Raw genomic sequence first — 72089 nt, 5'->3', positions numbered from 1 at the left:
CTGTTTGCTAGTATGTTGTCGCAGATTTTTGCATCTATATTCATCAGTGATATTGGTCTGCAATTTTCTTTTTTTTGTTTTTTGCGGTATGGGGGCCTCTCACTGTTGTGTCCTCTCCCGTTGCGGAGCACAGGCTCTGGAAGCACAGGCTCAGCGTCCATGGCTCATGGGCCCAGCTGCTCCACAGCATGTGGGATCTTCCCAGACTGGGGCATGAACCCGTGTCCCCTGTATCGGCAGGCGGACTCTCAACCACTGCACCACCAGGGAAGTCCCCCCTGTAATTTTCTTTTTTTGTAGTATCTTTGTCTGGTTTGGGTATCAGAGTGATGGTGTCCTCATAGAATGAGTTTGGGAATGTTCCTTCCTCTGCAATATTTTGGAAGAGCTTGAGAAAGATGAGTGTTAGATCATCTCTAAATGTTTGATAGAATTCACCTGTGAAGCCATCTTGTTCTGGACTTTTGCTTGTTGGAAGATTTTTAATCACAGTTTCAATTTCATCATTTGTGATTTGCACATTCATATTTTCTATTTGTTCCTGATTCAGTCCTGGACGGTTATACCTTTCTAAGAATTTGTCCATTTCTTCCAGGTTGTCCATTTTATTGGCATAGAGTTGCTTGTAGTAGTCTCTTAGGATGCTTTTTATTTCTGCAGTGTCTGTTGTAACTTCTCCTTTTCATTTCTAATTTTATTGATTTCAGTCCTCTGCCTCTTTTTCTTGATGAGTCTGGCTAATGGTTTATCAATTTTTTTTTATCTTCGGAAAGAACCAGCTTTTAGTTTTATTGATCTTTGTTATTGTTTTCTATGTTTCTATGTCATTTATTTCTGCTCTGATCTTTATGATTTCTATCCTTCTACTAACTTTGGGTTTTGTTTGTTCTTCTTTCTCTAGTTCCTTTAGCCGTAAGGTTAGATTGATATTTGAGATTTTTCTTGTTTCTTGAGGTAGGCTTGTATTCCTATAAACTTCCCTCTTAGAACTGCTTTTGCTGAATCCCATAGGTTTTCGATCATCGTGTTTTCATTGTCATTTGTCTCTAAGTATTTTTTGATTTCCTCTTTCATTTCTTCAGTGATCTCTTTGCTATTTAGTAACATATTGTTTAGCTTCCATGTGTTTGTGTTTTTTACGGCTTTTTTTCCCGTAATTGATTTTTAATCTCATAGCGTTGTGGTCAGAAAAGATGCTTGATATGATTTCAATTTTCTTAAATTTACTGAGGCTTGATTTGTGACCAAAAATGTGATCTATCCTGGAGAATTTTCCATGTGCACTTGAGAAGAAAGTGTAATCTGCTGTTTTTGGATGGAATGTCCTATGAATATCAATTAAATCTATCTGGTCTATTGTGTCATTTAAAGCTTCTGTCTCCTTATTTATTTTCATTTTGGATGATCTGTCCATTGGTGTAAGTGAGGTGTTAAAGTTCCCCACTATTATTGTGTTACTGTCGGTTTCCCCTTTTATAGCTGTTAGCAGTTGCCTTATGTACTGAGGTGCTCCTATGTTGGGTGCATATATATTTATAATTGTTTTAACTTCTTCCTGGGTTGATCCCTTGATCATTAAATGGTGTCCTTCCTTTTGTCTTGTGTCATTTTTTATTTTAAACTCTATTTTATCTGATATGTGTATAGGTACTTCAGCTTTCTTTTGAGTTTCATTTGCGTGGAATATCTTTTTCTATCCCCTCATTTTCAGTCTATATGTGTCCGTAAATCTGAAGTGGGTCTCTTGTAGACAGCATATATATAGGTCTTGTTTTTGTATCCATTCAGCGAGCCTGTGTCTTTTGGTTGGACATTTAATCTATTCACATTTATGGTAATTATCGATATGTATGTTCCTATGACCATTTTCTTAATTGTTTTGTGTTTGTTTTTGTAGGTCCTTTTCTTCTCTTGTGTTTCCCACTTAGAGAAGTTCCTTTAGCATTTGTTGTAGAGCTGGTTTGGTGGTGCTGACTTCTCTTAGCTTTTGCATGTCTGTAAAGCTTTTGATTTCTCTGTCGAATCTGAATGAGATCCTTGTTGGGTAGAGTAATCTTGGTTGTGGGTTCTTCAGTTTCATCACTTTAAGTATATCGTGCCACTCCCTTCTGGTTTGTAGAGTTTCTGCTGAGAAATCAGCTGTTAACCTTATGGGAGTTCCCTTGTATGTTATTTGTCGTTTTTCCCTTGCTGCTTTCATTAAGTTTTCTTTGTCTTTAATTTTTGTCAATTTGATTACTATGTGTCTCGGCGTGTTTCTCTTTTCGTTTATCCTGCCTGGGTCTCTCTGTGATTCCTGGTCTTGGGTGACTATTTCTTTTCCCATGTTAGGGACATTTTCGACTATAATCTCTTCAAATATTTTCTCAGGTCATTTCTCTTTCTCTTCTCCTTCTGGGACCTCTATAATGGGAATGTTGTTGTGTTTAATGTTGTCCCAGAGTTCTCTTAGGCTGTCTTCATTTCTTTTCATTCTTTTTTCTTTATTCTTTTCCCCGGCAGTGTACTCCACCATTCTGTCTTCCAGGTCACTTATCCGTTCTTCTGTCTCAGTTATTCTGCTATTGATTCCTTCTAGTGTATTTTTTATTTCAGGTATTGTATTGTTCCTCTCTGTCTGTTTGTTATTTAATTCTTCTAGGACTTTTTTTTTTGTGGTATGCAGGTCTCTCAGTATTGTGGCCTCTCCCGTCTGGGCGCGCAGGCTCAGCGGCCATGGCTCATGGGCCTAGCCACTCTGCGGCATGTGGGATCTTCCTGGACTGGGGCATGAACCCGTGTCCCCTGCATCGGTAGGCGGACTCCCAACCACTGCCCCACCAGGGAGGCCCCTTCTAGGACTTTTTAAAGCACGTCTTGCATCTTCTCGATCTTTGCCTTCATTCTTTTTCTGAGGTCCTGATTCATCTTCACTATCATTATTCTGAATTCTTTTTCTGGAATGTTGGCCATCTCCGTTTCATTTAGTTGTTTTTCTGGGGTTTTATCTTGTTCCATCATCTGATATATAGCCCTCTGCCTTTTCATCTTGTTTATCTTTCTGTGAATGTGGTTTTTGTTTCACAGGCTGCAGAATTGTAGTTCTTCTTGCTTCTGCTGTCTGCCCCCTGGTGGATGAAGCTATGTAAGAGGTTTCTGGAAGTTTCCTGATGGGCGGGCCTGGTGGTGGTAGAGCTGGGTGTTGTTCTGGTGGGCAGAGCTCAGTAAAACTTTAATCCGCTTGTCTGCTGATGGGTGGAGCTGGGTTCCCTCCCTATTGGTTATTTGGCCTGAGGCGACCCAATACTGGTGCCTACTTGGCTCTTTGGTGGGGCTAATGGCAGACTCTGGGTGGGCTCATGCCAAGGAGTACTTCCCAGAACTTCTGCTGCCAGTGTCCTTGTCCCCGCGGTGAGCCATAGCCACCCCCCGCCTCTGTAGGAGACCCTCCAACACTAGCAGGTAGGCCTGGTTCAGTCTCCTACGGGGTCACTGCTTCTTCCCCCTGGGTCCTGATGCACACTCTACTTTGTGTGTGCCCTCCAAGAGTGGAGTCTCTGTCTCGTCCAGTCCTGTCAAAGTCCTACAATCAAATCCCACTAACCTTCAAAGTCTGATTCTCTAGGAATTCCTCCCCCTGTTGCTGGACCCCTAGGTTGAAAAGCCTGATGTGAGGCTCAGAACATTCACTCCAGTGGGTGGACTTCTGTGGTACAAGTGTTCTGCAGTTTGTGAGTCACCCACCCAGCAGTTATGGGATTTGATTTTATTGTGATTGCACCCCTCCTACCAACTCATTGTGGTTTCTCCTTTGTCTTTAGGTCTGGGGTATCTGTTTTGGTGAGTTCCAGTGTCTTCCTGTCGATGACTGTCCAGCAGTTAGTTGTGATTCTGGTGTTCTTGCAAGAGGGAGTGAGCACACGTTCTTCTACTCTGTCATCTTGAACCAATCTCTGTGTTTCCTTATTTATTTTCTGCCTGATCAACCTGTTGTTGTAAGTGAAGTGTTAAAGTCTCTTACTATTATTTTATTGCTGTCAATTTCTCCCTTTAGGTCTGGTAATATTTGCTTTATGTTGGGTGCATGTATATTTATAAACATTATATCTTCTTGCTGGATTGATCCTTTATCATTATGTGATGCCCATTTTGTATTTTATTACAGTCTTTGTTTTAAAGTCTATTTTGTCTGATATGAGTATAGCTACACCAGTTTTCCTTTCATTTCTGTTTGCATGTAATTTCTTTCTCCATACCTTCACTTATAGTCTGTGTGTGTCCTTACTTCTGAAGTTAGTCTCTTGTGGGAAACATATAATTGTGTCTTGTTTCTTAATCCACTCACCCATTCTATGTCTTTTGATTGAAGAGTTTAGTCCATTTACATTTGAAATAATTATTGATAGGTATGCACTTATTGCCATTTTGTTAATTGTTTTCTGTGTCCTTTTCATAGTTCCTCTCTGTTCCTTTCTTGTTCTTGTTCTCTTCCTTTGTGGTTTGATGACTTTCTTTAGTGTTAAGTTTGGATTCTTTTCTCTATTTCTTTTGTGTATTTACTATGAGTTTTCACTTTGTAGTTGTTGTGAGATTCATATATAAAACTCCTATATGTATATAATAGTTTGTTCTAAGTTGATAGCAACTTCAATTTGAACACATTCCAAAACACATTTTTACTCCCTCTCCTATTTTTTGTATCTTTGATGTCTCATTTTACATCTTTTTGTTTTGTGCGTCCCTGAACTAATTATTGTAATTTTAGTTAATTTTTACTATTTTCATCTTTCAACCTTCACACTTGCTTTATAACTAATTGATTCACTACCTTTACTATATACTTACCTTTTCCGGTGAAATTTTTACTTTCATATGTTTTCTTGTTATTAATGAGTGCCATTGCCTTTAAGCTCAGAGAAGTCCTTTAACATTTCTTGTAAGGTTGATTTACTGGTGATGAACTTCAACTTTTCTTACCTGGAAAGCTCTTGATCTCTCCTTTAATTCTGAATGATAAACTTGTGGGTACAGAATTCTTGGTTGAAAGTTTTTTCTTTTCAGCACTTTGAATGTGTTTTGCCACCCTCTTCTGGCTTGCAAATTTTCTGTTGAAAAACCTGCTGCTAGCCTTATGGGGTTTCTCTTATATGTAAGAAGTTGTTTTTCTCTTGCTGCTTTTAAAATCCTCTCTTTAACTTTTACCACTTTACTATAACATGTATTGGTGTGGATCTCTTTGGGTTCATTTTATTTGGAACTCTCTTTCCTTCCCCAGATTAGGTAAGTTTTCAGCCATTATTTCTTCAAATACATTTTCTAGTCCCTTCTCTTTCTCTTCTTTTTCTGGGACCCTTTAATGTAAATGTTATTCTGCTTGGTGTTGTCCCAGAGGTCCCTTAAGAAATCTTCATTTTTTTTAATTCTTTTTTTTTTTTTTTTTTGCTGCTCTATCTGGGTGATTTCCATTGTTTTTCAGCTCACTGATTCATTCTTCTGCTTCATCTAGTCTGCTGTTGTATTTTTTAGTTCATTTATCTAGTGTATTTTTCAGTTTGGTTATTGAATTCTTCAGCTCTGTAGCTTGTTTGGAACTTTCTTATATTTTCTAACTCTTTGTTGAAGATCCCACTGTGTTCAACTATTCTTCTCCTGAGTCTGGTGAGCATCTTTATTACCATTACTTTGAACTCTGTATCAGGTAGGTTGCTTATCTCTGTTTCATTACTGTCTTTTTTTCTGAGGTTTTGTCTTGCTCTTTTCTTTGGAATATATTCCTCTGTCTCCTCATTTTGCCTGACTCTTTGTGTTTATTTCTGTGTATTAGGCAAATCAGCTCTCTCTCCCGGTTCTTGAAGGAGTGGTCACTGGAAGACTGGGGGTGTGCTTTGTTCTGTTGTCTGTGCAGTACTCTGGAGGTGCTAGCCTGCCAAGATCTGTCTCTCTGCTTGTTTCAGTCCCATGGGGCCCAGAAACACAAGCCCTCCTGGCCACCAGCACCAGGTGTTCAAGTGTCATCCCTGTGTGGGGTGCATGCACCTTCTATATCTAGTGGGGCGGGACAGCTGTGGATGAGAGCTAGGATGGGGCAAGCCCATCTGCTGGATCTGGCAGTGCAGGGACTGTGTTGGATGAGTGCTGGACTGGGGTGAGGTCTCACTCTGGGTCTGGTGAGGTGAGGGCTGTTGTGGGTGATCAGCAGGCTGTGTGAGCTGTGCTAGTGAGTGAGATTGAGAGTGCCAAAAATGATGCCTGCTAGCTCCAGGCTAATGAGGCAGAAGGAGAGTAAGAAAAATGGCACCTGCCAGCATCTCTGTCCCTGGAGAGGTCTCCAAAAGACCCTTACTCTCCGTATACATCCTAAGACTAATCAGCAAATCTCCCTCCTCAAGTGCTTCTCAAGCTATGGCTTCTGCGTTGGAACTTGGAGCCAGTGTGTAGGCCCTGCAAGAGTGGAGTTTCTGTTTTATACAGCCCTTCAGCTCTCTCAGAATAAGCCCTGCTGGATTTCAAAGCCAGTCATTCCAGGGGTTCACCTTTCTGGTTCAGGTTTCACCGGCTGAAGTGTCAAATGTGGGGCTGAACCCCTTGCTCCTGAGGGAGGAGCTCCCTCCTGCTTGTTGGTCACCTCTCTTACCCATCTTGATGTGCCTTCCTCCCCTCCTTTGTCTTTTGCTGTGGAAGAGCTGTTCTGCCAGTCTTCTGGTCTTTTTTGAGAGAACTGTCCTATATGTAGTTGTAAATTTGGTGTGTCCATGGGAGGAGGTGACCACAGGATCTTCTTATGTCACCATCTTGAACCCTTTTCCTGTGGTTCAGTTTTGACTGTGATGCCAATCGTGTGGCCATCCTTTGCTCCTGCTCATTTTCTAAACCTGGTTCTCCATCTTCTCTCCTTAGAGTGAGTACCTTGTGTCCTTTCAATATTTTCTCCTCTCCTTGATCCGGCCAGAGTCAGTTTCCTTTGCTTGCAGACAGGTCTATCATGCTTGGTTTTTTCAGGTCTCAGCCAAAACAACTCCTCAGAGAGACCTCCTCCAGCCACAGGGGAGGTAGCCTGTTATTCCCCAGGACAACACCTGTGTTTTTCCTTCATTACACTTATAACAAACTGTCAGTATTTTATTTGCTGGTTTACCTGCTTCTGTCTGATTCTCCATTAGGATGTAAACTTCATGAGTTGGGGCCTTCCCTGGTGGCACAGTGGTTAAGAATCCACCTGCCAATGCAGGGGACACGGGTTCGAGCCCTGGTCCAGGAGGATCCCACATGCCACGGAGCAACTAATCCCATGTGCCACAACTACTGAGCCTGCACTCTAGAGCCTGTGAGCCACAACTATTGAGCCCGTGTGCCACAAGTACTGAAGCCCGTGCCTAGAGTCCGTGCTCTGTAGCAAGTGAAGCCACCACGATGAGAAGCCTGTACACCGTAATGAAGAGTAGCCCCCGTTCACCGCAACTAGAGAAAGCCCGTGCACAGCAACAAAGACCAACACAGCCTAAAATAAATAAATAATAAAATAAATTAAAAAAATAAACTTCATGAGTTCATAGACCACTGTATTCTCATGTGTGCAGTGCCTGACACAGAGTAAGTATTTAAGATGGTTGTGATTGAGTAGATGCATAGATGACTGATGGATGCACGGATGGTTAAAGAGGCTTGTTTTGGGACAGGGCTGACCTGGGAGGCATCAGATGAGCAGATAAGCCCTTTACCTTAGGTCACATTCCTTACTCCAGAGTCACTTTGAGTCTCCCGGTTCTCTTCATCCATGATGAGCAGGCACATCATTTTTACACGACAGCATCATGAAGAGAGAACCCTATTCTTAAACAGAACCACAAGGGTTGCTCCTGTCCTGGGTGGGGAGTGTTCCTGCCTCCTCAACAAACAGGCACCAGCCAAGCACAAAGGGGAACAATAATAAGATAATATTTAGATAAAATACTTTAAGGTCTGTGCATAATGCCTACTTAGACACTGATAACCCTGGAAATAATAGGGACACATTAATGACACTGGGAAATTATTCAAGAGGCTGACATGCACTGAAGCTTGTGTCAATTAACTGATGCGTAACAAACTACCCCCAAACTTCGTGGTGTAAAACATTTATTTATTGTTCTCATGAGTGAGGATTTCAGACATGGCATGGTGGGGATGGCTTGCCTGTGTTCCATGAAGTTCAGAGCCTTGGCTTGAAGACTTGAGGGCTGAGTGTAACTCAATGTCTGGGGCTGAAGCTACTGAAGTTTCGTTTACTCACATGGTTGGCAGTTGATTCTGGCTGGTGGTGGGAACCTTAGCTGGATTTTCAGCTGGCATATCTACATGAAGTCTCTCCATGTACTGTGGGCTTCCTCACAACATAGAGGCTGGGTTCCAAATGTGAGTGCTGAGAGAGAGAGAGAGAGCAAGAACGAGAGCAAGCCAGGAAGAATCCATGTTGTCTTTTATGATTTATCACAAGTCCCATAGCATCACTTCGGCTGCATTGTTCATCAAGGCAGTTTCAAAGGACAACCTTTGAGAAGGGGGGAGATTAGACTTTACCTTTTGATTGAGTCTGGAAGAGCATATGGAACTAGGATTGTGTCCATGTTTGGAAAATATAATCTGCCGTACAGCCCCTCCCCCACTCTGCCCCACCAAATTGAAATGAACTCTGGCCAGTCAGGGTCAGGCTTTTCCCAGTCCTCATCCACTTGCCTCTCCAGCCTCACATTCCTCATGTTTAGCAACAGATCTTCCCTTCTCATGCACCCCCCTCACCCGGATCCAATGTCTCCTGCCTGAATATGAGAATGTCTTAACATCTTTCAAGGTCAACTCATCTGAGACGTTCTCCTTGATTGCCCCAGCCTCCCAGCTGGACCTGAAGTCTTCTTTTCCCTCTGAAACCTGCTCCTCCTTCCAAGACTGGTGTGGAGTTCTGAACACCTGGGACATTGACCAAAGAAGATGTTTCCTGGGCCTAGGCCAGGGTCCCAGCACAGGGGTTAGAGGGTTAGACACAGAGAGGTGGCCAATGGGGGGCCAGAGTGAGTCTGGAGGGAGAGGTAAAGAGCTTCCATTTTGCAGTCCCCCAGGGCTTACCTAGTGGAGGAAGAGCAAAAGAGCAGTGCTCCGTGAGCCCTGGAATCACTGTATTGCTCACGCTAGTAGATGTTGGTGTCAGTTATAAGCCTCCTTTCTTCACATTCCACGTCTAATCCCTTGGGATGTCTAGTGGGTTCTGCCTTCTCCACCACTTCTTCGTCGAGCCTTTGCTACCCACACTGGTCTGAGCTACCATCACCTCTTACCTGGATGGTTACAGTAGCCTCCTCACTGGACTCCCTGCATCGGCCAGAGGGTTTCTTTTAAAACATAAGTGAGATCCTGTCACTTCTCTGCTCAAAACCCTCCTGGATGCCCCATCTCATCCAGGATAGAAGCCAAAGTCCTTACAGTGGTCTCCAAGGCCCGATGGAATCTGTGCCCCCCACCCCACCACTCTGCTTTCATTCCGATTACTCTCACCCTCACTTCTCCTCTACAAGAGCATTGCTTCCTTATGTTCTGATTACACACCAGGGATACTCCCACCTCAGGGCTTTGCTCTGTTGTTCCTGGAACTCACTCCTTTAGATCTTCACATGGCTTTCCTTCATAGTTCATTTTCTGTTTCTAGTAAATATGACCTGTCAGAGGGCTGCCCTGCCCAGTCCCTCCTCAACACATATCCCCATCCTGACTTTTATTCATCAGTGTACAATAATTATTTGAAGATGTATTTTGTATTTATTTGATTACTCATTTTATTATCTATCTTCCCACATCCACTTCTATACCTCTGTTTCCCCATGCCAGAAAACTTCTAGAAAACAAAGATCATCTGTGCTGAATCCCTAGAACCTGGTCACAGTAGGGGTTCATGAATCATCTGTGATTCAAGAAATCTTGGAATTTAATGGCTTGGTGACCCTAGGAGGTCGCTCACATCAGGTGAGTTGGATTGTCAATGTCATATACAAAAACACCAAAATCTTCCTGTAGAGTTATGCCTCCAGTCTCCACAGGGATATCAAGTTTAAACAGAAGGCTGGACCTTCAGTCTGAAGCACTGACCATCAGATGATTTTACAAAAGCCTGTAATTCTCACCATGGAAGAGTAGGAGACACCCCTCTCTCCTCTCTCAAGGGCCCAGAAGTTGGAAAGGGCACACTCCAAATTGACAACTTGTGTGTTCTCTAGAAAAAAGAGTAGAAGAGGGGTGGGAAAGAGAACTGTCTGTTTTTCAGTCTCTGTTTTGCTCATGTATTTAAGGGATTTTTATACTGTAACTATATTTGTATAAAATATTTTAATAAATGTATCTGTATATGTTAAACATTTTTATTTTACAAAAGAGAAAGCTAATTTACTATGGGTTGGCCATTAATAAGGTGATATCAATAACTCATTTTATGCACATTTGCCTATGTTTCTACCTTGTTTATTGGCAACTATTGACAGATAAACAAATGATTGCAATAAAGATGATCATAAAGGTATGTGAAGGTTAGTATGAGAGCAAAGAATGGAGAGAACTTGCTCTAAACCTCTGCTTCCCCATTGGTACAAGGGAAGTAAATAATGTCTGCCTTTCAAGGTTGCAGGGAGGGGAAATGACACATGGCAGGAAGACCCCCTACTATGCGGCAGGCTCCAGGAGATGCTGGTTGAATTCAGCTGTTTGAGGCTGGCTTCTAAGGCAGGTGTGATCAAGGTTGGGAGGAGGAGTGGTCTAGAGCCAAAGGTAGGACGGGTAAGGAGGCTGTTTCTGGGAAGAGGGACTCATAGCTCCCCTATTGATGGCACTTAGTGTGGGAAGGAGAGAGCCAATAACCAAGTAGTTGCAGGAAAGTAGTCTGGGAGGAGGCATCCAAGAATGCCTCTCCAGGGCTGGGTGCCATGGCAGAGACACACTTCCTTGACTTTCTGCATCATTTACCCCCTTGTTTCTTTGTAAACCTGTGATGGCATTTATCACTGGATACCTTTTCAGAATTTGTGTAGGTAGTACAACATAACATAGAGGTTAGGCACTATAGCCAGTCTGCCCAGGTACCACCACTGCCACTTACTAACTCTCCTGTGACCCAATTAAGTCTTGAAGTCTCAGTTCCCTTATCTGTAAGGTGAAGATAATGTTAGTCCTTTCCTCAAAGGTTTGTTGGAAAGCTTAAATAAACAAGTACCTATAAAATGCTTAGAACAGACTTCTGGCTTCCCAGTCTGACATGTAAGAAGCTTGGAAGTCGCCACTCTGTACTAACAACAAGTAAAAATCTAAACAAACTGAAAAATCAACAACTCTTCTTAGATCCATAAGAGAAGTGAGGTCCCAAGGCAAACTGCTGTCCCCCAAACTGGAGAGATTTGTGAATACAGAGAAACACTTGAGCAGCAACCTCTGTGGGAACCAGTGTTGGGGTAGGAAAACCTGAACTGAAGTGACTTTTTTGTTCTGTTTTATACTTTATTAAGATTTTTAAAATAACTCATCTTAAACAAGGTCAGTTTTTACAGGATTACTCTAAAGAAAGTGGTGATTGATGGAGGCTCATTGTGGACAAGTCTGAGAGTTAAAAACTCCAGGGGGACCCAGTCATAGAGGGTCCCCAACATCTCTGTGGGTTTTCCCTCCAGAAACCTTACCAGGTTTTCTTGGTGAAGATCGGAGAAAATTCCCCTCATGTTTTCTTTGTTTTTCTTATTGTTAATTGATCTAAAAGATAATAGTTTGTTCAAAATAATAATTGATCTAAAAGATATTATTTTGTTCAAATAATAATAGTTTGTTCAAATAGTAATATATTTGATTGTGTATTTATATATTTCATATATATGGTGTATATAGGTATGCTTACATAATAAGAAGTGAAATGAAGGAAAGCAGTGATATAAGGGACAGGAGAAAAGAATTTGGATTATTATTATAAGGTACTTGCACTAAAAAAAAGAACAAAAGATATGCTAAGCAAGGAGAAAAAATGGAATAATATAAAATGATCAATTAAAAGCACAAAGGCAGAAAAATAGTGAGAGACAAAACTAGAAACAAAGTAACAAATAGAAAACAGTAATAAATGTAGATATTAACCCAACTATATCCAGTTACTTTGAATGTCAATGATCTAAATACACCAATTAAAAGACAGAGATTGAAAGAGTGGATCAAAAAACAAGACCTAACTATATTTTGTCTAGAAGAAATCCACTTTAAATATAAAGACATATATAGATTAAAAGTAAATGAATGGAGAGAGTTGCACCATGTTAACACTAATCAAAAAAATGTGGGAGTAGCTATATTATTTTCTGACAACAGATTTCAGAACAAGGAAAGTTATTGGAGATAAGGAGGGTGTTACATAATGATAAAGGGGTCAGTTCTCCAAGGAAACATAACAATCCTTAACGTGTATGTGCCTGATAACAAAGCATCAAAATATGTAGGATAAAAATTGATAGAACTGTAAGGAGAAATAGATAAATCCACTATTACAGTTGGAGATTTCAACATATCATTATCACAAATGTGTAGATCCAGCAAGCAGAAAATCAGTAAGGACATAGTTGAATTCAACAATGCCATCAGTCAACTGGATATAATAGACATCTATAAACTAATACACCCCAAAACAGAATACACATTTTTCTCCAGCTCACATGGAATATTCACCAAGATTGACCACATTCTAGGCCACAAAACACACCCTAACAAATTAAAGGAATAGAAATTGTGCAATGTGTGCGCTTAGACCACACTAGAATTAAACTAGAAATTAACAGCAAAAGGATAGCTGGAAAATCCCAAGATAAATGGAGATTAAACAACACAATTCTAAATAACACAGGGGTCAAAGAAGAAATTTCAAGGGAAATTTTAAAATATTTTGAACTAAATGAAAATATAACTTAAAATGTTTAGGATGCACCAAACCAGTGCTTAGGTGGAAGTTTATAGCACTGAATGCATATATTAGAAAAGAAGATCTAAAATCAATAATCAGTTTCCACTTTAGTAAACTAGCAAAAGAAAAGCAAATTAAATCCAAAGTAAGCAAAATAAGGAAAATAAAACTTAAAAATAAAGCAGAATCAATGAAAAACAAGAAATCAAAAGAGAAAATCAACAAAACCAAAAACTAATTCTTTGAAAAGATCAATAAAATCAATAAGCCTCTAGGCAAGCTAAATAAGAAAATATAGAGAAGACACAAATTATTAATATCAAAAATGAAAGAGGGGACTTCACTGCAGATCCATGAGCATTAAAAGGATAATAGAGAAATGGTATGAATAATTCTATGCCCACAAATTTTGTAACCTAGATGAAATGGACAAATTCCTTGAAGACACAATCTGACAAAATTCACAGAAGAATCTGAAAAGGCCTATATCTATTTAATTTCTATCAAAGAAATTGAATCAGTACAAAACAAGAAGAACCAGCCCAGATGGGTTCAATGGTGAATTTTACCAAAAGTTTAAGGAAGAAATTACACCAATTCTCTACAATCTCTTTTGGAGAGTGGAAGCAGAGCGAATACTTCCTAACCCATTCAATAAGGCCAAATACCAAAACCAGACAAAGACATTATAGGAAAAGGATATGACAGACCACTATCTCTCATGAACATAGATGCAAAAATCCTCAACAAAATACTGTGTAAAACATTGTGTAAAAAGACTTATGTACCAGAATCAAGTGGGATTTATCCCAGATTTGCAAGGCTGGTTCTGCATTCAAAAATCAATTACTGGAGGAGACCATCAAGTCGGCTGAGGAGTAAGACATGGAGATCACCTTCCTCCCCACAAATACATCAGAAATAAATCTACATGTGGAACAACTCCTACAGAACACCAACTGAATGCTGGCAGAAGACCTCAGACTTCCCCAAAGGCAAGAAACTCCCCATGTACCTGGGTAGGGCAAAAGAAAACAGAATAAACACAGACGAATAGGGATGGGACGTGCACCAGTGGGAGGGAGCTGTGAAGGAGGAAAAGTTTCCACACACTAGGAAGCCCCTTTACTGGCGGAGATGGGGACTGGGTGGGAGGGAAGCTTCAGAGCCATGGAGAAGAGTGCAGCAAAAGGGGTGCAGAGAGCAAAGCAGAGAGATTCCCACACAGAGGATCGGTGTCAACCAGCACTCACCAGCCTGAGAGGCTTGTCTGCTCACCTGCCGGGGCGGGTGTGTGCTGGGAGCTGAGGCTCAGGCTTCAGAGGTCAGATCCCAGGAAGTGGACTGGGGTTGGCTGCGTGAACACAGACTGAAGGGGACTAGTATGCCACAACTAGCCGGGAGGGAGTCTGGGAAAAAGTCTGGAACTGCCTAAGAGGCAAGAAACCATTGTTTTGGGGTGCACGAGGAGTGGGGATTCAGAGCACCGCCTAAACCAGCTCCAGAGACCCGTGCGAGCCACAGCTATCAGTGCAGACTCCAGAGACAGGCATGAAACACTAAGGCTGCTGCTGCAGCCACCAAGAAGCCTGTGTGCAAGCACAGGTCACTACCCACACCTCCCCTCCCGGGAGCCTGTGCAGCCCGCCACTGCCAGGGTCCCGTGATCCAGGGACAACTTCCCCGGGAGAACACACAGCGCACCTCAGGCTGTTGCAATGTCCCGTTGGCCTCTGCCACCGCAGGCTCGCCCTGCATACGTACCCCTCCCTCCCCCCGGCCTGAGTGAGCCAGAGCCCCCGAATCAGCTCCTTTAACCCCATCCTGTCTGAGTGAAGAACAGACGTCCTCAGGTGACCTACACGCAGAGGCGGGGCCAAATCCAAAGCTGAACCCCAGGAGCTGTGCGAGCAAAGAAGAGAAAGAGAAATTTCTCCCAGCAGCCTCAGGAGCAGTGGATTAAATCTCCACAATCAACTTGATGTACCCTGCATCTGTGGAATACCTGAATAGACAACGAATCATCCTAAAATTCAGGTGGTGGACTTTGGGAGCAACTACAGACTTGGGGTTTACTTTCTGCATCTAATTTGTTCCTGGCTTTATGTTTATCTTAGTTTAGTATTTAGTTTATTATCATTGGTAGATTTGTTTATTGATTTGGTTGCTCTCTTCCTTTTTTTAAAAAAAAATATATTTTTTTCCTCTTTTGTGAGTGTGTACGTGTATGCTTCTTTGTGTGATTTTGTCTATATAGCTTTGCTTTTACCAGTTGTCCTAGGGTTTTGTCTGTCCATTTTTTGGGTATAGTTTTTAGCACTTGTTATCATTGGTGGATTTGTTTTTTGGTTTGGTTACTCTCTTCTTTTTGTTTTTTACTTTTTTAAAAATTACTTTTTAATGTTTTTTAATTTTAATAACTATTTTTCACTTTAATAACTTTCTCTCTCTTTTTTTTTTGCAGTATGCGGGCCTCTCACTGCTGTGGCCTCTCCCGCTGTGGAGCACAGGCTCCGGACGTGCAGGCTCAGCAGCTGTGGCTCGTGGGCCTAGCTGTTCCACGGCACGTGGGATCTTCCTGGACTGGGGCACGAACCTGTGTCCCCTGCATTGGCAGGCGGACTCTCAACAACTGCACCACCAGGGAAGCACCCTCTCTTTCTTTCTTTCTTTCTTTCTTTCTTTCTTTCTTTCTTTCTTTCTTTCTTTCTTTCTTTCTTTCTTTCTTCCTTCCTTCCTTCCTTCCTTCCTTCCTTTCTTTCCTTCCTTCCTTCCTACCTTCCTTCCTTCCTTCCTTCCTTCCTTCCTTCCTTCCTTCCTCCTTCCTTCCTTCCTCCCTTCTTTCTTTCTTTCTTTCTTTTTCTTTCTTTCTTTCTTTCTTTCTTTCTTTCTTTCTTTCTTTCTTTCTTTCTTTCTTTCTTTCTTTCTTTCTTTTCTCCCTTTTCTTCTGAGCTGTGTGGCCTGACAGGGTCTTGGTGCTCCAGCCAGGTGCCAGGTCTGTGCCTCTGAAGTGGGAGAGCTGAGCTCAGGACACTGGTCCACCAGAGACCTCCCAGCTCCATGTAATATCAAATGGTGAAAGCTCTCCCAGATATCTCCATCTCAACGTTAAGACACAGCTCCACTCAATGACCAGCAAGCTACAGTGCGGTACTCCCTATGCCAAACAACAAGCAAGACAGGAACACAACCTCACCCATTAGCAGAGAGTCTGCCTAAAATCATAATAAGGTCACAAACACCCCAAAACACACCACTGGACACGGTCTTATCCCACCAAAAGGACAAGATCCAGCCTCATCCACCAGAACACAGGTACTAGTCTCCTCCACCAGGAAGCCTACATAAACACTGAACCAACTTTAGCCACTGGGGGCAGACACCAGAAACAACGGGAACTATGAACCTGCATCCTGTGAAAAGGAGACCCCAAACACAGTAAGTGAAGCAAAATGAGAAGACAGGGAAACACACAGCAGATGAATGAGCAAGGTAAAACCCCATCAGACCAAACAAATGAAGAGAAAATAGGCAGTCCACTGGAAAAAGAATTCAGAATAATGATAGGAAAGATGATCCAGAATCTTGTAAACAGAATGGAGAAAATACAAGAAACGTTTAACAAGGACCTAGAAGAACTAAACAGCAAACAAACAATGATGAGCAACACAATAAATGAAATTAAAAATTCTCTAGAAGGAATCAATAGCAGAATAACTGAGGCAGAAGAATGGATAAGTGACCTGGAAGATGAAATAGTGGAAATAATTACCACAGAGAAGAATAAAGACAAAAGAATGAAAGAAGGGAAGAAAGTCTCAAAGACCTCTGGGACAACATAAAATGCACCAACATTCGAATTACAGGAGTCCTGGAAGAAGAAGACAAAAAGAAAGGGACTGAGAAAATATTTGAAGAGATTATAGTTGAAAACTTCCCTAATATGGGAAAGGAAATAGTCAATCAAGTCCAGGAAATGCAGAGAGTCCCATACAGGATAAATCCAAGGAGAAGCATGCCAAGACACATATCAATTAAACTATCAAAAATTAAACACAAAGAAAAAATATTAAAAGCAGCAAGGGAAAAACAACAAATAACATACAAGGGAATCCCCATAAGGTTAACAGCTGATCTTTCAGCAGAAACTCTGCAAGCCAGAAGAGAGTGACAGGACATATTTAAAGTGATGAAAGGGAAAAACCTACAACCAAGATTACTCTACCCAGCAAGGATCTCATTCAGAGATCCTTGACGGAGAAATTAAAACCTTAACAGACAAGCAAAAGCTAAGAGAATTCAGCACCACCAAACCAGCTTTACAACAAATGCCAAAGGAACTTCTCTAGGCAGGAAACACAAGAGAAGGAAAAGACCTAAAATAACAAACCCAAAGCTATTAAGAAAACGGCAATAGGAACATACGTATTGATAATTACCTTAAATGTAACTAGATTAAATGCTCCAGCCAAAAGACATAGACTGGCTGAATGGATACAAAAACAAAACACGTATATATGCTGCCTACAAGGCACCCACTTCAGACCTAGGGACACATACAGACTGAAAGTAAGGGAATGGAAAAAGATATTCTATGCAAAGGGAAATCAAAAGAAAGCTGGAGTAGCAATTCTCATATCAGACAAAATTGACTTCAAAATAAAGACTATTACAAGAGACAAAGAAGGACACTACATAATGATCAAGCGATCGATCCAGAAGAAGATATAACAATTGTAAATATTTATGCACCCAAAATAGGAGCACCTCAATACATAAGGCAAATACTAACAGCCATAAAAGGGGAAATCGACAGTAACACATTCATAGTAGGGGACTTAAACACCCTACTTCCACCCATGGACAGATCATCCAAAATGAAAATAAATAAGGAAACACAAATGATAATGATAAATGATACACTAAACAAGATGGACTTAATTGATATTGATAGGACATTCCATCCAAAAACAACAAAATACACTTTCTTCTCAAGTGCTCATGGAACATTCTCCAGGATAGATCATATCTTGGGTCACAAATCAAGTCTTGGTAAATTTAAGAAAATTGAAATTGTATCAAGTATCTTTTCTAACCGCAATGCTATGAGACTAGATATCAATTACAGGAAAACATCTGTAAAAACCACAAACACATGGAGGTTAAACAATACACTACTTAATAACCAAGAGATCACTAAAGAAATCAAAGAGGAAATAAAAAAATACCTAGAAACAAATGACAATGAAAACAAAACAACCAAAAACCTATGGGATGCAGCAAAAGCAGTTCTAAGAGGGAAGTTTATAGCAATACAATCCTACATCAAGAAACAAGAAACATCTCAAGTAAACAACCTAAACTTACACCTAAAGCAATTACAGAAAGAAGAACAGACAAACAAAAAAAACCCAAAGTAAGCAGGAGGAAAGAAATCATAAAGATTAGATCAGAAATAAATGAAAAAGAAATAAGGAAACAATAGCAAAGATAAATAAAACTAAAAGCTGGTTCTTTGAGAAGATAAACAAAATTGATAAACCATTAGCCAGACTCATCAAGAAAAAAAGGGAGAAGACTCAAATCAATAGAACTAGAAATGAAAAAGGAGAAGTAACAACTGACACTGCAGAAATACAAAGGAACATGAGAGATTGCTACAAGCAACTGTATGCCAATAAAATGGGCAACCTGAAAGAAATGGACAAATTCTTAGAAAAGCACAACACTCCAAGATTGAACCAGGAAGAAATAGAAAATATAAACAGACCAATCAGAAGTAATGAAATTGAAACTGTGATTAAAAATCTTCCAACAAACAAAAGTCCAGGACCAGATGGCTTCTCAGGTGAATTCTATCAAACATTTAGAGAAGAGCTAATACCTATCCTTCTCAAACTCTTCCAAAATATAGCAGAGGGAGGAACACTCCCAAACTCATTCTACGAGACCACCATCACCCTGATACCAAAACCAGACAAAGATGTCACAAAGAAAGAAAACTACAGGCCAATATCACTGATGAACATAGATGCAAAAATCCTCAACAAAATATTGCAAACGGAATCCAACAGTACACTGAAAGGATCATACACCATGATCAAGTGGGGTTTATCCCAAGAATGCAAGGATTCTTCAATATATGCAAATCAATCAATGTGATAAACCATATTAACAGATTGAAGAAGAAAAACCATATGATCTTCTCAATAGAGGCAGAAAAAGCTTTTGACAAAATTCAACACCCATTTATGATAAAAATCCTCCAGAAAGTAGGCATAGAGGGAACTTACCTCAACATGATAAAGGCCATATATGACAAACCTACAGCCAACATCGTTCTCAAAGGTGGAAAACTGAAACCTTTTCCACTAAGATCAGGAACAGGACAAGGTTGTCCACTCTCACGACTGTTATTCAACATTGTTTTGCAAGTTTTAGTCGCAGCAATCAGAGATGAAAAAGAAATAAAAGGAATGCAAATCGGAAAAGAAGTAAAACTGTCACTGTTTGCAGATGACATGACACTATACATAGAGAATCCTAAAGATGCCACCAGAAAGCTACTAGAGCTAATCAATGAATTTGGTAAAGTAGCAGGATACAAAATTAATGCACAGAAATCTCTTGCATTCCTATACACTAATGATGAAAACTCTGAAAGAGAAATTAAGGAAACACTCCCATTTACCATTGCAACAAAAAGAATATAATACCTAGGAATAAACCTACCGAGGGAGACAAAAGACCTATATGCAGAAAACTATAAGACACTGATGAAAGAAATTAAAGATGATACCAACAGACGGAGAGATATACAATGTTCTTGGATTGGAAGAATCAACATTGTGAAAATGACTCTGCTACCCAAAGCAATCTACAGATTCAATGCAATCCCTGTCAAACTACCAATGGCATTTTTCACAAAATAGAACAAAAAATTTTACAATTTGTATGGAAACACAAAAGACCCCAAATAGCCAAAGCAATCTTGAGAAAGAAAAAAGGAGCTGGAGGAATCAGGCTCCCAGACCTCAGACTATACTACAAAGCTATAATAATCTAGACAGTATGGTACTGGCACAAAAACTGAATTATAGATCAACGGAACAGGATAGAATGGCCAGAGTTAAACCCATGCACATATGGTCACCTTATTTTTGATAAACGAGGCAAGAATATACAATGGAGAAAAGACAGCCTCTTTAATAAGTGGTGCTGGGAAAACTGGACAGCTACATGTAAAAGAATGAAGTTAGAACACTCCCTAACACCATACACAGAAATAAACTCAAAATGGATTAAAAACCTAAAGGTAAGGCCAGACACTATAAAACTCTTAGAGGAAAACAGGCAGGACACTCTATGACATAATTCACAGCAAGATCCTTTTTGAACCACCTCCTAGAGAAAAGGAAATTAAAAAAATAAGCAAAAGGGACATAATGAAACTTAAAAGCTTTTGCACACCTAAGGAAACCATAAACAAGACAAAAGACAACCCTCACAGTGGGAGAAAATACTTGCAAATGAAGTAGCTGACAAAGGACTAACCTCCAAAATTTACAAGCAGTTCATGCAACTCCGTATCAAAAAAAACAAATATTCCAATCCAGAAATGGGCAGAAGACCTAAATAGACATTTCTCCAAAGAAGATATACAGATTGCCAACAAACACATGAAAGAATGCTCAACATCACTAATCATTAGAGAAATGCAAATCAAAACTACAATGAGGTATCACCTCACATGAGTAAGAATGGCCATCATCAAAAAATCTACAAAACAATAAATGCTGGAGAGGGTGTGGAGAAAAGGGAAGCCTCTTGCACTGTTGGTGGAAATGTAAATTGACAGAGCCACTATGGAGAACAGTATGGAGGTTCCTTTAAAAACTAAAAATGGAACTACTATATGACCCAGCAATCCCACTACTGAGCATATACCCTGAGGAAACCATAATTCAAGAAGAGTCATGTACCAAAATGTTCATTGCAGCTCTATTTACAATAGCCAGGACATGGAAGCAACTTAAGTGTCCATTGACAGATGAGTGGATAAAGAAGATGTGGCACATATATACAATAGAATATTACTCAGCCATAAAAAGAAATGAAATTGAGTTATTTGTAGTGAGATGGATGCACCTAAAGTCTGTCATACAGAGTGAAGTAAGTCAGAAAGAGAAAAACAAATACCGTATGCTAACACATATATATGGAATCTGAAAACAACAACAACAAAATTTCTGAAGAACCTAGGGGCAGGACAGGAATAAAGACGCAGACATAGAGAATGTCCTCAAGGACAAAGGGAAGGGTAAGGGTAAGCTGGGACGAAGTGAGAGAGTGGCATGGACTTATAAATACTACCAAATGTAAAATAGATAGCTAGTGGGAAGCAGCCGCATAGCACAGGGAGATTAGCTCGCTGCTTTGTGACCACCTAGAGGGATGGGATGCGGGGGGCGGGGTGGCGGGGAGAGATGCAGAGTGGGGAGATGTGGGTATTTATGTGTGTGTATGGTTGAATCACTTTGTTGTAGAGCAGAAACTGTCACACCATTATGGAGCAATTGTACTCTGAAAAAGATGTTAAAAAAAAATCTGTGCAACTCAAAAAAAAAAAAAAAAGAAATCAATTACTGTAACCAATTACATCAATAGGCTAAAGAAGAAAATCACATGTCACATCAATAGATGCAGAAAAGACATTTGCCAAAATGCAACACTCATTTCAAACCTTCAGTAAACCAGGAATAGGGGGGATTTTTTCAATTTGATAAAGAACATCTACAAAATACCTAGCATCATACTAGAAGGTTTCTCACTAAGAGCAGGAACAAGGCAAGGATGTCTCCTCTCACCACTTTTTTTCAATATTGGATGTTCTAGCTAATACAATAAGAAAAGGAAATGAAAGGTGTACAGATTGTGAAGGAAGAAATAAAGCTATCTTTGTTCATAAATGACATTATTATTTTTGCAGAAAATCTGAAAGAATCAGCCACAACAGCAGCAAACTCCTGGGACTAAGAACCTATTATAGCAAGATTGCAGGATTTAAGGCTAATATAAAAAAAATCAATCATTTTCCTATATACCAACAATGAAAAGTGGAATTTGAAATTTAAAAAACCATACTATTATTTAATTTAACACCCTCCAAAATAAAACAGATAAAATGCTAAGAAAATACATACAAGATCTATACAAGGAAAACTACAAAACTCTAATGAAGAAATCAAAGTACTAAATATAGGACAGATATTCCATGTTTATGGATAAGAAGACTTAATATTGACAAGATGTCAGTTCTTCCTAACTTGATCTGTAGATTCAAAGCAATCCCAATTAAAATCTCATTGAGTCATTTTATGGATATCAACAAAATGATTCTAAAGTTTATATGGAGAGGCAAAAGACCCAGAATAGCCAGCACAGCATTGAAGGAGAAGAACAACATCAAAGGACTGACACTACTCAACTTCAAGATTTGCTATAAAGCTACAGTTATCAACACAATGCGGTATTGGTGAAAGAATAGACAAATAGATCAGTGGAATGGAATAGAGAGCCCAGAAATAGAGCCACATAAATATAGTCAACTGATCTTTGGTGAAGGAGCAAAGACAATACAATGGAGAAAAGATAATCTTTTCAACAAAGGATTCTGAAACAACTGGACATCTACATGCAAAAAAAATGAATCTAGACACAGACTTTATACCATTCACAAAAATTAACTCAAAATGAATCACAGACCTAAATGTAAGATGCAAAACTCTAAAACTCCTAGAAGATAACATAAGGGAAAATCTAGATGACCCTGGGTTTGGCAATGACTTTATTTATTTTTACTTAAAAAAAATTTTTTTTGGCTGCACTGAGCAAGATGCAGGATCTTAGTTTCCCCACCAGGGATTGAACCCAGGCCCCCTGCAGTGCAGCAGTGGAAGCACGGAGTCCTAACCACTGGACCACCAGGGAAGTCCGTGGCAATGAGTTTTTAAATACAACACCAAAGGCATGATTCATGAAAGAATTAATAAGCTGGACTTCATCAAAATTAATAATTTCTCACCTACCAAAGACACTGTCAAGAGAATGAGAAGACAGCCACAGACTAGTAGAAAATATTTGCAAATGACATATCTAATAAAGGATTGTTATCCAAAATATACAAAGAACTCTTGAAGCTCAACAATAAGAAAACAAATAACCTGATTAAAATAAAGGCTAAATACATTTAGCAGACACCTCACTAGAGAAGATATGTAGATGACAAATATGCATATGAAAAGATACTGGACTTCATATGTCATCAGGGAAATGCAAATTAAAACAATGAGATACCATTACATATCTATCAGAATGGCCAAAATCCAGAACACTACCAATACCAAATGCTGATGTGGGTGTGGAGCAATAGGAACTCTCGTTCATTGCTGGTGGAAATGCATAATGCTACTTTGGAAGAGAATTTGGCAGTCTCTTATAAAACTAAGTATACTGTTATTGCATGATCCAGCAATTGGGCTCCTTGATATTTGCTCAAAGGAGTTGAAAACTTATGTCCACACAAAACTCTGCCCATGGATGTTTATAGAAACTCTACTGATAATTGCCATAATTTGGAAGCATCCAAGGTGTCCTTCAGTGGATGAATGGATAAACAAACTGTGGCACATCTAGACAAAGGAACATTACTCAGAAATAAACTATCAAGTCATGAAAAGACTTAGAGGAAACTTAAATGCATATTACTAAGTGAAAGAAGTCTGGCTGACAAAACTACTTACTGTATGATTTCAACTATGTGGCATTCTGGAAGAGGCAAAACTATGGAGACAGGAAGAGGATCAGTGGTTGTCAGGTGTTAGAGGAGAAGGAGGGTACTATAATGGTGGATACATGTTATTATAAAGTTATCCAAACCCATAGAATGTACAACACCAAGAGTGAACCCTAATGTAAAACTATGAACTTTGGGTGATAATGATGTGTCAATATAGGCTCATCAATTGTAACAAATGTACTATAGGTTCATCAATTGTAACAAGTATACTATTCTAGTAGGGATATTGATAATGGGGGAGGCTATGCGTACGTGGGGGCAGGGGATATATGAGAAATATCTGTGCCTTCTGTTCAATTTTGCCGCGAATCTAAAACTACTCTAAAAAATAAAGTCCATTTATAAAGAAAGTTAAAAGGACAAAAATAAGAATAACAATGATTGCCACTCAAGAATGCTATATAGGATTCAGTAAGATAATGGACATGAAACATTGAGCACGATATCTGGCACATAGTAGGCACTCAATAAATTTTTAAAAATCCTTAGAACAGTGACTTACAGATTTTACACTCTCAACGAATGTTAGATATTATAATTTTTTAGTACTTCCAATTAGTCACTTCATTCATTCATTTGTTTGTTCAACTACAATCTCATTCACCTCTTTGGTCTTTAATGAATATCTATGGGTACTTAATCTACACCAGACACTGCTAAGTGTGGAGGGCTAAGGGAAACCTGGTTCTTGCCCATGACAAGTACATAGTCTAAGATGGGGAGAGGGATGTACAAAGGCCCAGATGACTTTAAGCCAAAGTGGTCTAAAAAGACATGTGCACAGTGAAGGGAATTTTAGATGAAGGAGGGGCCAACTGTGTATGGGTGCAGCAAGGGGAGGAGGGATACGGAGAAGGTTTCTCAGAAGAGGGGACATTTCACTGGAAAGGGCAAGGATGTATGTATGGACATGGAGAAAAATGGTTCCTTTGCTGTATAACAAACCACAGGAAAACATAGTGACAAAACAACCAGCCGCTCTGTGGCTTGTTTGGCTTCTGGACAGTTTCTGCTGGTTTTCACTCCAAACTCAATTTTTTTAACAGATATGGGGAATATCTACTTTTCTTGAATGAATTTTGATAGTCTGTGTCTTTCAAGGAATTCATTTTATCTAAGTTGTCTGATTTATTGGCATAACATTGTTCATAATATTCCTTTACTCCCTTTAAATAGCTGCAGGTGCATTCATTCCTGATATTTGTAATTTGTGTATTTTTTATTTTTTCCCAATCAGTTTGGCTAGAGATATATCAGTGTTATTCACTTCAAACAACCCACTTTTAGAGTCATTGGCCAATGGGATGTTTGCAGAAGTGAAATGCATAATTTCAACTTTTGACTTTCAGATTGGGAAGGAGGGTGCCCATCTATTCCCCTTTTCTTTCTTCCTGCTGGATGGCCTGTGGGCTTTTGCCTTGAGCTGGAAGAACCACCTGGAATCGATAGGTGGAAGCTATGTGTGGAGGATGACAGCATTGTAAGACAAGGAAGCCTGTGTCCCTGAGATGCTTCCCTTGGCTCTTATATGAGAGAAATTAATGCCCATTCTGTTTAGGACCCTGGCAGTTTGGGTTTCCCTGCTATGGCTACTGAGCATATATCCTAACCAATAGAGTAAGGTCACCTAATTCTGGGGTTCAGCCAGCAGGCCGACTGCATCTCACACTTTGCTACAACCTCTAACTTCTCTTCTACCAGAAATAAATATGGCGCTGTGGCTTCTGCCTGCTATTTCTTTGTTTTATTGCTAAAATCCTTCAGAACCCAAGTGGGGGGGAGGGGTGTATAGACATAGCTCTAAGACACATGTACTTGGGGTTGGTTACAAACTCCCCATGGATTTTTAATGACACACCTTAGGAGACTCCCTTGAGGATGGAAACCCAAAGGCAGGGATCATGCTCTTGTTGGTTTTTAATCTCTCTGGACAGAGCCTGGCAGAAAGCAGGCACTCGGGAGACGCTTGCTGACAGGGCTGATGCTTGAGGGATTTAAAGTCTGGGGCAGGCCTCATGTGGATGGGAGGAAATGGAAACCTCTGGATTTCCTTTTTTCTAATAGAAACCAGGGCAGAAGTCTGACTATTTCACCCTGCCCCTGCTCACTGGGGACTGGTGTCTCTCTCCAGGCCAAATCAAGGGGCATTTGAGAGAGTGGCAAGGCTCCAAGAGGAGAGACGAGCTTCCCCCTCCGCAGCTGGGGGCCTGGTGTCCTGCAGAGACTGGGAGGCCCAGCTGCGTTCAGACACCAGAACTGGGCCCTGGTGAGAGCTCCTTGACACCAGGAGCAAGTATGGACACACGTTCTGGTGCTGACTGCCCACCTGGGGCACTTGGAGGTGGGAAGCTGACGCTGGACCAGCTTGAGATGCAGAAGCGGGAGAGGAGGTGGCTGTGGCAGGGCAGTGGAGCCCATGAAAGGGAACTGGGCTCAAACCATCACAATAGGACCACTACTTCCAGAGCAGTTAGCGGTAGGGGAGAACCTCCAGAGGCTGAGTCTGAGGGGCATGTTGGCCACACTGGAGACATGCAACGCAGAAAGCCTGCACTTACATGCCAGCCACGCGGCGGGCTCCTGTGGCCAGGCTGCATCAACACCAGTGAAATAGAACTTTGTCATTTTTCTCCTAATTTCCTCTCTCCCTTCTCCAACTCTGATGGATCAGGCAACAAGAGGGGAAGGAGGAAGGAAGAGGGGGCATGCACAGTGCCTCCTTCTGCAAGCCCAGGTCAGGCCTGAGCTGAGCATAGGGCAGAAGCTTTGAACTGGTTGTGAGGCTGAAGCTTCTGTGTAGGTTGGACTGGTCCCTTATATCCAAACAGGGAGGCATGATTGCCAAAATGGGGTTAGTCAGCACCAGTGACGGAAAGCTCTGGGATCTGCTTCGGGTATTTCAAGGGGCAAAGACTGAGGAACCCTGAGAGCATGTGTGAAGGCAGAGAAGGTTCTGGTGGAGTTAGCAGGGCTCTGGCTGCAAGAGGAGGAGTGTGGCACAAGTTGGGGCGAGTGCAGTGTGAGCAGAGGTTGGGCCACCACCCACACCTGCTCTGTGAAAGGGTTCCAGTGAAGATTTTGAAGTCCCTTCTCACCCTGACGCCTGTAGAGACCCTGGAAGAGTTTGCCTGGCTACACAGAGAGTGCCCGAAGCCTGCCTGGACAAGGCGCTCCCTCCAAGGCGCTCCCTGCCTGCTCCAAGGCAGCCAATCACTTTTTGGACGTCATCTTAGAGAGGTTTCCTAAACTGATTTGAAACATCTCCCTAGTTTTGCACTTGGAGCCATACAGAACAAGCCCACTCTTCTTGGACACTGGAACATAGAGAGCACGGCCTCCCCAAGGCCATCTGTTCTCCAGAAGGACATGGCCCCAGCCCCCCTCTCTCCTTCTCCACCACCTGAGTTGAAGCAGCAGTCCTGTAAAGTGAGTGCTGTGTGATCGCGCTCTTTTTAACATTTATTTTGAGGGTGCGGTTGTGAGTGTTACAACAGATGGCTAACCATCATCCCCCCACCTCCATAGTGGCCTAAGAGAGGAGCAGGAATGTGCCAACTGCAGGCTGGGGATCAGCAAACAGTCCAGACCATCTTCTCCCCCTGTATCCATTTGGAGAGCCGCTGGGTCAGGTGTCGCTCCATGCCCACAGCACTGAGGGTATAAGGGCTGAGCAGGGTCATGGAGCTCACAGAGTGGGCGGTGTTGAGGAGAAGCTTGGGGAACGTGCAAAAGTGATCAAGCTGCGGGCCAGGGTGAAACCAGCCCAGCCTGGGAGCAAGGGAGGGGTGTGTGCTGGAGCCTGGAGGTCCGAGTCCAGGCCACCTTGGGGGATGGAGTGAGTTTCCCAGGCTGGACAGTGTGGGTGGGCAGGGGGCTCACTCCACAGGTGAGCCCTGCCTGCTCCCTGTTCCCCAGTTTTTATGGGGCCACCTGGGCCCTTCACTCGACCACTTTGATGGGCAGCATGCCCTTGATCGCGGAGAACTTGTTGCAGGAGAGGTTGACGAGGAGCTGCTTGGTGCCACTCCGGGTGGGCAGGATCTCAAAATCCACTTGGGACTGCTCTCTGGGGCTCAGGTTTGGCATGCTGATGGGGAAAGGCAGGAGTCAGCGTGAGGCCTCAAGTTCTGCTCTGGTCAAGGTCACTGCTCCTTCAGCTCCCTCTAGCTGCCACCCTGGGTCATCAAACCCCTTCAGCTCTGGGACCCCTCAGCAGGGGAAGGGGCAGTGGGTGGATCCCATGATCTCCCAAATATGAGGACCAGCTCCAAGCTCTGGTGACGTGGACTTCCCTTGAGTTCAAGTTTGGTGAACCCCCAAACCAAATGCAAACGTGTATCCCTATGTGCAGATTCCCAGGTTCAGAGGCTAGAGGAGTTCTGTCTGCCCTGCCCCGGGCTCTGGGGAGGGCCCCTCTGCCTCCGCTCCCACCATCCCACACTGGACCCTCAGCCTGGGACTCACTCGATCTCGAGGGTGCCCTGCAGCAGGCCGCTCCCCTCCGCTATCAGCTTGCAGTCCTTCACCAGCTCATCCAGCGGGTTGGAGAAGAGAATCTGCACAGTCACAGGCTTTTGCACGCGGGCCTGGTCCAGCACCTGTGGGGAGAGGGGTTGACAGAGTCAGGGCTGGGCTGTTCATTTCATCTGCCCTTGATGAGAGCCGACGGGGCTGCGCCGGAGGCTTGGTGATGGGGAGGATGTTGCTGAGGACAAAGGTAGGGAGGATAACGATCCTTAGGAGGTTTATTCCTCCTAAGTTCCAGTGACATCCATGCAGGGGGTTCCTAGGAAATTGCTGTCATCCCCAGGATACAGACAGGACACCCAGGCGTGGAAGAGAAGCAGCACATCGCAGTGGCTGAGAGGGCTTGAATTCCCAGCCAGGTTCACGGGCCCTTTCTTAGTTCATCTCAGGAAGGGCAGCCGCCACTTCCGAGGACGTGCCACATGTGGTCTGCACAGGGTCCTTGATCACGGGCTGGAGAAACCTAGGTTTCTGGTCAGAGGAGCACCCTGGACTATTTGCTCCCAAAGATGAAACCTTGTGCTCCTGCTGATAAGCCGCCGAGCCTGGGCAGATACGTCGTCTCCCTGGGCCTTGACTCTCACGCTGATAAAGAGGGCTGATCCCTCCCCTCCTCCCTCCCTGGGCTACAAGGGACCAAATGAGATCATGGATGCAGAAGAAGGCGTTTTGGAAACAGAAACAGAAACTGGGTGACTGGTGGATTTCTTTTCTCTGTTAGAGGCCGCTACTTTTTGTTCATTTGGTGTTTTTTTTTTTTCTTGCCACCAATTCTCACTGCAATCATTTTACAGTGATAAATCTGCAGTTCAGGTTGATTCAATAACCGAGGCCTTTCTGGTTCCAGAGCCATTTGCTCTTCTTGCTAGACCCTGCAATGCCTGCTAATAATTTGTGCATAATTGAAACATTTTAGAGACCATGATCTATACCGTAATTTCTCCCATGGAACTCATTTAAGTGTATGACACGATTTGAAGAGTGAAGCATAATTTTATGCCATTGGGACACAAGGGTACATAAACGATGCCATATCCTTCACGCTGATATTCAATTTGAGATTTTCGTGTATTTGTTTTCTTTTCTTTATTGCTGCTTATCACCCCGTCCTATTGACCTAAATCTCTGCATGCACCCAAAGAAGAGGATAAGAGCCACCAGAAGACTGTGTCTGATTGTCAGTAGGTCATGGGCCAACGTGAAGGACATCACCCTTTGGAACAAAGTTCAGATTGTATGGTCTGGTTCTAAAGTGTTCAATACCTACTCCCGATCAGCGTCAAGTAAGATAATAGGATTTTACCCAAATTATTCTCTTTTCATACAGATCACCCACGTGCCCTGCTCTGAGTGAGCTATGCATTGATTCATTCAATCAAGATGAGATTGTCTTGATTCTCTGAAGGCTGAAGTAAGGAGAGGTTGCGATAAGAGCAAATTCACACCAAGATGCCCCAAAGAAGAAAGAGCAGATGCCCTTTAAAAAGATTAAATAAGAAAGTTTTTGATGGAATATTTCCAGGCTGTGTGTATTCTGATTTCCTTTGAAAAGATGTTACACTCTCTTGAAAGACAAAGCTGATTTGATATGGAAGTCTAAAAGATGTAGAGTAAAAGTACTGCATACAAGAGAAAGCTATAAGCAGGTTTGAGGATATTGGATAAGGGAATATAATGGGGGAAAAACTAACTTCATTTAAACACTGATAATTTTTATGCAGAATGTTTCATTTCGCAGCCTGAGGAGTGGGAAACAACACTTGCTGCCTGTCATTCTACAGGGACGGGGTGCATTTCTTGGAAATGTCCTGGGAAGCAGGAGAAGCTTCTACACTCAGGGGACAATCATGGATTGAGGATGAAAACTCGGCGGGCAGGAAAGAAGGTGAGCCTGGAGCCCAGAAGCTCTGTTCTAGTCCTGCCCAATGTGGGGGGCTGTTTCTGTTTCACAACCAGTGTGATGGGCCCACAACAGGGGTGGCCCTCCCTCCCTGGCCCTGGAGGTGATGGACAACCCCCCTCCCCCCATTCTGAAGAACAGTCTAGACTAACCAGGACAATGAAAGAGCTCTATTGCAGGCTAGCTGCATGGAGCAGGTGCCCTGGGTCCCCCTGCCCTCTGTCTGACATTAGGAACCTCTGAAGCTGGGGTGTAGCTTAGGGAGGGTGGGGCTAGGGCAGCCACAAGTACTCTAGAAATCTGGGGCTAGGGAGGCTAGTGGCACTGCGATGGAAACTAAAAGGCAATCTCTGTCTAGACCGCTGGTGCAGATGGTACAGCAGACTTGGGAGGAGCCTCGGAAGGACCCCTGAAGCTCTCTGTGGGATCCCACGGGAAGACCCCATCTTCCTGACCCATTCGTCTGCCTGTCCTTCCCTGCCAGGCTCTCACCCCTCAGATGTGTGCTGTCTGGCTCTGGCAGCCTCCACACTGGGCTGGGGTTGGCGTGGTCAGGGACAGGCTTGGAGTCAGCCAAATACTTCCAGCCCCAGTGCTGAGGAAGGAACAGAATGGCCCCAAGTGCCTCACGCCAACCTGCAAGCCCCCAGATGCCTGGGCTCCTGAGAGGGAGCCTGGGAGCAGAGCCTGCAGCCAAAAACTGAGGCATCCTCATTCTCAACCACTGGGAAGATGCTGTTGCTGGCTGTGGGTGTGCTGGGTGCCCTGGAAAGGGCCTGAGGTCTAGCCCTGGCTCTGGCAGTAATTGGAAATTCCCTTCTCCTCTCTGGGCCTCAGTTTACTGATATGTGAAATGGCAGGACATGGGAGCTTGAGACTAGTTCTCCAAGAGTCCACAATTCTGTAACTCTGGGGTCTAGAGTTGGGAGATGCACATGAGTTTTGACCATTGCGGATTTGCTCTACAAGTGTGTCCAGGGGCTGGGCTGTGGGTTTCTTGCAGTCAGGACCCACCCCTTGTGGCCCCCTGTGATTCCCAAGCCTGGCACAGCCCAGGACACAGCAGATGTCCAGAGCAAGTGAGCTGAAGAGCCCCTCTGGCCATCCTCAGCTGGCATCCCCAGCGGGTCTAGAGCTGCAACCAAAGAAGCCACAGGGCAACGTGCCTGTGGAGATTGTCAGACAGGGAGCAAGGAGGCTACTTTTTTTTTTGCCTCATCCCACAGCTTGCAGGATCTTAGTTCCCTGACCAGGGATTGAACCCGTGCCCCCTGCAGTAAAAGCTCTGAGTCCTAACCACTGGACCGCTAGGGAAGTCCCAAGGGCGCTACTCTGATTGGAACTCTTGACTGATCCATTTGGCAGAGGCTGGAGCTGAGCTGGGCCCATCAGCAGGGGAGGGCCTTCTCTGTAGTCTGGGAGGGCTGGGCTGGCTGGAGAGGCACCCCTTCAGCACCCCTTTACCTCCAGGGTCAGGGTGGGGTTTTCCAGGATGATGTCCCTCTCCACCACCACCTCGGTCTCGTCGCTGATCTCGCACACGGCTGTGGCCCGGATCATGTTGTCTGCCTTCAGGTACTTCTCGTACAGTGCATATGCGATCTTTACAGGATGCTGTATTTCTGGAAGGAGAAGCCAGGGAGCAGAGTGAGAGGGAGTGGGGTCGAAACCTTAAAAGCTGATGCCAAGCCAAGTCGATGCGAGCTGGCTGGGATCATCTGCAGCCCAGGCTTGCCTGAGCCCTCCCTGCCAGGCCCTGTGGGAAACATCTGTCTGCTCCATGCAGGCTGCAGAGCAGGGGCCAGGGGTAGCCCAGGACTCTGGCTGGATGGGCTCATAGGGGCTGAAACCTCCTCTCTGTCCTGGAAAATATCGAAGGGCAAGTTTCCTTCTAAGGGGCAGGGGAAGAATACGAGTACTAACTCATTGCCCAGTGACGAAAACAGTAGTGATGACAACACAGTAATAACTAGCAAGGGAAGCCAGGGCTAAATAAGCGCTTGGGTCCTCCCGGTCATCCAGTAGCCTGGGATTCTGTGGCAACAGCATCTGGACCACCTCCCCGCTTCTGGTCTCCCCTGCTTCCAAGACACTCACACACACCGGAAGATAGGCTTTAGAAGCACTTCCACCCCCATCCCCAAATCATGTCACTCTTCTTCCACGTCACTTCAAAAATCTTCCACGGCCCCTCGCTGCCTCAAGAATAAAGTTCAGACCCCTCAGTACGGCCCTTCGTGACTCTCCCCCTCAAAAGAACGTTCCCTCCCATGCTTCTCATTGTCCTTTTGACAAAATAGGTACCTTATCACCTCCAAGCTTTGACTCACAAGGTCCCCTCAGATGGAAAGGCCTTCCCCAGCTTTCCTCCCTTTATCTGGCTCCTCCCTAAGCTTCAAGGCCCCTCTCTGACTCACAGGGCAGGCAGCGAGGGTCCTCCCCTTCCAGCGGGTGCAGGGCACTCCCCCCTCCCTTATGCAGTCATGTTGGGTGGTCTGGGGGGGCCCCCGCATCCACAGGGTCATACACCCCTTGAGGAAAGTCTGTGAGGAAGGAGCTGTCTCTGCTTTTAGCACTGGAGGGACTTACCTAGCCTGCCCCAAATGTGGAGACGCAGGCCCTTGCATCAGCTGGTCCTGCCCTCTTGGACAGTGAACGCTGAGGCTCAGCAAAAGAGGGGGACTTAACAGTGTCGCCCAGAAAGTAGGTGATGATGTCAGGCCTCCAGAACCACTTCACTTGCCTCCTTCCTCTCCTTCCCATTTCACTCTGCTGCCTCTGGCAGAAGTATGGATTTTTAGGAAGCATTACCTCACGTAAATTATTTTTGCTCTACAGAAATAGCTCTTCCCTTGAGCTTTGAAGGTAAATAAGAGCCAGGCAGTTGCTCTTGGTATGGGGAAGATTTCTGCTACATTCTGCCAGAAGAGAGGTTGCTAGGGATGCTGCCTTCTGACAGGTGTAATACAGAGGTATTGCAGTTTCTCTGCAGACAGAATTCCTTCAAGATGGGCTGTGTAATTAATCAGTTTTTATTAGTTCCTTATGTGAAGCAAATAGCCACCCCACCCTTGTCAATCTGCTTTGTATAAGTCCAGACTTTTCATAACAGCTTGAAGGATTTTGCCACTGTGGGCACACCTGCATTCTAATCCTTCCACAGCCCCAGACTCTCTCTCCTCTACTTTGGTCCCCTCCTGTCTATGCTACCCAGGAGTACAAAGTCATGGTTCCTCCCAGAGGCTCAGACCTCCGAGAAAACCTATCACTGTCGCTGGGAATCAAGAAATTCCACGCACCCATTGGCAACTGTGGGGGAACATTGGAGAGGGTTCAAGACCTTGTGGTATATTGCAACCCTTCTAGGGTCAAACTCAGAAAGTGATTCATTGCGTGGTGGGGAGGGGTGGGGTAGGGTGGCAGCTGGTATGGGAGAGGGGTGGCAGCAATAAAACCTAGGAAATGGGTGGTGGCACTGGATTTAGCATTAGGAAATCTAGGACCAAGACTTGGCATTGCCACCTGCTAGCTATGACACAATCTCTTAAGAGAGTCACAATCTCTCCAAGCCTCAGTTTCCACCTCTGTAAAAGGGAATACTGAAATCTGTCCTTTTAGAAGGTCAAATGTGATAGTACCTACGAATATATAAGGAAGTACTCTGCCCACTGGGCAATGTGGTATGTACCTGTAAGGGGTATTTGCAGTGTGTCTATTAACTGCCAAAGCCTCCCGCCTTCTTCCCCCAGGGCATAAAAGGATTCGGGTTAGCACCACACTGACTTGCACTATTCACCATAATAGCAGCCTCCAAAACTTCAAAACCCCAGGCTTGACCACAGAGGTCACGTGCTGTTCCTTCCTTAATCAATTGACTCGGTTCCAACAGGAACTCTCCAATCCCAAGAGAATACCAGCTACCTTGGGTGCATGGTACCCCAGCAACCTACAGGATGAGTTACCTTCATTGGGACCCAGAGACAGGGTGACGGACTCCTTCCACACCTCGTGTACAAGTGTGCCATTGTAGACGATGGTCCAGGCTGTCATGTTCACCGTCACTGTCTTCGAATCACCCGTTAGGTTTCTGAGCATCAGGGCCATGTTGACTTCTTTGCCCACTGTCAGTATGTCAGTGATCTTGAACTTCCCGGAGATGCTGGGCTGCCGTTCCTCTCTACTAAAGACTCTTGCAGATGTTGCGTGAAGTGACATGGAGGGTTGAAGTTTCCCCAAAGCCTTTTCAAACACTTGCCTTTCCTGGCTGGAACCTGTGTGGTGGGAAAAGAGAGAAGCACCTCAGGGATGCGGTGGCAACCTGGACAAAGGACAGCGTCCTGCTTGGAAGGGTGGCCTGGAACTAACACTGGTTCTGCTGCTTGCCCAACGATTCTGATTCAAGCAAGTGTCTGACCTCTGCAGGTCTCCATTTCATCCTCCTTAATACGAGGCTCACATCCCAGCTGTTCCAATCAGCTCTAAATTTCCATGCAGATGTAGGGAAAGGTGCATAAAATTACTCTATGGCTTGATATTTTGCTTAGGCTAATTAGGCTAGATCGCCCCCTTCCTTCTTTCCTCTCTTCCTCTCTTCCTTCCTTCTTTCTTTTGATAAATGGTCCTTTGTGAGACAAAGAAAAAACAGATAATTTAAAAATAACAAAAACTGAGCTAAAAAAGATTACAATAAGTTCATAAGTGAAAAAATGGTTATGATTTAGAGTTAACTTCATTGAAAAAAATTTCAAACCAGTTTACCATGTTATTCTGCTTTGTTTCTAAAGATGCTTTGAGAATTGAAGAGTGGAACTTTTGTCCATGTCAGTTGACGAGAACTTCCCACAGTTGTTGTGGTTCCAGGTTATGACTAGTTTAAATTGTCGAGAGAGTTCAGGTTTCATAAACACAAAGGCTGAACCACAGGTTGGGTTTCTGGTTCTGACCTGGGTCATGGGTGCTGCTGAATGTGATGCTATAAACAGTCCCTGGAGAATGGCCAAGATCATGGCCTAAAAATCACGGCTCCTGGGATGCTAAGAGCCAACTCCAAGTCTCTGAGCCCGGGTAGACCACACAGTGCACATAAGGCTCCCTGCCTGACCTGAAGATAGACCCACTATCAAGGAGAAGGTATTGTCCTTCCAGGAACACAGACAAAGATACACAAAGAATGACCATACTTTTGCCCCCGCCCCCTAACTTCCCCAACCAACCTGTGAAATTTTAAGGCATCAGATGACTTACTTAGAAGCGCTTTACAACCAACCTGTGAAATTTTAAGGCGTCAGATGACTTATTAGAAGCACTTTACAATTTAGTGAGGTCTTTCCCATAAGTTACATGTAACAACTGGCAGAGACCCCAGAGGCCAACTGTTAGAGTTAAGGCCCTAAGAGGAGGAGCGACTGGTCCAAGGGACTGGTAATCTGGGAATTAGGGGCAGAAAGAAGGCCAGTCCCCAGAAATCGAGACCTGAGTCTAGTAGTTCCTCCTGCACAGCTTACTGAAAAGAAGACAGGCAGCCCAGTTACCCAGGCTGATGGCTCCTGGTGGGCTGGGTTCCTTTTGGTGCATTCCCATTCTCTAGCTGAGCTGTAAGTCCACACCCAGGTCTGATGGCTGTGCAGGGAGCTGAGCCTCTGTGCCCAGAACCTTGAAGCAGGTGTGTTATGCACAATGAGGCTCAGAGCCTACATAGCTACATAGGTCACCTGCCAGGCTTACCCAAGACCAAGCTTCCTGCTACTGTTTTCTCCCTTGGTGTTGCTGTTGCGCCAATGCTTAGCAGCCCATTTTATGAGCTTTTCCTCCCTGGGGCCATCAGACACAAGCTGGAATCATTAGGTAAGGAGGACTGATCAACAGCAGGCGGTGTGATCAGCCCTGCTGTCACACAGGGGCTAGGTCATCACCAGGGCTCCTGCAGGGATCCCACAACCTGGCCGTGGCCCCTTCCCATTTCTCAGGAGGTTTGGCTGGGACAGCCAGAGCCCCCAAGAAGCAGAATCAAGGTGTGACAGTCAGGTAAGGAACCCCACAGAATCACACAACCGTGTAAACAGTGCACTTCAGAAGTCCCTCTGGGAGGTCATTCCAATGAGGTTGCAGATGTTCAAGTTGACAAAAATCATCACTATTTATTAAGCCCTCACTATGTGCCGGGCACTGCCCTTGGCACTTTCTGTACACTAGCTCATTTAAATCCCACTGAAGATAGGCCTCGCTCTTCTCATTTTACAGGTGAGAAAACGAGGGATCAGAGAGGCTAAGCATCCTGCTTGAGGTTGCACGGTTATGAGGGGTAGGATGGAGTTCACCTCCTGCCCGGGGTTATCTTTTCCTTGGCCCCTACTCTTGTTTCTACATCATGACACTGTTGAGAATTCTTGTCACACACCGGCCTGTCCCCCTGGCCTGTGAGCTCTGCAGGGGCAGGGGCTCATCTGCGGAATGCTTCCTGGCCTCCCAGAGCCAAGCGTGGGTGGGCACTTGGGGAGGTCTCAGTACATGTTTACTGACTGAGAGAAAGGCCATCTGACCCCAGCTGGGGGGAATGGCCTACATAGGTGGGCTGGGGTCCAACTGAGGGCACCAATCTCATCACCCTAGAGTCGTGCCTCAAAATGGCCACAAATACCACACCCAGAGGTTCAGCCACCTGGGCTTGGAGCCCACTCCCCTGCTCAGCTTTCCTCTTCTGTAAATGGCACCCAACAACAGCAGTCAGCAGGGTATGGAGCTGTGGGGTTCACGTTGGGGGCACGTGGGCACCTTCATGAGAGCACTTTTCTTGACACCTCAGAACCAACAGTGAGGATCAGCTGAAAGAACTATTTCAAAGTATTTTAGAAAGAGTGACATGTTGACCCCATTAAGGAGTGATTGGCCTGCTAGAGCAAGCATTAATTCACTTTTGCCTCTTTCTAAAAATGAACATCACCTTCAAATGTACAACTTTGGTCACTATTGAGACTCCTCAAAGAGATAAGTCTCTGACTCTGAAAGCAACTTCCTAAATAGAGCAACAAATGTAATTTGTGTTAAAGGTGGCCTCGTAGCAATTAGGCTTCTAGGTGACTTTAGGGAGACCAGCACTCATGTGGATGCTGAAGATTTCAGGGACTCGGGCATTGTCCTCATGGTGTAAGCCCACCTCATCTGGCTTTTGGGGAGGCCTCTGAAGCAGACGAAGCAGTGCCCACATCTTGGGGGACTGTCCATTTCTTTTTTCAGAGAATGTTTCCTGCCTGTGTTTCTTAGAGGCTAGGGGAGTGGGCTGACTGAGAGGTCCTCGGGGGGTCTCTCGTGGGGGCCATGTTTCTCCCTGTGATGTTCAATCGTGGGGCTGTCATCCCAGTCGTGTAATTGGCAAAGGGACACAGCTGGAGATGAGCTGGACTGGCAGCTGCCTGAGTCCTATGGCCAATTCCCAGTGGTACAGTGTCTTTTCATGACGGTTCTGTTCCCACGGGAAACAGTCTGGGGAGCTGGGCATTAGATGCCAGGGAGCAGTCCTACCATTCAGGCAGAATTGGCTGACAATGCGGAAGGAGTATGAGCAATTTTTCCTTCTCCACCTCAGAGCTGTCTTCCCACCGTTAAGCCCTGGGTGGCACAGCCCATCCACACGCCCTCCTACCTTCTGGGTACTTGTAGTTTTCAGTGACATCCATGCGAGAGTTGCTGCCCACCGCCTTGGTACTGATATTTTTGCCGATGGTGTGAGTGTTTGAGAAATTCTTCTTCAGGGCGCCGGTCCAGGCATCGTAGATCCATGTGATGCGGTCGGCATTAACCTCAGCAAAGATGAAGGGCATGTCGTAGTCCCAGTCCACATTACCCTCTCGGAGAGCGACGACTGAAGCAGGGCCGCACTGGAACACCCCTGGGGGCCAGGGTGCAGAGGTTGGATACATGCCAAACCCAGGCCCATCTGCAACAGTACACCCCATGGCCTGCTCCTCTGGGGGCCACCCATGACCACCCAACTCCCCTGCCTCTACCCCGCCAAACTCCTTCAACCCCAACAGTCTGCCCCCTTCTTGGGGCACTCAGCAGGACACTCCGGGGCTATTGTTATCTTCTGCAATAGCGCTCTGGTGAGACTCCACCTCCACAGAAGACGGCCCAATCCTGTATTCTGTGGGTGCATAATTTGTGCTGACCCACTGCCCTCAGTCTGTTTACTAAAGGGGAAAGTCTTGCTGTCTTGTGCTCAGGGCTGCCTCTTTTCTACTCTGCAAATCATTCATCATGGCACATATATGACCCTGAAACAAAAATTCCACAGGACAATTCTTAGTCTTAATGTCCAATGCACCCTGATATTTTCTTTTCCTTTCCTTTTCCCCACCCCTTTCCATGATATTCTATTTCATTTCTTAAAATGATGGTCACAACACATTAACTTGATTTTATAGCTGCTAATGGGTTGCGGTGAAAAGGTTGAATAGTGACCTAGAAAATATCTGGAAGGTCACCCTCCTCACACCCAAGTTCCCCAAATCTAACGTTCCTTGCTTCTGGTAGAGACGCTGCAGTTGGGGAAGGGAGTAAGACTTCATTTTCATTGTAAGTCCTTTTAGAATGATTTGAATTTTTTTTAAGCCGTGTGCCTATATGACCTTTATGATTTTTTTTAAGTTTGAAAGAAACAACTGAAAATGAGGGTAACGGACAGGAATGCTCTGGAGGTCAGGGGAGGGAAGGGGAAAGGTTCCTGGAGAGCCTGAGACCCAAGCTCTGATGGGAGAGTGGCCAGAGGTGGGAGCACAGGGATGGGGCCGGGCCAGCCTGCGTGGAGAGCTCGGTCTGGCAGGGGACACGTGTGAAGGTGAGAGAGGTGATGGGGGCCGTGATCACGGAGATCTGGAGCTGAGCCAGGGAATTTGGGTTAAGTCCCAAGGCAATGGGGACCTGGAAGCTTTCTGTGCTGGGAGGGATGGGCTACCAGAGGTGGTGCAGGAGAATCATGGCTGGCAGGGGACGGCTCCTTTCCCTTGCTGCAGGGCATGTGCCAGGGCCTCTGCAGCAGCCATGTGAGTGCAGGTATGGCAGTCATTTTAATAGCAGCCTGAACCAAGAAAGTTAGGAGGGAAATCTACTTTCCAAATAGTTTTGTTTTAATCCCTCCTTTCCCTCTGGAGGTAGAGAGGATTTGGGTGACCTTGCTGTGCCGCTGTCCACCACTATAAAGAATCGAGAGGTCATGACTTAGAGCCAAACCCAGAGAAGGGGGCCATCAGAGGGTTGGTTACCTTGGCTCCTTTCCTGGGGGGTGGCGTCCAGAACCTGCCATCCACTGTATGATTGGCTTAGGTCAGTCCGTGCAAACCAGCCTTCATTCCAGACGTGGAAATTCCTGCAGACAGAACCACAGACTACAGAGTTTGGCCAAGGCCACACAGCAGAGGAGTGGCAAAACACCACATCTCTGATCTGACAGTGCAGCACCCTGATACTCATCAAGCGAGTTTACTCTGTGCCAGATATTGTGCTAGACCTTGGCAAGCATTGTCGCACTTAAATTCTCACAGCACTGTTAAATGGGACTATTTTTATGCACATCTCTTAAAAGAGGAAACTGAGGCTCAGAGAAGTTAAGCAGCTAACAATGCCAGAGTCAAAGTTTGGACCCAGGTATGCCTAACTCCAAAACCTAGGTCCTTGACCACCATGTTCTACTGCCTTTCTGAGGAGCAGAACAGATCTAGGTTAGAGCCAGAATCCAGCAAGCAAACCCACACAGCTTTCTCCTATGCATCCTGTTGGGGGACACTACTGTATTTCGTGTGGGGTGAAAATGAATGGGGCTGCAGCAAGAGTGCCAGGTCTGGCTAAGAGCCACAAAGCCCTTGGGCTGAGGTCCGGATTGAAGAATGACATATACCAGTCTTAAAATGTTCTTCATCCATGGCAGCCCCTTGTCTCCCAATCTATATGTCTCAGTCATTTGTCTTCTCCCTCAGCAGGTATAACCAGTTAACCAAAGCTTTATGCATTCTTGATTCTGCCCTCTACTCTCCCCTTCTCCAATCTCACAGCAACTACATAAACATTGGCTTGGCAGTTTTGAGTCCAACTTAGAAGAAAATGTAAGTAAGTCTGACATAAATTCAAGTTCTATCCAACTTGAAAAAAAATTTTGTTATACTCATGAGTTGGAGAAGATAGTTTTAAGCAGAGAACCAACTTCTGAATGATAAATGTGACTAGGTAAAAATATTAAACTCGCATATACCAAAAAAACAAAGAAACAAACTATAGTTCTGTTTCCAGCATGGGAATAAGCTCATAATAGACAGTCCTTTCTGTAGAAAACAATAAACTGGGGAAAAAAATACAAAAGACAGCTGAGAGTAAAGAAAGCAGGAGGATTTTGAGAGGGTGCCAAAACTTTTAGGAAGGGGCCAGCATGGAGCAAGTTGTACTTTGGCGCCCTAAGGACAGGTTGCAGTTGAGGTAAAGTGCAGGGCAGTAAAAACTCCAACAGACAGCCTACATCTTTCTGACCTGGGGAGATAAGAAACTGAGCCTGGGTTAACCAGGGTTGCTAGAGAGTGAAGGGGAAGTCTTAGAAAGGAAAGAATCAGAAAGGGGGACCCAGATTTGTATATAAACTCTGCCTAAGCTTCTGGGTGACCTCTGAGCTAGGCGTATATGAAGCAAACTATAAGTAGTCCAGCTAAAAATTCAAAAAATGAACTGAAATTTGGGCTGCTGCCCACCATAGGTGAGATAGAATTTGCAGTTTGAGTCTACCTCAGGTAGACTGCTAAGACAAAATGTAGAATCAAGAAGAAGCCAATGTCCAGGAGACAATCCAAATTTACTCAACATACAAAGAACCAGAAAAGTGTAGCTTGTCCTCAAGGTAAAAGACAATCAACAGGGACTAACCCTTAGATAATCCAGGTGTTGGCATTATTGGATAAAGACTTTAAAGCTGTTATGATAACTATTCTCAGTGTAATAAAGGAAAATATGATCATAACAAATGAAAAGAGGGGGCCTCTTAGCAGCAAAATAGAAAATATGAAAAAATGAACCAAATGGAAAATTTTAACTGGGAAAAAGACCAATATCTGGAATTAAATAATTCAATGGATGGCTTACTAGCAGAATAGAGAAAACAGAGGGAAGAGTCAGCAAACTTGAAGACAGATCAGTAGAAATTATCCAATTTGAAGAAGAGAGAAAAAAGCGTTGAAAAAAATCCATTAAGCAGGGAAAATATATGCAACATGTATACTAGACAGAGATTTACTATAATGAATATTATAAAGTACTTACAAATCAATAAGACACAAAAGATCACCTAGAGGGGTGGGATAGGGAGGGTGGGAGGGAGACACAAGAGGGAGGAGATATGGGGATATATGTCCATGTATAGTTGATTCACTTTGTTATAAAGCAGAAACTAAGACACCATTGTAAAGCAGTTATACTCCAATAAAGAGGTTAAAGAAAAAGACAAAAAAGAGGAAGTCAAACATGTCAATAATTGACAATGAGCAGGCAATTTTCATAAGCAACACAAATGATCACTGAACATATGGAAATAGTTTTAACTTCACCACCATTAAAAGAAAATTAAAACGACAAAGAAATACCATTACACTTATTAGACTGACAAAGATGAAAGCATAGGATGATACACATTGTTGTGTGATACTCATCATTGTGTGGGAAAACAAGCAGTGTTATACACTGCTGGTGGGAGTTTAAATTGGTATGACATTTGTCAAGGGCAATTTGGCAATGAGTTTGAAATACCCTTAAAAACCTATATACTCACTGAGCCAGTAGTTCCACTTCTAGGAATTTCTCCTATAAAAACCCTCACATTAGTGCACATAGATGTACATGGAAAGATGTTCACTGAAGCATTGTTTGTAATAGCAAAAATAATGGAGGAAAAATTTATCAATAAGGAATTGGTCAGATAAATTGTGGCACAGCCATGCAGGAGAATATCGTGCAGTTGTCCAAAAGAATGAGGAAAATTAATCTAGCACTGACATGGAAGATGTCTAACTTATATGACCAAGTAAGAAAAAAAATTACAAAATAGTGTGTATATGTAGAAGCTTATAAAAAACATATTAATAAGATGAAACTATTTCGATTTAGAAAATTATACATTAAAAAAAGCAGTGAAAGTTAGTCCCCCATAATTCTATTATCTTAGATAACCACAGTTTAAATAATGGTTTGGTGTATATATTGTGCACATGGACAGATTTTGGTGCATATGAACTAAGTTGCACATTATTTATTTCTGTAATGTTTTCATATTCTATAATGAAAATTACTTATTACTTCTGTAATTCTATATTTACAAAATAAATAGATATTTAAAAATATGTATATTATATAAACACTAATAGCTAATACAGTTGTGTCAACACAGAATATTATTAAGTTTTCTGTCTTATATAGTAGCTCATTTAATCTTCACAATGCTCATATAAGATAGGAATAATTATTATCTCCTTTTGACAGTTCTAGAAACTGAGGCACAGAGAAGAAGTTAAGTGACTTGTTCAAGGTCTCAAAGTGAGTAAATAGGCAGAGTGGGATTTTAACCCAGGCAGAGGGCTGCAGGGTCCATGCTTTTAACTACTAAACTATACTGTCCTTCTAAATTTTAATTTATTGACAAGAAAGATATTAAAAATTATGAAATAGACTAGTTAACTTGGTCTCATTTGGGTAATTAACACTCAATGCACAAAAACAGAATGAAATGTCTGGAAGGATCTACCTCAAAATGTTGTTAGTGTTTTTCTTTGGGTAGCTATATTACTATTACTCTCACTAATTTATTTTTTTAGTGTTTTATAATCAGGAAAAGATTGTTTTTGTTTTGCATGCTGTAAAATGAAACCTGCAAGGCTTCCTACGGGGACCAGATTGGGAGTTCTACACTATACAGTTGTCAGGAGTTAGAAGTGCTCCCTAAGTACTGATCAGGTGCACTGTGACCCTGCTACATCCTTCAGAGAACAAGGGGAGAGTTACAAAGTCAGCTCCAAAACAAGACAGAAGGAATAAGACCATAAGAGGTAAACAAACAGACAATGATAAATAATACCAACCAATGATATGAGTAGGAAGAGCACATACTGTCAGTACTGTAAAGAAACACAGGTCAAACTCCCTCTTGCCAGAACACCAGAATCACAACTAGCTGCTGGACAATCATTGACAGGAAGACACTGGAACTCACCAAAAAAGACACCCCACATCCAAAGACAAAGGAGAAGCCACAATGAAATGGTAGGAGGGTCACAATCAATCACAGTAAAATCAAATCCCATAACTGGTGGGTGGGTGACTCATAGACTGGTGAACACTTATAGCACAGAAGTCCACCCACTGAAGTGAAGGTTCTGAGCCCCATGTCAGGCTTCCCAACCTGGGGGTCCGGCAACGGGAGGAGGAATTCCTAGAGAATCAGACTTTGAAGCCGAGTGGGAATTGATTGCAGGACTTCAACAGGACTGGGGGAAACAGAGACTCCACTCTTGGAGGGCACACACAAAGTAGTGTGCATATCGGGACCCAGGGGAAGGAGCAGTGACCCCGGTGGAGACTGACCCAGACCTACCTGCTAGTGTTGGAGAGTCCCCTGCAGAGGCAGGGGGTGGCTCTGTTTCACCATGGGGACAAGGACACTGGCAGCAGAAATTCTGGGAAGTACTCCTCGGCGTGAGCCCTCTCAGAGTCTGTCATTAGCCCCATCAAAGAGCCCAGGTAGGCTCCAGTGTTGGGTGGCCTCAGGCCAAACAACCAACAGGGAGGGAACCCAGCCCCACCCATCAACAGTCAAGTGGATTAAAGTTTTACTGAGCTCTGCCCACCAGAGCAACAGTCAGCTCTACCCATCACCAGTCCCTCCCATCAAGCCTCTTGATAGCCTCATCCACCATAGGGCAGACAGCAGAAGCAAGAAGAACCACAGTCCTGCAGCCTGTGGAACAAAAACCTCATTCACAGAGAGATAGACAAGATGAAAAAGCAGAGGGCTATATACCAGGTGAAGGAACAAGATAAAACCCCAGAAAAACAACTAAATGAAGTGGAGATAGGCAACCTTCAAGAAAAAGAATTCAGAATAATGATAATGAAGATGATCCAGGACCTTGGAAAAAGAATGGAAGCAAAGATTGAGAAGATGCAAGAAACTGCACAACAAAGATCTAGAAGAATTAAACAACAAACAAACAGAGAGGAACAATACAATAACTGAAATGAAAACTACACTAGAAGGAATCAATAGCAGAATAACTGAGGCAGAAGAACGGATAGGTGACCTGGAAGACAGAATGGTGGAATTCACTGCTGTGGAACAGACTAAAGAAAAAAGAATGAAAAGAAATGAAGACAGCCTAAGAGACCTCTGAGACAATATTAAATGCAGCAACATTCGCATTATAGGAGTCCCAGAAGGAGAAGAGAGAGAGAAAGGACCAGAGAAAATATTTGAAGAGATTATAGTCGAAAACTTCCCTAACATGGGAAAGGAAATAGCCACCCAAGTCAAGGAAGCTCAGCGAGTCCCGTACAGGATAAACCCAAGGAGAAACACACCGAGACACATAGTAATCAAATTGGCAAAAATTAAAGACAAAGAAAAATTATTGAAAGCAACAAGGGAAAAATGACAAATAACATACAAGGGAACTCCCATAAGGTTAACAACTGATTTCTCAGCAGGAACTCTACAAGCCAGAAGGGAGTGGCATGATATACTTAAAGTGATGAAAGGGAAGAACCTACAACCAAGATTACTCCACTGGGCAAGGATCTCATTCAGATTCCATGGAGAAATCAAAAGCTTTACAGACAAGCAAAAGCTAAGAGAATTCAGCACCACCAAACCAGCTCTACAACAAATGCTAAAGGAACTTCTCTAAGTGGGAAACACAAGAGAAGAAAAGGACGTACAAAAACAAACCCAAAACATTAAGAACATGGTCATAGGAACACACATATCGATAATCCCCTTAAATGTGAATGGATTAAATGCTCCAACCAAAAGACACAGGCTTGCTGATTGGATACAAAAACAAGAGATCAAGATAAAAAAAATGAATTACATGGGACTGAGTGAACTGATGAGGATGATTATAATTTTTGTGACTTTCTGTTTGAATAAAAAAAAATCTCACAAGGACTCAGAGGCAAAAAATGTACAAATCAATTATCACAGCAAAGTAAAGGAGCTGTTACAGTGGAGGATTACTGGACTGAATGTCAATATTATGACATAGTATGAGTGTGTTTCGTGTTTGGTAATTGCAATCATTGTTGCTTTTGTTGTGGTCATCCATTTACAATGCTTGGTGTCAGTTTATTTATCTCTTATAAAAATAAAATACAGTGTGTGTGTGTGAAAAAAAAAGAATGTTTAGTGCATCTTTAGCAGGGCGTGGGGTGGGGGGGGATGAATTGGGAGATTGAGATTGACATATATACACTAACATGTATAAAATAGATAACTAATAAGAACTTCCTGTATAAAAAATAAAATAAAATAAATTTCAAAAAAAAAAAAAGAAACATAGGTCATTACAAAATTTCTGGAAGGCTACAGCACTAGATGATTTTAAAATGTCCATTCCCTTTAACCCAGCATATACCATTACTAGGAATCTTTCTTATGGGACTAATCACAGACATGCTCAAGATTTACATATAACAATGCTCGTTACTGTGTTATTTACAGTAGGAAAAAATGGGGATAGGTAACATAGGGAATAGGAGATAGTTTAAAGCAGGAAAAGAGATAATGGTTTAACCATTCAATGGAATATGATACTTTTAAAATCTTATTTTTTGAAGATTATTTAATGACATTGTGAAAATGTTCATAATACCATGTTTAGTCAAAAGCACACAATTTAAAACTATGAAGTGGTTGGTTTCCAGGTGTGGAGAAAAGTGGGATGTGTCTATCATATGCTCCGTCTTTTACCCATGCCTTTGTAAAATGTATGATCCCAATTCTATAAAAACAACAACTAATAAAGAAAAGATTGGATAGAAAACTACTTTACATACTTCTGAGATTTCCTATGACTGTGAAAAAAAAGTCATCATAAAAATTATCTCCAGGCAGCCCCACAAAATGCCTTTTTGATTGGGTCCTTAAGATCAGTTAGAATTCACCCAGGAAAGTAGGAGGAGTGTGGGAAGATGACCCTAGAAGGGTGAAAGGAGAAAGAGAGGATGAGGAAACAGGGAGAACACCACGTTTCACTTTCATCTCATTCCTGGCAGAGAGCCCCAGAGAAGGGCGGGTTGGTTAAGATAGATTGGTAAGTAGCTATGTTTGAATACTTATTTGCAAGGCAGGAATTTAAGACAAAGCAGATAACAAGTTCATCCTGGTCTCTCCATCATTTGAAAGCCAGCACTTTGCTCACAGCTACTTGGGATGTATGTGCCTTTCAAATGCACCATCGGGTTTGTTTCTGCTTGTGTGCCACATACTTTCCCACCTCCCAACCTTGGGCTCTGCTCCTGTCTTGAGTGTTTCAGGAGTAGGAGTTTAGGAAAAGGAGAGACTGAGGCATTTATTTAAAAAGATGCAGATTTCCTGCCCTCCCAGCTCCCTCCACTCAAATCAGTTCTAATGCGACCTTTGAAGTTTATAAACCACCGCCCCTAGAGACAGCAACTGAGTTATGCTAACCTTTGAATTCACGGGGTCAGGAGACCCTCTCTAGAAAGTGACCCAAATCCCTACCCATTCTGCCTATTTGTCCTTCCAAATGCAGTCCAGATACCACCTCCTTCAGAAAATCTTTTCCTAACATACTCAGAGGGTGCCAACCTTACCTCTGTGCTATCTCTGCATCTTGCATGATTCAGTTACTTGACTTCTGCTCAGTAATCACCCAGCTTCTCATGCAGCTAGGAACTCCTCTAGCGAGATTCCTGTATCTCACTCCTCTTGGTGCCCTGTGCCCAGTGCAGGGTCTGGCATGCAGTACTTACACCATGCTCACTGAATTGAATTGTTGTGGAACCTGGACACTCTTGCAGCCTTGGTTTCCTTGCTGTGGGTCTGAGCAAGCTACTCCAGGTACGTTGGGGACTAGCTAAGTATTAGTGGAGGCTGGTGGCCATGGAGAGACGCATTAGGAGCCAGGGCTCGAGTGGGGGGTATGGGTTCTGACAGCTCTTCTCCAGAACTGACCGACGCCACCTCCCTGACCACAGGGCCGGGAAATCTCCATCTGCCTTCCACCCCGGAGCTCTACAAAAGGCTACAAATAGAGTCAAGTCTGTGACTCGAGAAACTGGGGAATCAAGTTGAATGAAATAAGAAAATGAGCCAGAAATGCCAAGGTAAAGATAACCTTGGCCGAACTGTTCCAAATCATTTGGTTGCAGGTCTCAGAAACCTCCTTTATAGTGGTGTAGAAGGGAACCATATTAAAGAAGCTTCCCCCAGAGTGTCCTGACTCCGAAGAAGTGAAAACTCCAGAGCCTTGTGCCTTTTAAGCCCAACCACTGTCATGAGCAGAATGGCTTAGAAGAAAATGGACCCCACTGGATCCTGTAATGTGATTCAAAGAAGGATCTAGAAGAAATTTTTGAGGTCCCCGACCTAGCCCTTCATTTTACAGATGGGAAACAAAGGTACAGAAAAGTTAAGGAATTTATGTAAAGTTAGGCATTTACTTAGAGCGTCCGAATGTCTCCAGCTGTTTACCGGTGCTTCCCCCTGGGCCTCTGTTTTCTCCTTTATGAAATGAGTAGGTCTCTCTCTAAGATCCCTTCCAGCTCTAATGTTCTTTGACTGGGGAGAGTCATGTTGACAGACACCTAGGTCCACCTCCAACTTGGATGCTATTTCAGTTTGACTTTGGGCAAATTGTTTCTCCCCACCGAGCTGCTGAGACAGCATCTAGTATCATAGAAAAGTTGCGTTTGCTGCCTAAGTGTGAACCTAAGAACCCAGCTTTTCCACCTGGTTGGTGTCCAGCCACTCCTTTTCTGGAAAATCTCAAAGTAAGCGGTCTGAATTCTCAAACATCAGTCAGGAGTAGTGATAACATTCTTTGGCATCTCTCTGGTGCTTCGTAGTTTACAAAGCCGCCTGGGTTCAAATCCCAGCTCCACCATTTTCTAGTTACCTGCCCTTGGGTGAATGACTCTGTGTCTCAGGTTCCTCAACTGTAAAATGGGGTGTTCATAATAGTGCCTACTTCATTGTTTCTGAAGAGTACATGCAAGCACTCAGAACATTACCTGGAACACAATCGCTCAGCAAATTATTAGTTGCTGCTGGTATTATTATTAAGCACTTTCAGATGCTTAACCTCACTTGATCCTTACATTCTATTACTTTAAGCAAATCTGGACAAGGTTCTAAAAATTTTTAACATTTACAACATACAAAGATTCAGTTGGAAGGATTTCTGTTCAAACCCAAACTGTCCTTTTAATAATAGGTTAGGAATCCCACTCTATGCAGAAAATGACTCGTGGGATAGCTCCCCCACTACCCCCTGGTGGGAACCATGTTGAAGGGATGCAATAGCTCCCTTGGGAGGGGTAGCTCTTACATAAAAAGTGGGGCAAACTGAAGCTGCAGAGAATAAAATAATTAAAAAGACTTAAGTGAACATCTAGTTTCAGGCCAACCTTTATATTTCACTGCTGGGGAAACTGGGGACCAGAAACATGAAGTGGCTTTCACAAGTTCTAGAGCCAGATGGTAGTGGGGCTGGAACTAGGGCTCAGGATTCCCTGTCTGCACACCACCCAGTGCAGCTTCCCCACCCACAGCTGGTAGGGAGGAGGGTGGGGAGGGACTCACAGCTCTCACTGCTTTCTGAGGACGGTTCTGATGAGGGGGGATGAGACTCCCAGGAAAAATCACAGCTTTAGGGCCCAATACCCTGCAATGAGGCCAAGAGAAATGACAGTGGAGACACCCTGGAATGTCTCCACAGGCCCAGACTTGCCCCAAGGTGATTATATTTGGAATGAATTATGAAGCTAATGTGGAGTGGTAGCATGAACCAGGAACCAAGAGATCTCAGGACTAATTACAAATTCAGCTTAAAGACCCCACCTTCCTGTTCCCAGGAAGTCTTCCTTGATGGCTCCCTCCCTGAGTTCCCACAGTGCTTACAGTCTGAATCACGCACCTGGCATACCCCACACCATCCCACATTGCTAAATAGCTTCTACTAATGGCCTCCCCACTCCTTATCTCCTAGCAGCACCAGATATGCTCTCAGTGGAGGGACTGAGCCTTAAGCATTCTGGTCTCTCTGCAGTTGCTAGTGTGCAGGATGATCACAGAAGGGTTACGCCAAAGGGGACCTCCCCTTCCCCAAATCAGTCATTTGTTGAACCAAGCATCTCCTTTTGTGAAGGAAGCCAAAGTCAGGACTGTCATTGCCCCAAGGATCAGAACAGGTTACAATGGGATTTTGGACACAGTAACAAAAGAAAAAAACAGGCAGAAGAAAAGACCTTCATTTATGAGAAGCTGGGAAAAAAACCTCTCTGTAAGTAGCCGTGCCACTAGAGAGAAACGTTGTGTACGGGCAGGTTAAGAAAGAACCTCTGAAATAAGCTTTCTCTGCCCCATTACACCCTAGAATCCATGTGACCTTGAGTGAATTCATACTCCTCCCTCCCTTCAGAGGGGAGGGGCTGCTTACACTACCCAGTGCCATTATTGGTGTGGGGTGTTGTTTATTTGTTTTAAAAGCTTTTTCTGTACATTTTACTATTGCTTTGACTTTATTAGTTACCCTGAGTACATTTCAGTAAAGTTGGATCTACTTATTCTGGGAATAATAAGTAATAAAGAATTTTTTTATAGACCATTTCAAAGTTGAACATCTGGAAATAAGATGGCATCTGTTATCAGGTTATCTAGACAAGTATATGCATGTGAGGGATTATGTGTGTGTATAGCCTTTGAAATGGATTCAAACAATGGATTATTGACATATGCATGTAGTACTTTATATACATAGACACCTAGATATCTATGTGAATATACAGATATAGACATAATTATTTTCAGTTGCCATCTGGTAATAACTTGGCATATGGTTTAATCTTAAATAGCTGTAACAATATCTATTTTATGTATATATGCAGCTATACAAAGTTATGAATATATGTCTATAAGTTTTAGATAACTTACTTCCAGTTGGCATTTATTATATATTACATACATATGTGTGTGGATAGATTCGTGTGCACATAGCATATTTATGGTTAGAAATATATATGCCCAGTTACATGGAAAGCTTCTTTTTGTTCAGTTGGAATCCAGAATAAGCTAACATGTTATTCTATCAACCATGATACACAGCAAGTATATATGCATAAGAGAAAATGTGTCGCTTTTCTCTAAGAAAACCCAGAAGTCATATGGGTTGCCTGAAGTGACATAAGTCTATATTTATTACTAGAAAATCAATAGTTTCAGTGTTTATCTTCTAAAGTAGCATAGGGTCTAGTGGGAGCTACAAATTCAGGGAAGAGCCCAGGAATCATATCTTGCACTGGTATAACAACCTTCATCTGGCGGCGAGATAAAGTAGACCATCAGATTTTGCAGAACTCTGAGAAGAGCTGTTTCGGGTCTTGCTAGATTCTTGCTAGATTCAGCATTTTCATTTTACACTTGATCTTAGCCAAAAGGTCAAGAAGTGATAGCATTTCCACTCTAAACCATATGTTGACATGGTACTTGCCTCCTAACTCCTGTTTGGAGCTGGGTCCCAGGTGGTGGGGAGAGCTGGGGAGAAGCTGCTCAGATGTGGTGCTCAGAAAGGGTCAGACACTCACCATACGCTGTCACTGCCTTTGTCCATGGGCCATCCTCTGGGGTCATAGTACACATCCACGCTGAGGTTTTTGTCTGTGTCATGAGCTGAGTTGAAGTTGGTGATAATTCGGGAGGGAATCCCCAAACACCGCAGCGCTGCAAGTCAAGGGCAGTCTGAGGACTTGGGGTGCAGTGGAGATGGTATCTTGGGGTACCCCACTGCTGCCCACCCAGGAAAGGCACATCACACCCAGAGTACCTGTGTTGAGGGTCCCAGCGAAGACCCAGCACTGGCCGTATCGGACTGGCCTGAAGCCAGAACTTTGCCACTGCTTGAGGATCTCCACGCTGCCATTCCAGTTCCTCGGGTCCTGGCCACCTACGTAGTTACCACTCCAGTTCCCAGAAATCACACCATAGTCATCATTGGCATTGATCTGGGCAGGAAAAAACCCCAAAGAAATCAGCACAGATAGTGACGTGCAGAGTTCAGGGGACAAGATAAGGAGACACGGAAGGAAGCCAGGGAGCCTCCTTCAAGAGGATTTTCTGTCTTTCTGGGTGATTTGGATGATAATTGTGACAATGATCCCCCTAGGGGTATCAAGCGGTATATGAATTTAACAGTACTTTCCTTAACAGGCCATGTTTGCCCCTAATTCACATATCATCCCCAGCTCACAGGGAAAACTGAGGCTCCGGGGCTTGTCAGTGGTGAGGGACGGGCAAAAAATCAGCCTGCAGGCAATTTCTGGCCAGAACTCATGGGCAGCTGCTGCTGCCTGACTCGAGAGTCCACGGTTTGAAGCTCTCTTTTGGTGTCCTGGTCTTCTAAACAGATCCCCTTAGAACTTCAGCAACTAACTTCTTCTTGGAAAGAATAAAGATGGACTCTTGCTTTTCATTCATTCATTCATTTATTCATTCCCTCAACTTAAGGCATGATTCTTGTATAAGTAACACAACCACGATGCAGTATGAAAAGAGCACTGGACTAGCGATCAAAAGATCTGAGTTTCTTAGTCTTAGTCTTTTATAGACTCATATTGAAATATTTAGGGATGAAATGATATAATGTCTGGGATTTATCAAACAATCTGTGGAGGAAGGGACACAGATGAAACAAGAATGGCCTTGAGTGGGTAATGGCTGAAGCCGGTGATGGGTACGTAAGAGTTCGTTTTACTTTTTCCTCTACTTTAGTGAAAGTCTGAACTGTTCCATGACAAAAAGTTAAAAGAGAATGAAAAAAGGAGAAGCCTGAGAGAAAAACAAATATCGTATATTATCGCTTATATGTGCAATCTAGAAAAATGGTACAGATGAACGTATTTGCAAAGCAGAACTAGACACACAGATGTACAGAACGAATATATGGTTACCAAGGGGGGAAAGGGGGTGGTGGGATGAATTGGGAGATTGGGATTGACATACACACACTACTATGTATAAAACAGATCACTAATAAGAACCCGCTGTATCGCACAGGGTACTCCACTTTGCTGTACAGTAGAAACTAACACAACACTGTAAAACAACTATACCCCAATTTAAAAAATTTTTTTAAATAAAGTAAAATAATAGATAACTAATGAGAACCTACTGTATAGCACAGGGAGATCTACTCAATGCTCTGTGGTGACCTAAATGGGAAGGAAATCTAAAAAAGAGAGGATAGATGTATACGTCTAACTGATTCACTTTGCTTACAGCAGAAACTAACATAACATTGTAAAGCAACCCTACTCCAATAAAAAATAAAAAAAAAAGAAGAAGAAGAAACCCGAGTTGCAAGCCCAGCCTGGCTGCTTGTCAGCTGGGTGACTGCTTGCGCAGGAGTCGATTCCCCTCTCTGGGCCTTCATTCTTCACCTTCCAACACAGGGAACTTTAGAAACAAGTACTTCCTCGGCTGTCTTCCAGCAGCCACGTTTTCAGAGTTTATGAAACTTTGACTAGCATTTATCCCAACCTTACAGTGAGAACGGCTCCCTCTCTCAGTGGGGGCCACAAGGGCAAGGCCTATGAGGACGAACAGTCTGGAAATGGAAGGATCCTTGCCCAGGACAGGCTGACCCAGCCTTCCGCGGTCCCTCCGTGTGGTGGGGGAGCTCCACAGCCCCTCCAGGATGGTCTGGGCTGGAATAGCAGGATGGGGCCAGATGGGGCTCCTTCAAGATGGAAGATTGCATGGCCCATCCCCATCTCCTGAGTCACAGGTGCATCAGCCTCCAAAGTGGTAATCAGCAGGGTCATCTCTGACTGAAAGCTGAGGTTTCAAAGCCCCACACAGGCCATAATTCGCTCGTGGCCCAGCCCAACCAGGAGGGCTGGAGAGAGAGTGGGGAGGTTCTGCTGAGGCACCCAGCTCTGAGATCAAGTGGTTTGTCTGGAGGGCAGGGGTGAGTCAGCAGCTACTGGAGCCAGCTGCCTCCCCTCCCCTCTCCTGAGCTGAGGAGGCTCAACTTCCTAAAGTGCCTGAATCCAGCTTCCCTCGACCTTGGCGTTGGCTTTAATCCACCCCCTCCTGGGCCACTTGGTTTTCCAGGTTGGGCCCAGGCCCCACTCCCTCTCTGCACTCTTCCCGGCTGCCTTGGTCCCCACCATTTCCTCAGCACCTCCACATTGCCTGGGCCTCCCCACAGCTGTCCTGTGAAGTTTGAGTTAAGAAGTGCTGTCTGATGACCCCCGATATCTATCATGCAGTCAGAAGGTCATTCAAATTTCTAACCATGTAACTAGCTTGTTAGCTTGGATATTCTCCCAACTCAAAAGAGACTTGAAATGCCTAGTCCATTAATCAAAAAAAAAAAAAAAAAAAAAAAAGGTAAAGACACTCCTGAGTAATCATTTAGTTTCAGAGGGTTAAAGTTCAAGAACTCTCTGACTTTTAGCTTTTTACTTTGTAACTTTTGAGCAGGCTATCCCTTGTTTGGATAATTTCTGATGGAGGTGCTCTCTGCACACTGACTACAGAGCAGTGCATTCCTCCAGCATCCAGCTTATGTGTGCCTCTGAGTGCACGTGCACATGTGTCTGGGGAAGTGGGGACAGGTTTCTCACGTGGAGGGACTGGACAAGTGAAGGAGGCCCTGGGCGGGTAGCTGGAGGCCTTGTTCTGGCCAGACTCACAGGCTGAGGCTGTGAGTGAGTCACTTCAGCCCCCTGGCATCAGTTTCCGCATCTAGACAATGACTGTGTTGGCCTCTGCCCTCCCCACTGGCACTGGAGCCCTCTGTGTTGAGGATGGGATGAGTCAGAGCAAAGGAGGTTAACGCTTCAGGCTCACTCAGGAGCTTACCCCCTTTCCCAGGAGCCCCAGGGATGGAGCAAATTCTCAGCTTTGCCTCCTTCTGGTCCTGGCAGACACCCAAAGACCGAATCCTTCGTCACTGGAGGAAGGCCTCGCAATACAGTGGAAAGGGCTTTGGAGCCAGGCAGCCTGGGTCCAGTTCTGCCTTTGCCACCCACTCGCTGTGTGTCTCAGGAATGTTCTTTAATGTAGAGGCTCCACGCGTGCGAAATGGGATGGTAACAGCCACAACTACATTTTGTGAGATGTCAACCAACGCTATAAGTGGTTGTGCCTAACCCATAGCTGGGTTTGATATACAGGAATAACTAGTTATTATGGTTTTCTCATCACTCACCATTGCACTCAGCACCCGGCCAATATACTGGGGATCGTCTCTGCGGGCCACATCAGTAGCAGGGTCACGGCGAAAATTCAGACTATTATCCAGCAGAGAGAGGCAAATGTTCAGAATGCCTTCTTCAAACTGTTCAAAATGGGACCATATGTTACGATGAAAGAAATGACAAATAGTATCAGCTTATTGAAGGCACGGGGGCTACCCTGGTAAGAACCATGGGCTCTGCCCAGATCCTTCTACTCCACAGCCTCCAGAGCTGAGAGAATCTGAGGAACAGCCACCCAACTTGGGCTTTAACCCTGCAAACTCATCCAGAGCTCTCGCTATACACAAGGCCTTGAACTGAGGCCCCTAAAGTTAATGGCACTCTCTCACTGTTATGAACTTGAGAGCAATCACTTGGCCTGTCTGGGCCTCAATTTGTCCATCTTTATAACAGGGGATCAGACTGAGCTCATCTCAAAGTTTCCATCTAGATCTGACATTGATCTTGAGCATATTACTCAGACTTTGGGGGAACTGATTAAAAAGATAAAATGTCTCATTAAATTGGAATTTGAAGCCATTTTCACAAAATAAGACTTATTTTTGTCATTGCTTCTCAAATGGAGAAGGCCAAGCTCTTTCTTGCCTTAGGGTCTTTGCATGTGCAGTTCCTTCGACCTCCAGTGCTCTTCCCCAAGAGATCTATCTGGCTCCTTTGCCTCCTTCAGGTTTCTGATCAAAAGTCCTTTTCTAAGAGAGGCTTACCCAGATCTCGCCCTTCAAAAATATCTTCCCTTCCATCCCCGGGTGCACCTTATGCCCTTACCCACCCCATCCCACTTTCTTTTTGAATGAAATTTAACACAGAACCCAACATATAAAACTCAACATATAAAATATACGGCAGATGTGCTCTGGTTGACTACAGAATGGGGTCTGGACATGGCAGAGAATGCACCTGTCCACCCCCTGCTGGACATGCAAGGTACCCCACCCAAGGCACTTCCTTGTAATGTCTTCATTTGTCTACTGGAGAAAAGAAAAGGTGGAGGGAATCCCTGGATGTTTTTCAGGCTGAGCAAACCTGGGAACTCTGTGGACTCAGATGTCATACTAATGAAGGACCTTTGAAAGGTCAAATGCACACGCCAAGGAAGCTTCCTCACATTCTTACCTAGAATGAATAACAGAAACTACATTATTGTCCCAAGTGTCTCTACTGGGCCTTATCCTCATTTGTGCATCATGGTACCAATAACACTTCATTGCATCAATTTAGTTACGTGTCTGTTTTGCCCACTAGATTGTGACCTCCTCAAAGACAGGAAATCTGTCTTATCCATCTCCTGTATCCATAGTGTGCAGCTTGGGGCCTGGCACATAGTAGGTCATCAGTAAATGCCTTCTGAATGGATGAATGAAGAGAAGGCAGGCGAATGGACAGATTTGGGAACTTCCACCTATCTGTGGGGCCAGCGGCTGAGCTTCTTGGGTATAATAGGGACATTACCACCAGGCTTTATGATCTTTTTACCTGTCCATAGTTCCAGCCAATCATGCTAATGTAACTTGTTCTTCCCACGAAGATGACGCCAGCATCTTCCTGAACATACTCCTCTCTCTCATCATGGTTACTCATAAAGACACTATCGGCTGTTTGACACAAAAAGCAGATATTAGGGGTTATAGAGAGGACTATAGAGACCAGTCGTCCTCTCAGTCCTGAGTATCCTCCTGGGGGCTGGAGCAAGCCCCACCTGCAACCCTTCACCCAACCTCCACTGAGGAGTGAAGCCTTGGGCTATAATGCTTCCACCTCATATTATGGGAACTATGAGCTTGAAAAAGAAGCTGGGATGACCTGAGAATCTGAAAATGAGACCCTTGGGAATGAAACACTTGCTTCTTCAGGCACAAGCTATCTCCACACTGCAGAATTGTGCTGTGGTCATTACACCGTACTATACAGTTTTCAAAAGCCCATGAGATCCCTGCAATAGCTCCAGAAATAGCAGGATGTCCATTTAATGGTGAGGAATTTGATGCTTGGAAGGGTAGAGTGACTGTCAGACACACAAAGCTGGTTAAGTGGCAGAGCTGGACTCAAACCCCTGGCTTCTGACTTCTAGCTTCTGTGCGGTTTCCATATTCCAGAAACTTTCCCTAATCAAACCTGAGCCCATGAAAATCATTCCCCCCATCTTCTTTCCATGGGCATCGCTTGGCTGATGGCTGGGAGTGTGGGTGGCTAGGTGCCTACCTTGCAACCAGGGGTTAAAGAGCAGTATGAATGTTCCAACTTCCGTAGTGGAGTCATTGCCCTCATAGGAGATCTCAATGCTCAGCGTGTATCTTCCTATGGGTGCATCGGCAGGACTGAGGATGCAGATGCTCAGAACATTGTTCTTGTTGTTCAGAAGTTGTGCACCCCAGCCAGTGCCACTTATCCTGTTGGAGAGTGGAAACACAGCCTTTGTCTTGGCCGACTCTGAGGGGTAAGGCCCTGTAAAAGAAGGCATAGGACAATGGAAACCAAGTAGTGTTGGCCAGACTGTGGGGAGAAACCAGATTCCAATATAACTGCCGGGGCCCTTTGGGAGACATCATACAATGAAGCATTGTGTTATGGCGCTGGAAGCAGCTGGAGAGACCACGTGGGCCAAATCCCTCTTGATATGAAGACCGTGACCCTCAGACTCAGAGACAGGCCGAAACTTGCTCAAGGTCACACCAAGTCAATGGTAGAGCTGGGCTAAAGCCCGGGGCCACCACCACCACCATCCCTCGGATGCACAGCCCCAAGGTCTACTCAGATGTGTGTTGGCTGGGAGAGCAGGGAGCAGGTACCTGTGGAAGCTGTGAATGTCGCACTTCTGTTACAGCCGAGACATCGGTATACGGTCAATGACATGTAGAAGAGTTGGCCTCTCCGCACGACAAGCTCCTGGCTGGAGAACTTGTCTGTGTGATGTGCCTGCTCATTGAGACTTATCTGCCAGTCGACACTCTGGAGTCCTAAAGCCGTGAGACAGAAAAGAAGACTTGAGATCCTCAGAGGCAAGGGGTGGTGGTGTGGGGGAAAAAGTGTAAGTTACCAAAGAGACTGCTTTTGGACAGGGCTCGCTGGGGAAGAATATTCTAGGAAGAATCACATGAAAATGCAAGCATAGCAAGCACTTTACAACCTATTCCCATCTGCCTTTTCAGGCTGCTGAAGCTCTGCACACACTAGTCCCACTTCCCCCTCCACCTGGCCAACTGTCACTCAGCTCTCAAAGAAGTAGCTTCACCCAACTGGCCAGGAGAACTGAGTACCCAATTCTGTCCACTTTATCCTCCTTCCTTTGTGGATGCGGGCTCACGTAGAACTGGGAGGAGGCTACTTCTCTCGAATCCACCACCCTGGTTTGGCTTCCTTGCTTTTTCCTTTGTGTCCTCCCAGATACCAGGTGTCTTCTATCACTCCAACACCCAGCAAACATTTAGCTGTGTCATCTGTACTTTATATGTGCAACACCTCGGTGTTGGCCTGAGCATCTGATGCTGAGGAGGATTGTGTAACCCTGACAAGCATTTCGAGGCTGGACACTGGGCAATCACTGGCCTGGAAGGTCTTTCAAATGCTCACTGGCAAGAGTGGCCTAAGGCCGTGAGACCCCTGGATAAGACCCTGAGGACTAACACCTCAAAATCCACCCCCAAACTTCTCAGGTGATTGTGGAGGTGAGGGAGCTAAGCTGAGAAGGGTTTCAGAGAAGAAAGATTCCAGGAGATATGAGGAGTTTAGCCAATTTAAACCTTTTGAGATATTTAATTCCTTTGAGCTACATTTGAGATGTTCACCACCCATTCTTCTGCAAATGAAAGTGGTCTCTGTCTTTACGATGTGGCCATGGCTATGATGGGAGTGGAGTAGCCCATCCCAGCACCAGGCACAGCTCTTGTTTATACGTGTCTGTCTGTGTTCATCAGAATGTGCCTTCTTGAACTTTATCTTCTGATGCCTAGCACATTGCTTGACTGTATTAGGACAGTTAGACAAACAACTGAGGGAATAAATGAGCAAACAAACATAAAACTAATGTCATGCAATGACTATCATGACTAGAGCTCTAAATTTAGTCTATAAGGAAAGGTGTATATGGGGTATTTGTTCAATAAACATATAGAGAATACGTATTATTTATAGAACACTACGTAAAGCACAATGTTGGGGGTGTGAAAATGTATGAAAAGTAGTTTGAATCCTCAAAGAGCTTCAGGAGTGCATAAGACGACATGTCAGAATGAATGGTGGAATGAGGTAAATCCAATCTCCCCCAGAAAATGTGTCTAGGAGATGTAGGTAAGAATCACTTTCAGTTATAGGGATCAGAAAAAATTCATTGAAAATGCTGGGCCTTGAAGGAAGAGAGAATTTTGTCAGGTGCGTTCCAGGCAACAGGCAGAGAGGCCCAAGGCCCAGGAGAGCAGGTGTCTCATTCAGCTAGAGCAGAGGCTTTGCACAGAGGAGAAAGGGGAGGCAGGGAGGGCGTGGCTCCAGGGCGGGCCTGGGGCTGGGGGCTCCCATCCAAGCAACTCCGGAGATGGGCAGAGGCTCGTAAGAGACACTCTCTTGAGTGGGACGCAGACTCGGGTGATGAGCCAAAGGCTGCTGCTGAAGCAGGGCTCAGGAGGTGATCTCACCTCCACTTGGAGTACTAAAGATTCATTCATTCAAATGCCCACTTGTTCATTCATTCATTGAACAAATGGTTATTGAAAGAATAAATTAAGTTTTTTTTACTCAGGGAAACTAAAACATTCATGCAATCAAAAATATCTATTGAATGAAGGGCAAGGCAAATGGAGAGAAGGTGGGACAGAAGTGGATGAACGCTCCTGAATGCAGACATTGAATGGCGACAGCTCAGATCTCAGGCACCCTCTGGCAAACATCAAGCTCTACGTGACTTGCAGAGAGCTGGTTTGCTAAAAACTAGGACTCTTTAGGGCAACGTCCCCACCTTTTAAACCCCTGCCTCTTACGAACTGTGCTCACTGCCTTCTGTGCATGGGATCCGGTAGAGCTTCACTCACTGTCTCGTTTTAGAAAAAAAGAAGAGCTCTTAGAAATGTGTGGTCTGAGGTCACACAAGCCCCCCTGGAGATTCTTCCCCGCTCCCAAACCCTAAAGGATATGCGCCTTCTCCCCAGGAGAAGCTTATTATTCTTGACCATGGACTCTTGGAGAGCAGCAATTATGTCCCCAGACAGCCCTCAGTCAAGCACAGGGGTGAGGAAAGAGGGGTGGCAGCGACTCCCATCTATAGCCAACTTCTGCCTTCCCTCCAACAGGCCCACCTCCTTCTTTGCTGTGCCGAGGGTTATGCACTGTTTGCTATATGAAAAAAAGATGAATCAACATGCAAAAGTACACACAGCCAGTGTACCTAGGTTTGCTTAAGTCCTGAAAAATAAAACAATTCTAACTATCAGAAAAATAGTAGCGATGTCTCCCTTTCACGCCAGAACGCAGTGGCTTGTCTGCAGGGAAAATGATGAAGAAGACTGAGCTCCAGGGTGCCTTGGCTGCAGAGACACCGAAAGGAGACGAAGGGCACTTTGCGCAGACTAGGTGAAGTCCTGGGGTGACTGAGATGGTCATCTCTGCCTCTCCCAGCATAAGCCCTGGCATGAAGGAGTCTTGCTCCTTCATGGGGTGCTCGTGGGACATGCAGAGCTTCTCTGAGCTGGAGGGTGAGGAAGAGCATGACACATTTGTCGTCAGTCTCCTATGTGTCAACTGCTCTTAACAGTACACAGAGCACCCCTTCGGGTGCGGGGAGGAGGGGCACCTGAGCCCTTACTGCCGGAAGGGCATCGTGTGTAACCTTTGTGGCAAACGAGGACACGCCTTTGCCCAGCGTCCCAAAGCGGTTCACAATTCCGTGGCAGCTCAGCTAACCGGCGTGGCCGGGCACTGAACACCCGCCTGCCTGCCAGGGTGAACACACAGCCAGCTTACCCCTCTTAAGTGCCAAACCTTTTTTTTTTAACCATTTTTTATCGTTTTTGAAGATCAATGTTTGTTGAATTGAGAACATTGTTGACCCTGGCTTCTGTCAGGGTGTCTATCTTTTGAAGCTCATCCCATCCCCTTTTAATTTGCTGCTTCTAATCTCCGTGGTCTGAGAATCTGTGAAACCAGTGTTGTTAGAAGTGTATGTAACCTGAGTCAATAGGCTCTGAATGGTGGCCAAGGGCCTCTCTTATGGCATTAAAATGCATGGACTTTGTGACAGCGCTTTCAGTGGCTCAGAAGCCATTCTTCACAGAATCATGGAATCGAATCTGGAATTTTCCTTCTGGAAAGGACCTAAAAATTGGTCTAGACCAATCCACTGGTTTTCCAACAGACGAAACAGGACCAGAGAGGTTAAATGACTGGGTCAAAACCCACATAGCTGTCTGGTGCCAGAGCTAGCCTAGAGTAGAGTTCCCTGACCCCAAACCTGGTGCTCATTCCACTACCTCTCACACCTCACAACATTTTCCTCAACACTTGAGGGCCCAGAAAGTCTGCTCTTTCCAGAATAATGAGCCCAGGGGAATGCTAAGAAATCATCTGGGGAAGGAAGCAGAAGATTTGGCAGGAGCTTCAGAATACTTGGGAGATACGGAAGGGACAAAGGACCATAATCCAGGGTGTACTCATTGCCCCCTTGGGTACCATATCTGGATTAAGGTGGCCCCACTTCTTTGTGGCCTTCCCCTTCCCCGTTCATTGCCATCAGTGAGAAATAGAGGTGCTCCTGAGTAAAGGTTTGCATTTGCATCTTAGCCTCAATAGCTAGTGTCCCCAGAGAAGCAGCCGACTGGAGCTCATCTGCAACCTCCAGACTCTCAGGAGAAAGATGGAATTCCAAGGGAGCTGTTAACTCTGAAATGTACTTGGGAAATAGGTCAAGCTAGAGGGCATTGGGTCTACTAAGTGTTATCAAGTTCAAGTAGAAAAGACAGTACACTGCTTTTCTTTTAGTTTTTGTCTTTCCTTTATGTTTTGCGATTTCCTCGTGGCTTAGAATGTAAAATCGATTGTTTAAAGTTTTGTTCTGAATAAATATTTACCTTTTGTATTGCTAAAAAAAAAAACCCAAAACAGTACACAGAGCACCTTACACCTGTCATCGATGAAATCTTACAGAAACTGCAAACTGAGGGGGGGATTAGCAGATACACACTACTATACATAAAATAGATAAACAACAAGGTCCTACTGTATAGCACAGGGAACTATATTCAATATCTTGTAATAATCCTATAATGGAAAAGAATATATATATATGTATAACTGAATCACTGTGCTGTATGCCTGAAACTAACAGAACATCGTAGATCAAGTATACTTCAACTAAAAAAAAAAAAAAAAGAAAGAAACTGATACCTTATTCGAGGTCATATACCTAATGATTGGCAGAGCCAGGATTCTGAACCCAGGTCTTACTGACCCTCCCTGTTGCCATGGTCCCCTGTTCTCCACCTGGGAGGGGGACCCAGGTGGTGAGAAGCCCTCACTGTGCATTGTCCTCCCTTCTGGCATTTGCATCCTGACACGGAGGAGAGAGTGAGCACCTGGAAGGGGAAATGTGTTCCAAAGGGCATTCTACTGGGAGGTGAGTAGAAGAGGAGCATCCCTGAATCCCGAGGGGGACGGCATGCTGAGTGCACGCTCCCAAAGTCCCCAGGTGGTTCCTGCCTCCCTCGGTCACCGCCCCACGTGTGAGCCCTAGGATCGTTTCTGCCAGCCCCAAATCAAGGATCTGATGATCCTGTCTGTGGATTATCCAGGGCCTTTGTTCTCCCACCCACCACCCCTTGGCATAGCACTAATCACAGCCAGAGTGTTCTAGAAAGGGTAGGGCAGGGGGTAGGGGAGGTGCACAGCCATCCAAGTTTCTTCTTGAGTTTACAACTTCATGGATGTTTATGAGCCTCAGAGCTGTTTTTCACACCTGCCTGGATGAAGGGCAGGGATGAAAGGAGAGTGGCTTCACCCTTACAATTGACTCATCAACACAGACTCTCAAAACCATCAGAGGGAGAAGCCTTGGAGACCGAGCATCTCTCCACACCCTTATTCTGGCTGTGAGGACGTGGAGGCCCAGGAGATGGTTTGCCCACAGTGGATTGTTTCTGAACTCTCATCCAGGGCCCGTCTCACAATCCCACACCACCTCCTTGAGTCTCTGCTTAACTCTACCATCAGGCCGGGGGCAATTTCCCCAATATTTTTTTCCTGAGAATATCAGTGTCACCAGCAACACTAATGTGGTAGCAACTGACAAATGTCTATCCCAGGGCTTCCCTGGTGGCGCAGTGGTTGAGAGTCCGCCTGCTGATGCAGGGGACACGGGTTCATGCCCCGGTCTAGGAAGATCCCACGTGCCGCGGAGCGGCTGGGCCCGTGAGCCATGGCCGCTGAGCCTGCGTGTCCGGAGCCTGTGCTCCACAATGGGAGAGGCCACAACAGTGAGAGGCCCGTGTACTGCAAAAAAAAAAAAAGAGTCTATCCCAGTATTCACTTGCTCCTTCTTTCTTGGTAATAAAATCCCCCCTGTTAATGGCCAGGCTCCCCTGCAGCTGGGGGTCATGTGAATGAGTTCTGGGCAATGACTTGTAGGTATAGTGATGTGTATTAACTTCTAGGAAACCTCTTTTTCTTAAATTGAGGTGAAATTCACTGTTTTAACCATTTAAAGCATACAATTCGGTGGCATTTAGTATATTCACAATGTTGTACAACCATCACCACTATCTACTTTCAGAACTTTTGCATCAACCCCAAATATATCCCCCCACTCATCTGCAGTCACTCCCCATTCCCCGCTAACTGCAGCCCCTGGCAACCATTAATCTACTTTCTGTTCCCCTGGATTTGCCTATTTTGGTCATTTCATATCAATCGAGTCACACGTGTACTTAGTCTTTGAGTCTGGTTTTTCACTTAGCATAATGTTTTCAAGGTTCATCCATGTGGTAGCATTTATCAGTAGCTCCTTCCTTCTTTATGGCTGAATAATATTCCACTATGTTTATATACTGTATTTTGTTCATCCATTCATCAGTTGAGGGACATTTGGGTTGTTTCTACCTTTGGGCTCTTGTAAATAGTGCTGCTATGAACATTCATTTGCAAGTATTTGTTTGAATACCTGTTTTCAATCCTTCTGAGGAAACCTCTTTTTCAAAAGTTGGCAAATGCCCTTAGCCTGCTCACTTCCATCTTCTTCCACCTGCTGCCCGGGGTGTGGGTGTGATGTAGACTCAACTCTAGACCACGCATGCCCTCAGGACATCAGAGTGGAGAACTGCACAGAGCCCAGGCCCCTGGGGATTGTGCAACTGTCCTCTCCACCAGAATGGCCTACATCCAGGCCTATTGTGTAGGGAAGAAGTAAACTTCTGTCTTGTTTATTTCTCTAAGCCATTGTTATTTGGGGTTCACTGTCATTCACAGCTAAACCTAATTACATATACCTGATAATGTAACCTCCCCTTCTTCTGTGGTCCACCTTTGGCAGGGGTAACATGAGAAGCACAGAACAGATTCCAGATTGTGAAAGCGGGCTCACTAGGCAACCGTCTCCATCCTTATCAGCTGGGCTCTGTAATCGAGTCACCTGCAGCAGGTGGGGAGGATGACTTGGTTGCAGGTGTGGGACTGGGGTTTTCACTTGCTGTTTCCGGGAGGACCACAGAGAGCTGCTGGCAGGTGCCCATCACATAATGATACTCTAGGGGCTGCATCTTCCCCACCTGCCCAGACCCTATTCCCTAGGTCTCTTCTCTAGACTAAGATTTTTTTTAATCTTACAGATTTCTAGAGTTAATTAGGGCTGAGAGATATATTAAAAGTCATCTAGCCAAGTGTCTTCAAGCTTTTTGTTAGAGACTTCATTAATACAGAAATACATTTTGTACATTGCTTACACACATGGGTCTATGATTGACGTAAAGTTTCACAAAAAAATACTAACCCTTATTATGTACAATGCACTGATATTTTCTGTTTTTTTTTTTCTTTTATTTGCTGATCACAATCCACTAAACTGATCTCACAACTTGCTAATGGGTGACAACTGGCAGCTTGAAAAACAGTGATGTGATCCAATATTCCCATATGACAGGTAAGAAAGCTGAGGCATTGGAAGGGGAAGCCATCTGCTGAGGTCACAGGGTAGTTTAGAGGCAGAGCTTGGCTCAGAAACCAGGTCTTAGATCTTGGTCACTGGTGGGCTGTGAGTCATTCCCAATGCCCCCCTCAGCTCCAGGCACCGGGATGTTTCCAGCTCCTGGCAGGACCCCCAGTCACTCCAGCCCTTGCCACTCTCTTCTTTCTCTCTCTCTAGCCTGTGCTGCTTCCCTTCATCTTTCCCCCACATTCAGACATTTTCAATCCCTGTGCAGCATGGGTGGTACAATTTCTTGGCACCCAGGTCGTGGGGAAATGGGGGTTCCCTGGGTGGCTGAATGAGGGGCTGCTGAGGATCCCGGGATGAATGAGCCCTGAACGGATGGTCTGAGCAGCCTTGAGCAAGGTCTCAGCATCTCTGTAGAAGGGGACAGTGAAACCAAACATCCTCCCTTGTAGGGCTTTTGTTGGGATCCCACGTGTGCCCATCACTAGGGCCTGGCCCTCTGGTAGGGGCATACAAATGCCTTAGGATCCCACACATAATGGCACCAGCAACACAGGATAGAGGAGGGTTTGAGCTTTCTCATGGGCTGCCATTGAGGGCCTCAGATGTGCAGACACTGCTAAGCATGTGTGAGCATGTGTCCTTTCATAGTTACAAACCCTTCTATGTTGTCATTCTCATTTCACAGATGAGTGATTTGAAAGTCCAGTCAGGTGATGTCACTTGCCAAGTATCACTTGCTCAGGCAAAGCCTGGCCTGAGCCCAGACTGGGAGCTGGTGCAGCCTGACCACACGCAATTTCCACGCTGCCACCCTGCAGCCAGCTGAGGTCGTGGTGGTGGCATGACCTGGGCACAATTCCAGGAAGCTGCCAGAGAGAAAGGGCCACCCACAGCTTCCTCCCCTACGCGACATTATATGGTCAGCATGAGAGGAGAGGAAGGAAGAAGGATTCTGGGCCCCCTTCACTTCCAGAGAGAGTTTAGGATCTCTTAGACCCTCACTGAGTCCAAGGATCATTTGGAGAATTCATATTAGCCTAAGCCCCACCACTGACCCACGAAATCAGGATCTCGATCTCTGCGTTAGGGACAGCGTTGATTTTTTTCCCTTAAACTCTCCTGGTGATTCTAATTCGGAGCCAGAGCCAGGACTGAGAATCACTGCCTTAGGCCTACATAGCATTTACACTAATCAAAGCTCCTTTCAGTGAATTCTCTCCCCTGAGCCACACAGCTGCTCTGGGAGGGAGGCAGGTGGGGCAGTCACCATCTCCTGTTTACAAAGGAGGAAAACGGGCTGAGAGAGACGAGTGCAGACTCCTTCGGAATCCCCCTCAGCCCCTACCAGAGACCTGAGTCCCCGTTCCTTACTTCAGCGATCCAGAGACCTGAGTCCCCGTTCCTTACTTCCTCACTCCAGCTCACACCCCAGGCCAACACGTGGGCCCTGGGGAAGGAACCATTGTTCCAGCTGTGGAGCGCAGCCCAGCAGGGTGGAGGCTAAGCCGAGAAGTTATCTGAGGTGAACAGAGCAGCACGGACACAGCGCAGGGGCTTGGAAATGGGGAAAGAGCCGCTGGCATCCCAGCTCCCAGGAAAGGGCTTCTGTGCAGACCCACAGCCCAGAACGGCACGGATCCTCTGCACACTGGGGCTTGAGGCCAGAGAGGGTAAGTCCTGAAGCCAGCGCTCTGCCCAGCAAAGCGGCTGGCGGGAAAGCGCACCATCCCAGCGGGACAGGGCGTCAGTCCTCAGCACAGAGGTTCTGGCCTCCTGCAGGCAGAGGTCTGCATCCAGGTTGGAACCTTGGGGATCCTGCCTCTGACCCAGGGCCTCCGAGTGGCTTCAAGGATGGGGAACAATGCTTCCCCTCCACACTGGGCCCAGCGTCTGTGTCCACAGCCTGCATTCCTGTCTGTCGTGGGGCTCTGGCCTCGGTGCCTGGCAGGCAGATGGTGCCCGACCACTCTGTGCAGAAGGCTGCCAGGCCTTCCTCCACCACATCATCCCCCACTCCGGGAGGCGGAGTAACCGCACACCCCGGATTCCAACACGAACCTTAACTTGGGAGCTAGACGCAGCCCTCTCAGACCACACGCTGCGACCCTGATAGTCCCCTGGGTCACACGTGCTCAACCACCCACGTTTCTTTTCCTGTTCCCTCCGCCCAGAACACTCCTCATTCCACAAAACTACTTTTTTTAAAAAAATTAATTAATTTGTTTTTTTGGCTGCATTGGGTCTTCATTGCTGCGCGCGGGCTTTCTCTCGTTGTGGCGAGCGTGAGCTACTCTTCGTTGCGGTGTGTGGGCTTCTCATTGAGGTGGCTTCTCTTGTTGTGGAGCACGGGCTCTAATACACGGGCTTCAGTAGTTGTGTCACGTGGGCCCAGTAGTTGTGGCTCGTGGGCTCTAGAGCACAGGCTCAGTAGTTGTGGCACACGGGCTTAGTTGCTCCGCGGCATGTGGGATCTTCCCAGACCAGGGCTTGAAGCTGTGTCCCCTGCATTGGCAGGCGGATTCTTAAGCACTGCACCACCAGGGAAGCCCCCACAAAACTACTTCTGACTGAGTCCAACTCATCGTCCATACCAAGTGCCACCTGGGTCCCAGGGTCTTTCCTACCCCAAACCATGGCCAAGATTAATCCCCTCCTCCTCTTGGCCCCCTGGCTCTTGCTTGGATTTGTAACACAGCCTAATGACAATCCACTTCGAGCCCCACGAGGGTAGAGACCGCAGCTCATGATCTCTGTGCTCCACCGCGCCTCGTGGCTCTTTCCCTGGGTGTCCAGTAAGTGAACCCATTCATTCAGGAACCATTTTCTGAAACCTGCTTGGCTGACTGACCAGGACGGGCCAGGAACTCAGGTGTGAGAGCTTCAAAGGAGTGAAGGTGTTTCCCTGTCTCTCTTTTTAAAAATTTGATTTTCTCTGAACTGACCATCGTCCACATTTCACTGTGACCTTAGAACATCTGGTGGATCCAGAAGTTGAGCCTTAAGAGCTCAATTCCATGAGTCACAGGCACTGACACACTGGGCCCCTCAGGACGTCATGCAGGTCTCCCGGTGGGCAGGCTGCTGTGGGTGCACATGCCCCCAGAGGGTGAGCCTCTGCTGGGGCCCATTGCTCTCTGTCCCGGGTGCCCTTTCATGGTGAGAGAGCTGTCAGTACTGGCAGGAGCCTGGAAGTCTATCCATTTCAAGCCCTTTGTCTTGAATCGGGAGCCTGAGGCTCAGCGGCAGCAGAGGCTCAGGCTCAAATGAGGAACCAGGTTCAGTACTGCTTTCCTGTGTCGCAGACGTCACCCGCACTCATAGATAAGCTCGGCTCTGATAGTAGGACACAGTGGAAAGGGTGCTACTAGAACCGAGTCTGGGCCCTGCTATCAGCTTTCTGTGGGACCCCGGTAAGTGTCTGTACCTTCCTGGGCCACCATCTCCTCCAGAGGGAGGGAGATGGCCTGGCTGACAGCTGGCATCCCCTCTTGCTAAAGTCTACAGGATCCAAAGCTCCCCTTCTTAGCAACCCAGCACTGCTGCATGCTCACGGGAGGAAGCTGGGGATAAGGGAATGGTCCTTTTTGCTGCCACCCCGTCCTGGTCTTTGTGACTTCTGAAGTAACCAGCATTGCCCGTTTGCATCGTGCTCAGCGATTTCTTGGGCAAACCTTCCTGCAGACCTAACCACCATTCACAGTATTTTACCGGTTTGACTCTTGCCTTGTTTGGATTTGGTGTAGCTGCCAAACCACTGGGCAGAGCACCCATGACAGGCAATAATTAGCCTGCTGCTTAGCAGGGGCGCCGTCAAAGCCGAGCCCAGTCCTCAAAGTGACCTCAGAGCCAGAGAACCTGAGCTCCCCAGCAGTGATTTTTCACCCCCTTCCCAGGGGCCGCTGGTAGGAACTGTCCTCGGCACACCTGCTCCCTTCTGCTCCTGGCGGTTCCAGCTCACCAAGTCACTTTTAAAGAGCTTGCTGGTGCTTCTGGATGTGTAGTTTACTTAGGAGAATTCCGGCGCTGCCAATGGTTTCTTTTAAATCAACTCACATGCTGTCACTCCCTCCCTCCCGTGTAGCCCTGAGATGTACTTTTCTTTGCCAGAGTGACTGACAGCTGGTAAAACTGCACTGAGAAACACAGACAGCAGGTGCCAGCTGGCTTGAAAAGGCAAAGCTTGTCTGTCTGTCTAAGGGGACGTGACCTCCAGCTGCGTTGAAGACCCTGCCCATTATTCAGGACTCCATCCCAAACACGCTCTATCTCCGGGACCATGCTAGAGGGAATAGGCAGCCACTGAGAAAGAGAACCCTAAAATATCAAGGTCTAGCCTTCAGAGTTCCCAAGCCAGCTGTCCCGAGCTGGACACTCTTGCCTCTCAGTCGGCCCAGAAGCATGGGCATCCAGCGGGGGCTGGCAGAGAAGATTCCATGTACTCACCAGACATGTTTCAGGCTTCCTTTGCCTCCTCTCTGGGTTCGTCTGGGAATGGCACAGATGGTGTGGGGAGACTGGCCGCTGGGATCACCTTACCATTTATAGAAGCTTCTCCTACACACCCCAGTGAGAGTCCTAATGAGGTGGGTGGGGCACCCACCTCATTACAGGTCCTTCCTGTAGTACCTGTAAGCGTTTCACTAACCACATACTTGTTACCCAATGGAAGGTCATGCTGCTTGTGCAAGACCAGCTTGGGGAGAAGAGGGGAGGTAAGAAAAAACATGCAGAGTTTGAGTTTATGATTTTTTTTTCAAGATGAGCAACTTCCTGGATCGTAGGGTTTAGGAAATGATGTCATGTTTTTCTCTTGTTTTTTTACGGTACGCGGGCCTCTCACTGTTGTGGCCTCTCCCGTTGCGGAGCACAGGCTCCAGACGTGCAGGCTCAGTGGCCATGGCTCATGGACCCAGCCACTCCGTGGCATATGGGATCCTCCCGGACCGGGGCACGAACCCGTGTCCCCTGCATCGGCAGGCGGGCTCTCAACCGCTGCGTCACCAGGGAAGCCCGATGTCATGCTTTTCTTGAAGTAGTTTGTCCAGAGCTGATGCTGAGAAGTCCCTTGGGGAGGTCAAAGAAATGTCTTCCCAGAATGCAAGCAGAAAATTGCCTAGTCCTTTCTCACCATCTGCACACGCTGATGGTCTCCACTTGCATGAGGGGCGTGAGATGCTCATCACGGTTCACTGTTCAGGTTGCAGTGTGCCAGAAAGTGCATTTGATTTGGGGTTAGAAGCACTCAGTTCCGATGCTGGCTGGGTCCTGGGCTATCACTAAACCTTGAAACCTTGGAAGCCTCCTCTGACTAGAGTGGAGGCATGCCCACCCTTCTCAACTCGATAAGTGGGGGAATAATCAAATAGGCGATGTGAGTGGGAAGTGCACGGATGTGCACCATAATGGATTAAATACAGTTGTCACCTGGAATCAAATGTCGGTTTGATTCAGATGTGGGGAGGGGCGGGGGGGGGACTGTTCTTTTTAATGAGGCAGTGGGGACAGCCCCTGAACCTGTAGCTGTGGCATGCTTTCATTCTGGCTCTGCCATGTACTCTCCGTAACACTGGAGGGTAAGTCATGGACCATCTCTGAGCCTAGCTTCTATACTGGTTACATAAAGGAGAGGGAGACTCTCATTCTACGTATTTTATTTGCTTGTTTGTTGTTTTAAGGGGATATATTTTTCAAAAGATCCTATTGTGGCTGTTTACAAGTTCCAAGGTTTCCTGTGACAGACAAGGGACTGTTAAAACGTGATAGTGCTCCAAGGGTCCATGACAGAGTGGAGATTCCCAAGGCTTCCCCCAGGCTGGAGGGGGAGGGAAGCACCAGGACATGGTTAGGGCGTTAGGGAGAAGGTGGGAATGCTGGATCTTGAGAGAAGTGAGAGTGAATAGACAGGCGGACGGGGAAAGAGGCATCCGCATTGTGTCTCTGTGCTCTGGGCTCCCACAGCACTTGGTACATCTTAGGGCCTCTCTTACCAAATGCATCTCCCTGCACTGGGGCAATCTGGTTAGGTCTGTCCCCATCACTCACTCTCTGAAGATCCAGGCTGTGTGTTATCCACATCTTCTCAGAACAGAGCATAGGCTTGTCACACGGCAGGAGCACACATATTTTTGAATGAGTGGATCAAACAATCAGTGTAAAGGTGGAAATAATTACCATCAATGTAGAGCCCACCCTGGGCAGGCACTGTCTAAACGCTTCACATGTATTACCTTTTCTTGTCTTCAGATCTGTCCTATGGCATGGGTACCATTACTTTTGCTATCTTACGGGAGGGAGAAATGGGTTAACACAAGTCTGTGTGACCAGGAGATTCACACCCATATGTGAGCGACTCCAGAGCCCATCTGCTTAACCTGGAGGTTGGCCGCCTAAGTGACGTGGGACCTCAGCCTTTCCCAGGCCTCTGGCGGCTCTGCACCCATGGCCCCGTGGACTGTGGCCACTGTTGGCTCTGGCAGATGACTCGGAAGAGAGCAGAGTGTAGAGAGGTAATGGCGGGGAGAGCTGGCCCCAGCAGCAGCTGGGTGTGTGGCATGCATCCTGGCCCCTGCCGTGGCACTGGCTGGCACTCTGGGCAAGGCCCTCACTATGCTGAGTCAGTCCTGCCAGAAACCCCGAGAGCTGCGTGATTCCAAGGGGATGAGCGGATGTGAAGGGCTGCACAAGCCCTCAAGCGAGGGATAAAGAAATGGGGGGAGGGGCTGCTTATTACTACTACTGCTGTTGTTGGCCTGGCAGCCAAGAATTGGACCCTGGGCATCCCTTTCAGTGACCTGGCAGGAAAAACTGACAAGGGAACAGGGAGGCAGTGCTGCCCTTGAAGAATCCTGAAGTCACGCAGACCGGGGTCCAAACTTGGCTGTGCCACCACCTCAACTCTTGGAGCCTCCGTTCCCTCATCAGTAAAGCTGAGATACAAGCCCCACGAGGATCGAAGGAGAGCATGAATACAAGTGCTCGGCATCACTTCTGGCACCACTCAGCATAACACGGTAGCACTGATGCTATTGGTATGCTCATTGCCCGTACAGCACCCCGCAGTAACGAGTGTCATAGATTTCGCGATGGGACCCACAGTGTGGACAGTGGTGCCTGCCCACCGGCCCCTTGGTTTCCCCTTGGAAATATCTGTAGCTGATCAGTCTTGACCCCAGGGTGGTGTGGTAGAAAGATGCCCAAGTTGGATTCAGAGGAGCCCAACTAAACACCGGGCTCTGGGGCT

The 72089-nt window shown here is 45.2% G+C and overlaps 1 protein-coding gene across 1 annotated transcript; it reads right to left on the bottom strand.

The window, feature by feature from the left end:
- Window positions 1-27220: 27220 nt before the first annotated feature.
- On the bottom strand, window positions 27221-69403 carry TGM3 (transglutaminase 3). Its single transcript, XM_060031108.1, has 13 exons — window positions 69293-69403; window positions 57513-57680; window positions 56926-57168; window positions 56200-56318; window positions 54678-54806; window positions 51288-51465; window positions 51049-51184; window positions 39468-39571; window positions 37850-38095; window positions 34173-34481; window positions 31675-31832; window positions 28248-28381; window positions 27221-27870 (listed from the first exon to the last, which is right to left on the bottom strand). Exons 1-13 carry the CDS (start codon window positions 69297-69299, stop codon window positions 27723-27725), a joined length of 2079 nt encoding a protein of 692 aa, XP_059887091.1. The 5' UTR covers window positions 69300-69403; the 3' UTR covers window positions 27221-27722.
- Window positions 69404-72089: the final 2686 nt, after the last annotated feature.

Source organism: Delphinus delphis, chromosome 15 (genome assembly GCF_949987515.2).
Source record: "Delphinus delphis chromosome 15, mDelDel1.2, whole genome shotgun sequence".
Taxonomy (NCBI): domain Eukaryota; kingdom Metazoa; phylum Chordata; class Mammalia; order Artiodactyla; family Delphinidae; genus Delphinus; species Delphinus delphis.
The sequence above is the reverse complement of the archived record's forward strand: the minus strand, read 5'-3'. Positions and strand labels throughout refer to the sequence as shown.

Excerpts from the sequence above, each read along its gene's own strand:
- TGM3 (XM_060031108.1), bottom strand. Across the intron at positions 38,096-39,467 it reads CCCCCAGGAAAGGAGCCAAG|GGGTGTTCCAGTGCGGCCCT; the intron begins GTAACCAACCCT and ends CCTGGCCCCCAG. Across the intron at positions 28,382-31,674 it reads ACCCCACCCTGACCCTGGAG|GTGCTGGACCAGGCCCGCGT; the intron begins GTAAAGGGGTGC and ends CTCTCCCCACAG.